The 50,923-nt window shown below is 45.7% G+C and overlaps 2 protein-coding genes across 3 annotated transcripts; one reads left to right on the forward strand and one right to left on the reverse strand.

The window, feature by feature from the left end:
• The first annotated feature begins 9,824 nt into the window (after nt 1–9,824).
• On the forward strand, nt 9,825–15,555 carry EPOR (erythropoietin receptor). The gene is given in 14 exon segments (XM_043990917.1): nt 9,825–10,175; nt 12,979–13,108; nt 13,275–13,450; nt 13,658–13,812; nt 13,904–14,057; nt 14,170–14,257; nt 14,494–14,581; nt 14,737–14,757; nt 14,759–14,798; nt 14,801–14,871; nt 14,873–15,088; nt 15,090–15,195; nt 15,198–15,299; nt 15,302–15,555. Coding segments are annotated over 14 exon segments (1,746 nt in total). The 5' UTR covers nt 9,825–10,030.
• A 154-nt stretch (nt 15,556–15,709) lies between these two features.
• On the reverse strand, nt 15,710–27,266 carry SWSAP1 (SWIM-type zinc finger 7 associated protein 1). Of its 2 annotated transcripts, none has more exons than XM_043976793.1 (2): nt 27,005–27,266; nt 15,710–16,922 (listed from the first exon to the last, which is right to left on the reverse strand). In XM_043976793.1, exons 1-2 carry the CDS (start codon nt 27,251–27,253, stop codon nt 16,560–16,562), a joined length of 612 nt encoding a protein of 203 aa, XP_043832728.1. In that variant the 5' UTR covers nt 27,254–27,266; the 3' UTR covers nt 15,710–16,559. The 2 variants fall into 2 exon arrangements, with proteins under 2 accessions (XP_043832728.1, XP_043832727.1); XM_043976792.1 differs by having other exon boundaries at nt 15,710–16,925.
• Between the last annotated feature and the right edge of the window lie 23,657 nt (nt 27,267–50,923).

Raw genomic sequence — 50,923 nt, forward strand, 5'->3', positions numbered from 1 at the left:
ACCACAAATGTCCTGCCCACTGTAATAGGCCAGGGCTCTGGATCCATGTTCTTCTGACTCTGAGCAAGTTTCTTAACCTCTACCTACCCATTAAGGGTCCATCTCATGTTCCCTGATTCTGGCCAGGTGGAGATAATTGCTTCACCTGTCCTTGTGTTTCAACCTGCTTGGTTACGAATGTAAAAGGAAGGAGACCTCTATTAGGCAGGCTGTAGATCATGGCAACCCCCACTTTGGGATGGATGGGATACATACATTCCTGGACTTGGCCAGTGGGGAGGAAGCATAGTATCTTCTATTCCAGGGAGGTCTATGATTTCTATATTCTCCCACAGGATGGTCATGGTTTTCTCCCACCAGAGCCAGAATCCAAGTCAAGTCAATATGACTGATGTGGTTAGATGAAATTAGAACTATTGTCTGGACAGACCCATAGAGTAGTCACTAATAGTACCATTCCAACTTGTCTCATTGAAGCATTCTCAGGAAGCTGTGTTTGGCCCTGTGCTGTTTCACATTTTTGTTTGTTTTTTTTTTGTGGGGCAATGAGGGTTAAGTGACTTGCCCAGGGTCACATAGCTAGTGTCAAATGTCTGAAGTAAGATTTGAATTCAGGCTCTCCTGAATCCAGGGCTGGTGCTTTATCCACTGCGCCACCTAGCTGCCCTGTTTCACATTTTTAATCATTGGCTTAGATCAAGGTGTGGGTGGTACATTGATCAAATTTGTATATGACAAATCTGGGAAGGATCGCTAATAACATTGGATGATAGAATCAGGATTCAAAAAGATCTTGAGTGGCTCAAACATTGGACTATTGAATGAGGTGAAATTTAATGAGGCTACATATAGTCAAACAATCATCTTACAAGCACAAGATAGAGAGTTCATGGTTATATAGTTTGTATGAAAAAGATCTGGGGGTTTTGGTGGACCGCAAGCTCAACATAAATCAGCAGTGTAATGACACAATTGAAAAGGACATTTTAATGTTGGGCTGCATTAAGAGAATAAGGCTTGGGGCAGCTAGGTGGCACAGTGGATAGAGCACTAGCCCTGGATTCAGGAGTACCTGAGTTCATATCCGGCCCTCGAGACACTTAACACTTACTAGGTGTGTGACCCTGGGCAAGTCACTTAATCCTCATTGCCCCACAAAAAAAAGAAAAGAAAAGAAAGAGAATAAGGCTTGAATAATAAGACCATGATGGTCCTTCTGCACTGGTCTGACTATATCTCATATTCGATTCTGGGCACCACATTGTAGAAATGACATTATAAGCTGGGGAGCAGTCACAGGAGGCACCATGGCCTCTGTCATCAATGTTTCAATCAATTAAACCCATTTAGTGAAGAGCTTAATTGCTGGCTAACTCTGGGTATGGACTACATTCCCAGACCTCATATGGCTCGCATCTTCTTCGTTTGTTTATTTTGTGGGCAATGAGGGTTAAGTGACTTACCCAGGGTCACACAGATATAAGTGTCAAGGTCTGAGGGCCAAATTTAAACTCAGGTCCTCCTGGATCCAGGGGCCCAGTGCTTTATCCACTGCGCCACCTAGCTGCCCCTGGCTCACTCTTCTACACAGCTGTCTCTAATACACTCTCACCTGCTTTGCAAGAAAGAATAGACCCAATAGAGAGAGAAATGCCTGTGCCCTGCTCATGACCGTGTATTGACCTGGGTGTAGGGAGTAGGCACTGGTACCACCTCTCTCCCCACCTACAGGCTTACTGAAGTCCTTGCTTCAATTACTGCCAGGGAGAGATCATTTTGTTGGTTAGCACCTTTTGTACAAACTCAGTTCCTGCCCAGGAGGTAATAAATTTTTGTTTCACCATCGAGTAAAGTGGTTGGGCAGCTAGGTGGCACAGTAGATAGAGTGCTGGACCTGCCAGTCAGGAAGACTCCTTTCCTGAGTTCAAATCTGGCCTAAAACTACTACTAGCAGTGTGACTCGGGCAGGTCACTTAACCCTGTTTGCTTCATCTGCAAAATGAGCTGGAGAAGGAAATGGCAACCACTCCAGTATCTTTGCCAAGAAAACCCCAAATGAGTTACAGAGAGTCAGACACAACTGAAACAACCAAACAACAACAATAACAGTAAGTGGACAGGAGATACCCATGTGTACTCTGAAGCAGAGCTGGGCCCCTTCATTCCACATTATCACTAACTTACAGAAGCAGGCTCACCAAACAACGGTGGGAGATTGCATCAGGCAGAGCACATTGCTCAGGGTTCAAAGAATTGGGCTGGCATTGGCCATCCCTGGTTACTAGATGTTCAAACAAACAAAATCACCTTACCTATCATTAGAACTTTTTAGAAGTGAATGGGGGCAGCTAGGTGGCGCAGTGGACAGAGCACTGGCCCTGGCGTCAGGAGTACCTGAATTCAAAATCAGCCTCAGACACTTAATACTTACTAGCTGTGTGACCCTGGGCAAGTCACTTAACCCCAATTGCCTCACTAAAAAAAAAACAAAAAACAAACAAACAAAAAGAAGTGAATGGACCCAAAGCCATTCCCTAAATAGATAAATATTCAAAGGATATGAATAGTTTTCAAAATAATTGGCAACTATTAGCAAACCCTATAAAAGTATCCTGTGAATAACTAATATGAGAAATGCAAATTAAAAGAATCCAGAGATTTCACCTCACACCCAGGAAATTGGTAGAGGTGACAAAAGAGGGGAGCGGACAGTATCAGAGCATTGTGAAATGCTACAACCTACTCTGGGAAGCAAATTGGAATTACGCAAATAGTCACTAAAATATCCATACCTTTGACTCAGAGGTTCCACTGCTAGGTATATACCACAACTATGTCACTAATAAAGGTCCCCATATATATTCAAGTATTTCTAGCAACACTTCTTGTGATAGCAAAGAATTGAAAACAATGTAGATGCCCATTGTAAGAAACAGATAAACTGAGATAGGACCTCAGTCTGATGCAAAGCAGGAAGGCCATTTATTCTCGACCTTGCAAGGATGAACAAGTACCTCCCTTTGGGTACTGCAGATTTTTTTACAGTGAAGTTCTCTTTTTATCCTAAATCTAATGCAAGGTCCCTCCTCCATCTGGGTTCACATTCTTTACTGACACTTCTAAACATATTAGATCGCCCTCCTTCCCGCCCCCAGATGTGGTGCCACAGTGGCTGACCCTAACCCTAGGAAGAGCAGACCCTGAAAATTTATGATTCTTTGTTATCTAACTTTAGAAAACCTCTGTTGACTCAGCAGTAAAAAGGAAGGGATGGTGGTGATGGGGGAGAAGGCCCCAGCACTTGAATAATGTATCCTGCCAACTGAGGCAGACACACCATTTCTATCACCCATCAACTGGGTAATAGGGAAACAAACTATGGTACAGGAATGTCATGGGGTATTACTGTCTTGTAAGAAACATGATGAATACAGAAAAGCATGGAAAGATTTATATGAACTGATGAAAAGTGAGGTAAGTAGAACCAGGAAAACAATATACACAATGTTGTTTAGTCCTATCTGACTCTTCCTGAGCCCATTTGGGGTCTTCTTGGCAGAGATACTAGAGTGATTCACCATTTCCTTCAGCTCATTTTACAGATGAAGAAGTTGTGGCAAATGGGGTTGTGACTTGCTTGGGGTCACACAGCTAGTAAATGTCTGAGGCTGGATTTGAACTCAGGTCTGACTCCAGACCCAGCACTCTATCCACTGTGCCACCTACCTGCCCTATAACAATCCTGTTAGGTAGATGCTATCATGTGTATATGTGTGTATTTTACATATACATATATGTTATATACATACACAAATCTGTGTACATATAACATAGAGGCTGACCAAAGAGGGAATAACTCTTTTAGCAACATTCAATAAGTTCTACCTATAAACTTGCCTTCCTGAAGGTGAGATATTATAGAATCCTCCCCATTTCAGAGCATGTGCAGGTATATTATGACTGTTTCCTGCCACTTTCTTAGTGACAACCTTTTAATGACCTGGTAGGTGGCACAGTGAATAGACTACTGGCCCTGGAGTCAAGAAGACTCCTCTTCCTGAGTTCAAATCTGGCTTCAGACACTTATAGTTGTGTGACCCTGGGCAAGTCACTTAACCCTTTCCCCCCCCACTTTTCTCACCTGTAAAATGAGCTGGAGAAGGAAATGGCAAACCACTCCAGTATCTTTGCCAAGAAAACCCTAAATGGGGTCATGAAGAGTCAGACACGACTGAAAAACCACTGGACAATGATGACCCACTGAGCCAGAACTCATCATGCATAGAAAAGTCATGAACAGATAGTCTTTCTCTTCTTCTTCTTTTTAAAATTTATTTTTTTGGTAAGGCAATTCGGGTTGAGTGACTTGCCTAGGGTCACACAGCTAGTAATTGTTAAGTGTCTGAGGCTGGATTTGAACTCAGGTCCTCCTGAATCCAGGGCTGGTGCTCTATCCACTGCACCACCTAGCTGCCCCAGTCTTTCTCTTCTTAAGTGGTAAGCTGGGCAAGAATTACCTCCAGTCTCTAGGTTGGGGGAGAGGTGCCATCAGCTGCCTAACTTTCCACACCTGGGCCCTGAGCACATGGTGCTGCTATCATCCCTTTGTGGCATTATTTCCTGCTCTTAGGGGAGTGAGAATCTGACATAGAATAGATCAGGCCATGGTCTGGTGAGCTTTGAGAGGTCAGAAGAGACTAGAGGGCCAGCTACTGTAGTCCATGGCAAAGTCTGTCAGTAGCCAAGGCACCTGTGCCCAGTGAGGAGCCTGCTCGACCCAGCTCAAGATCCAAGAATCTGCATCTCCCAAGCAAGAGAAGGCCATTAGTATCAGGGATGTTAACATCGGTCATGGACAACCACCAAGTGAGGTTAGGGGAGGCATGTTGATAATAGCCACTTTTTTTTTTGGTGGGCAATGAGGGTTAAGTGACTTGTCCAGGGTCACACAGCTAGTAAGTGTCAAGTGTCTGAGGCCAGATCCTCCTGAATCCAGGGCCAGTGCTTTATCCACTGTGCCACCTAGCTGCCCCTGTAATGGCCACTTTCAACCTGAACCTGAATCTCCTTGGACCAAAATGGTACAGAAGAGGGTGCACTTACAATTTCAGAAGCTTTCGTTCTTTATCAGAAAATATCTATTGGTTATCAGTGATTTTGAGCTCAGAAGGAATACAAAGTTTAGTCTTTTTGCCCTTCGTGCCCTCAGGCCAGTGGTTGGAGTGGGGAAAACACACATAGACAGGTAAACACTCATAATATTACATGATAAGTGAGTTTGAGAAGTGTTAGCACAGGAAGTACTGTATGAGATTTGAAGGCAAAGGTTGTTACCAACTAGGGTTAAATTGGGGGAAGACTTCATGAAAGTTGTAGTATTTGAGTTGGGCTAAGAATTCAAAAGGTTAAGAGGAAGGAGGACATTCCACGCATAAGGACCAGTATGGGTAAAGACACAACCAATAGAGAGGAGGAGAAGAGAGAGTAGTCCAGTTGGGCTGGAAGGTAGACTATACTGAGGTTGGAAAGGAAGGGAAGAAATCAGAAGTGTAGGGCCTTGAATGCCATTTTGGTATCTTGAGCATGATGGCTTTGTGCATAAGGAACTTCTGCTATTGGTATAAAGGATTGGAGAATGGGAGAGAACATAGGAGGGACAACCTTTTAGGAGGCTATTATAATCATCCATGCCAGTAGTAATGACAGCCTGCAATAGGGTGGGAACAATGGAAACAGGGAACATGATGTGTTGCTAAAGTAGAATCAGTCCATTAATCAACAGTTAGGTGGCATAGTGGATAGGAGCACCAGGCCCTGGAGTCAGGAATACCTGAGTTCAAATTTGGTCTCAGATATTTATTAGCCAAATGGACCCGGGGCAAGTCACTTCACCACTGTTTGTAAAACAGATTCTTTTTACGATTCTAAATAGTACCTATACTTAAATATTACCTTGATACTATTCTGAATAGTACCTGTATCATAGGGTTGGGAGGATCAAAGGAGATGTCTATAAAGTGACTAGCACAGTTTCTGGCACATAAATGCTATATAAATGTTAGCTATTATTGGCAAACTTTTATTAAGCATCTATTCATTCAATCAGTTAATAACCATTTACTAACACTTATTATGAACCAGGTGTTGTGCTAAGCACTAAGAAGTAAAAGACAGTCCTTACTTTCAAGGAGATTATACTCTGATGGGAAAGACAATATATAACAAGGAGTGGGTAGAGTGGGTATTGGAATAGGGGTGTTGTGCCAAAGTCCAGAAATTCAGAGTAATGAAGGGTTACTGGTCTAGGCTCCTTCTCCAAGTAGAGCCCTTGGGAGGAAATGACCAATGGGTGAAGGGGACCAGTATGGTGCAGGCATGGTCCAGGATGAGCAATATGGCGGATTGGTTGAATAGTGCTGCAACAGACAGAAATAGTGGTAACATTCAATATTAATATTAAAATGTAAGCTCCTTTAGGGCAAGAACTATCTTGTTCCCTTGTATTTGTATCTTAAATGTTTAACATAGTGTCTGGTGAAAAATAAGCACTTAATGCTTTTTCATTTATTTATTGGAGATGAGAAAAGAGAGGGAAAAAGTTTAGAAAATAGGGAATGAGTTAGGGAGCTCTGGAAAAGACCTGGTGGGGGGGTTGTGTGTGGATAGTGACCTGTAAGCTCAGCATGAGTCAGCATTGTGATGTGGTAGTCAAAAAAGCTAGGGGTATCTTGGGTTGTATAACTTTCAAGAACAAGGAGGATAATCCCACTGTACTCTTCCATCCTCAGACCTCATTAGGATTATTATGTTGAGTTGGGCACCTCTGTTTAAGAAGGATAGAAATGGGGGAAAACTAGGTGGTGCAGTGGATAAAGCACTGGCCCTAGATTCAGGAGGACCTGAGTTCAAATCTGACCTCAGACACTTGACACTTACTAGCTGTGTGACCCTGAGCAAATCACTTAACTCTCATTGCCACACGTGTTGTGGAGAAGTTTCAGGAGGGGAGTAAAGGTGGTAAAGGATCTTTAGTCCTTGTTATATGAGGATCACATTTATCTTGGACAGAAAGAAAAGACTGTGGGTAGGGATGGAAACAGAGAGAGTTTAAGCATTCTTTAAGCATTTGTGGAGAGAGAGTTGGCCTTTTCCATTGGGCATCAGGGGCAGAACCAATGGGTAGAATTCTGGTACCAAATGGAAAATGTTGGCTCGAGGTCAGGAGAAACTTCCTAACAATTAGAGTAGTCCAAAACCAAAATGGTGGCTTCCCCCTCATTGGAGGGCTTTAAGCAGAAGCTAGGTGACCACCTGTTAGGTATGTTCTGGTGAGGATTCCTTTCTGCTATGGGTTGGACTGGATGGTTCCTGAGGACCCTCCCAAATGTCCAATTCTGTGATTGTTAGTCAATGAGACAAGAGTAGAAGGATCACTGAGTAGAGGTCACCATATGGGGATTTATATTGAGAAATCACCTCTATTACTTTCTCTTGTGAAAATAGCCTCTGGGTAGGAATGGAAAAATCAGATGGTGGCAGTTACCCCAGGAATGAAGATTAACAAGTTAGGAATGGTTGAGAAGTGGGGGTGGGGATGGGAGTAGCCATGAGTAAAACATTAAAGTGGCAGCCCATGGGGTCAAGGCTGAGCAAGGAGCAGAGGCTAGAGTGGGAAAGATGAAGTAGGAGAGTGAGAGCGGGTCTGTGGACCAGAGGTCACCATAAGGGTGAGGAGTGGCTTAGTGTGAGAGAGGAGGGGAGTAAAAATACCTCCTATTTATAGACCAATTTAAAGTTTACCAAAGGCCATGTGGCATAGTGGATAAAGAACTGACCTCTGCAGTCTGGAAGAACTACTTTCAAGTCCTTGACTCTTCCTGGCTGTGTGACCATGGGCAAATGATTATAGCTCTCAGTGTCCTAGGAAACTCCCAAGGGAGTATATGTTGCAGAGAAGGTGCTAACCTGAATTGATGGAGGGAGTTTCCTCATCCTGGAATTCCCTATACTGGACAAAAGGTCTAGTCCCTATTCTTGTCACCATCTTTACTGTTTACAAAGAACAGGAAGTTTGGATTGAGGAAGGGAATTCTGAAGTTCCAAATCTTGGAGTTGGTGCCCTTTTGAGAGATGTTGAGCTCTGAAGCATGGCCATGCCAACGTGTGTCTGTAGTAAGGGGGAGAAAGAAGTTGTTGAATTTGAAGGGAATGAATTGTATGGTCAAGCTGGCAGAAGGGTCATTGCTATGTACATTGAGGTGCCTATGGAGGATGGTATAAAGATAGAACTTGACCCAAGCACAGAATTCACTGAAAATGTTGGGGAAACGTTCTGGAGGTTGGCAGATGACAGCAACAGGAATGGGGGGAGATGCTCTAAATGGATTGTAGGCACCTCAGTACTGAAGGATGGTCGGTGGTTGAGGAATGGTCAAAATGCAGCAGGGTGGAGGGAGAACAGGAAGTATGTTTGCTTCTTCTCTTGGTTCCAGGAGTCAGATTAAAGGATGAAGACAAAGAGGGATTACTGAGAAAGGGAAAGGAAAGGGGAATTGAGTGTGGGGGGGGGGAGACAGACATGCGGGGAGGAGGAGGAATGGTTAGAATAAGAATGATGTTTGGGGTAGGTAGCAGAGGGTTACGACTTGGAAAGAACACTGAATTTCATAAACTCATGCACTATTATACTATTGGTGAACGAATGTCTTAATTTTCATTTTTTTTAAAATAAAAAGCAACCCCCTCCACACACATGCAGAAAATTTGATAGAACTGAAATCAGTGCTGGGCTGAATATAAGATTAATAGGAATGCAGCTACAGTCTCACACAAATTAGAAAATTCATTTTCCAAACACCAGACTAGGGTGAGACAATGACCCTTTGTTATAGTGTGGGTTATCTTTATGTTTGGCTTGGACTGGGTGGTCAATGAGTTTTCTAACTCAAAATTCTGTGATTCCATTAAGTCAGGAGTCAATAGCCCTGGGTTTGAATCTGACCACTGCTTCTTATCTGGTTGCCTTTGGGTAAGCCCTATTACGGTTGAGCTTCCAAGTCTTCACCTAGCAGTAAATCGTTGGGTTTGAGCTCTCATGTCTTCTTGCTGTAGATTCTGACCCTTAAGGAAGCAGAACTGGAAGCCTGTGTCCAGGAGGGGAACTTGATGTGGTATATGCCCCCCAGGCAGAATTCCCCCACCATGGCCTTGGGGAATTATTCTGCCTCTGAGTCTGAAATAGCATTTAGAAGGCTGCTGTCCTTTCTGATGGGTTGCTAGGGTCTCACCCTTACAAGGGCATCAGCCCCCTGGACTGCATGAGTAGGTGTCTCTGGCAGGGAGAGGACAGTCCCGAGGAGGCACAGCATGAACAAAGGCAGAAAAGAGGGAGGGAGCAGAAGTCAGGGGAGATAAGGTTGGAGAGATAGGTTTGGGTTAGATTATGAAGAGCCTTGAGGGCCACACTGGCCATGGTACCACGAGTTTACTGGATTTGGAAGAACATGGGCTTCTGCAGCATGTCGTCCAGCCTTGTTGTGCATGTAGCGTGTTCATCCTGATTCTCCCACCCTGCACTCTTAGCACCCCCTCTGGACCAAACACAATATTCCCCAAGCCCTGCAAGGTGCACACAGAGAGGAGGCACTTGATCAAATTCTCTTGAGTGAGCAGCAATTTGAACTGATTATGTCAAGTGTTGTGAATTCTCTTCCTCCACGAGGGTGCCTGGAGCTGCCTTGGGTCTCCCACCCTCTCCCTCACTGCTGGCCCCCCTTATCTCCCCTCAAGGCCCCGCCCCCTGTCACTGCCCGCCACTTCTCCCAGGCCCTCTGAAGCAACGGAACCTACTGCTGCCAGCTGTGTCCGGCTGCTGCAGCTGCTGTCCCAGCTGTGGCCTCTGGCAGAAACTTTCCTGCATCCCCTTCCCCCTCCAACTGGGGGTAGGGAAGGAAGAAAGAAGAGCCCCCCCCTCTCAAACTCTGGGAGAGAGGTGGGGGCAGGTGCCAAGCCAGGCCCTGGGGCCAGAGCCATGGAACGAGCTGGGCCCCCCCACTGGCCTGGAATTGGGTCCCTCTGCGTCCTGCTCAGTGCAGGGGCTGCCTGGGCAACCCCTGCACCTCAGTGGGAACTGAAGCATGAGCCAGTGCTGGAAGGTCCCTTGTTTGAGAGCAAAGGTAAGCCCTAGCATTGGGAATCCTCCCTCTGTCCCCAGCCTCATTGCCTCCTTGGTGGGTGATACTAGGAGGCTTGAAATGAAACCAGGAATCCAAGTACCCAGCGGGAGCCACAGCCACCCCCCTCCCCCCAAGCCTGGCCTAGGATCTCCTGGAGAAGACTTAGTCTTCTGAGAAGGGGGCAGGAGTCAGGGGGGTTTGGGGGTAGAGGAAATTGTAAACAGTGACTGTGTGTCTCCTTGCATGGGTGGACCTCATTCCTTGTGGCCCTTTCCTCAGACTCTGCTGTTGGCCTTATCTGGGTAGAAAGGGTGCCTGTGGGGCCCGATATGCTCTCTTCCTGCCTCCTCCCCCTGCAAGCCTCGGGAATCAGTTTTGGGGCTGAGTGGCTGTCCTGTGTACGGGAAAGAAGAGAGCCCGGGCCCCAGCCCCAACTCTTCACTAGTGGCTAGGTGACCTTGGGCAAGTCCATTTTCTTCCTAGAGCCTCAGTTTCCTCCTCTGTAAAATGGGAGCTACGAATCCTTGCATTCACCACCCCACAGTCAGTGTGAGCTGTTATCATGTAATAGAAAGGGCAAAGTTTGGGGAGTCACAGGCCAGGCGATGGAAACCCTGCCCTGTTATTTATCAGGTATGTGACCTTGGGCACTCATCCTAATGTCTCAGCTTCTCCCACTGCAAAATGAAGGGGTTGGACTATCTCCCAAGTCCTTCCAGCTCTATGTGATTTTACTGGGGGGGGGGGGGAGAGACAAGGATGGTGGTGAAAAACAGCAGGACTCAAACCCCAGGCACTTGGCAGGAAGATGGACCACTGGTCGATCTAGGAGTCCATTCTGGCTCAGGGAAAGGACAAGGACAGAGGGTGGAGTCAGAGGTCCAGCAGGCTGTGAAGACAGCCTGGGAGTCTGGGAAACAAGTCTGTCAGGGGCTCTGCTTTGAATGCTGAGGGTGGGACTAGCACAGCCTGAGATAGAACTGGGATAGAGTTTAGTGCCCAAGATGGGACCCCAACGGGGTGGGAGTTACAGCTGCTTCTGTTTATAGCTTCCCAACAGCCCAGGTGTGGGAGCAGAGGGTCCACTGTTGGGGGCGGGGCGGGGCGGGGGAAGAAAAGGTGGTTGTGTCCCTGAGAGCAGTGGGGCAGAGGGCACAGGGGAGAGAATTCAGCAAGGGGAAACAGGTCATTACATGCAGGCTTCCTTATCAGTCTGGACACACAGTGGGCTGGAGGAGGGGGGAAGCTGAACAAGACACACAGAGGGGTGTTTGGGGCTAAATGAGTTGGGATCACGGGGGAAGAATCTGTCCGGGTGCAGCAACCATAGGGTTTATGGGGCTGCCATCAACCAACCAACCAATCAAAAAAAAGCTCTACTCAGGACCTGCACTGTGCATTAATCAGAGGGCGGGGGAAAGGATGAAGATAAAGTGAAACAGTTCCTGCCGCCTGGGAAAATAATGTGTGCACATATACAGTCACCCAGCCTCACTCGTCTAGCACCCTTCAGACTTCTAAACTGCTTCCTTCCTGCATTCCTCCTTATCAGCCCGAGTTCTAGAGTGATCCAAGGGGTATATCTGGACAGCCTGTCACTGATTAATATAATTTCAACCTTTTCTTCACTAATCAATTGACTCAGAGCCCCAAACCAGGTTATCAGAGATTTATTTCATTAACTGGAGTACCACCTCCCCCCTCATCATCTCTTTATCAAAACCCTCACTCTTCTAGGATTAACTCGATATTGATAACTTGCCACAGGATACATTTAAAAACCACAATCAGTAACAGCATAAAGACCTTGTCACAGTGCCCTCCAATCACCCCCAATTACAGGTGACTTTTTAATTCTCAGATTCCACAGTTCTCTCAAAGCATAGAGCAAAGTCTCTTTTCAAGAATTCTCATCACCCCCTTCACAAGATAAAGGTTAAAACAGTTCTATCAGGAAAGGCCTCTCCATCCTCTGTCTTCTCCAGCTTTTCTCCAACCACAATTGGAAAAGTCTCTTCAGCTTTTCCAAAGCCATTAAAGCTCTGAACAGCCTTTTCTCTCAACTGAGGGTTAATGTGTCTATTTCCACAAGTTTCCATTTTGGTTCTTAAAACTACAGTAACACGTCAGTAGGAGTGGCTTTGGAAACAAGTGTTGCAGTAAGATAGATAAAATGAATACGATGTAGTTCTGGGATGGAAGAAACGCTTTACAGAGAAAGTGTAGCCTTGAAGGGAACCAGGGATCCCCCAAAGTGAAGGTGAGAAGAGACAACGTTCCATGCATGAGGAACAGCCTCTGTGCAAAGACACAGAGATGATGGGTCAGATAAAAGTGTGTGTGTGTGTGTGTGTGAGAGAGAGAGAGAGAGAGAGAGAGAGAGACATAGAGGGAGGGAGGGAGGAAGGGAGAGGGAGAAAAACAGAAAGGAGGTCAAAGGAATGGCTAGACTGGAGGGGAGGAGGGTGTAAAAAGGCTAGAAAGTGAGGAAGAAGCCAAGTGAGAAACTGCTTTGAATGCTGAAGACAGGAGTGTATATTTGTTCCTGGAGGAAAGAGGAAGCCACTGTAATTTACCGAGTGGATGAGATGGTCAGACCTAAACTTTGGGAAAATCACTTAGTGGTCTGTGTGGTTTGGCATTTCCAGGCTGGAGGCAGAGAGACCAAGTAGGGGGTGATTGCGACACTGAGTGACAAGAGATCGGGGCAGCCTTCTTTCCCTGGGCTGGGGGAAGGGGCCCTGCTGCTGTTTGTCTGGCCTGCCCACTGAGGTGCCCTTCCATTCTTCACCCCCCACTGCAGTCACTCTCTTGTTGGCTGAAGAGAAAGAGAAGCCCATGTGCTTCACACAGAGGTTGGAGGACCTGGTCTGCTTCTGGGAAGAGACGGCCAGCTTGGGGTCCAGGAACTACAGCTTCTTCTACCACTTAGAGTGAGTCTCGGCCCATTTTCTGCCCCCCCCCCCGCCCCGTGCCCCCTTCACTCCCTGATCAGGTCACAGGAGGGGGAGGGGGCAGATAGGGGGCACTGCTTCCACCCATGGTGACAAAAGTTCCTATGTGTCCTTCCCCTCTGTCCCCAATCCTGTGTCTTCTCAGGGAGGAATTATGGAAACCCTGCACACTGCAGGTTGTCTGGACAGGAAGGGGCACGATCCGCTACACCTGCCCCTTCCCCCTGTCTGACGCCTCCAGCTTCATCCCACTAGAGCTGAAGGTCTTGGCCATGCCCAATGGCACGGAGCTCCGGAGGACCATCTATATCAATGAAGTAGGTATGGCTTTGGGTGGGCCCTGCCCCACCCCCTCCCTCTGCTCGAGCACCAATCCAGCACCCCAGGCCCAGCCTCAGGGCTGGACACTCCATGCCAATTCCCTTGTTCTGGCTGCTGGGGAGGTCTGAGCCCTCAGTCCGCTGCCAGCAGCATGTTTGTTTGCGGGGTTCCTCCATCTCTCATTCCCCTAACCCTATGCCCCCTCAGTGTTTCTAGACCCACCCTCTGGCTTAACCGTCCAGCAGACAGAGACCCCCGGCCAGGTGGTCCTTCACTGGTTCCCACCCCCGATGGCCCAGGTGACCAAAGACATCCACTATGAGGTCAGGTACTCAGAAGCGGCTGGCACCACGGAACAGAGGGTAAGAGCCTGCCCCCAGCCATCTGGACTCCCTTACCCTCCACTCCCACTCCCCTGCTTGTTCTCCTCACCACTCTCTCCCCATCCTGCAGATGGACGTCCAGGAAGGCAGGACCGACTGTGTTATTGCCAACCTCCGTGGGCACACTCACTATACCTTTACTGTTCGGGCGAAGATGGCAGAGCCCAGCTATAGTGGCTACTGGAGCTCCTGGTCCCTGCCTGTCACAGTGTTGATAGCTAGTGGTGAGCAGAGAGGCAGGGGAGATGGGGAGGAGGGGGCCCTGAGGCCTCTGTTTGTGAGTAGTGGGGTGGGAGAGGGGTGCTGGCTCGATACTCTGCCTCCTTCCCTCTCCAGAACTGGACCCTCTGATCCTGGGCATGTCTGGGATACTCACCATCATTCTGCTCTTGCTAGTCATCCTGGGCCTCCTCTCACAACGCAGGTAAGCCCCCTCTCCTCCCACCCCAGGGGAAGCAGCGCTGCAGTGAAAAGAATGACAGTCCTGGAGTTGAGGACCCGAGTTCTGATCCCTGTGTGACCTTGGGGGAGTCATTTAACCTCTGGGGGTCAGGGTTGGGGTTTTTTCTGTAAAATGAGAGGATTACACGCAAAGGCCACTAGAGGTGGCCCTCTGGCCAGGTAGGTGCTTGCAGCTTTGTTTTTCCTCCTTCCCCCCAGGTTTCTGAAACAGATGTTTTGGCCCGGCATCCCTAGCCCAGAGCATGGATTCGAGGGCCTCTTCACCATCCACAGAGGCAACTTCCAGGTGGGTTGTGAAGCCTGGGCCAGATTGCTCTTTGGCTTTGGGGAGGCCTACCAGGCCTCCAGCTTCCAGGCTCCTGGGCTAGGGCTAGAGGGCCAGGCCAGAGCCCAGTGTGCACAGAGAGCTCTCTGGGCCTGAGCTCAGTGTTGTCATTGCAGCTGTGGCTGGGACAGAGTGACCGCCTGTTTGTGGTGGGGGCCGCTCGGCGCTTACCTGTGAGAGCGCCAGCCAGGCTGGAGGTGCTCTCCGAGCGCTGTTGGGTGGCCCCTGCTGAGCCGGCCCGGGAAGAGGAGCCCCCTGCTGTTGCCAGAGGCCCGCCAGCTGGCCCAGGGAGCCAAGGACGACTACCTCTGTGCTGGACACAAGGGCTGCTGCCCCACAGTCCAGCTGCTGGGCCCCTGGGCGCCGGGCCCCTTCAGCCTTCGGGGCTCAGGCACCAGTGCAAGCCGGCCCTGGAAGGTGCAGGGGGACCTGGCCACAGAGACAGAGGCCAAGTCTGGCTCTTCTTCACATGGCCTCCATCTCCACCCTAGGACCTGAGCAGGAAGAACAGGTGTTGGCTGCCAACTTTGAGTACACCATCCTGGATCCAGTTCTCAGCTGCCTCTGTCCTCGAGCCTCCCACCCTCTCTGGCCCTGAGTCCCCCGACCTTCAAGTATCTCTATCCCGTAGTGTCAGACTCTGGAATCTCAGCCGACTACAGTTCTGGCGGCTCCCAGGGGCCCCTGGCAGCTCACCTGAGGGCCTCTACAGCAACCTGTATGAGAACAGCCGTCTCCAGCCCAACCCAGAGCCTCTGCCCCCAAGCTATGTGGCCTTGTTCCTAGTGGGCAGCTTCGGAGGCTGGTTAGTCAGGGCCACAGCTGGCAGCCTCTCCACTAGGAGTCAGCTGCAGGAAGGGAGGAGGAAGGAGGCAGGCTTCATTCTCTTTCCTTCCTCATTCTCCCACAGGGCCATGGGCAGGGGGAAGGCATAGGGAGGGGGAGTGGAGGAAGAGGTCGGCATGTTGCAGGGGCACCATGGCCTCCGAGGCCTTGGGGTGGGGGGAGGGGGAAAGCACTGCCCAGCAGGCCCTTCTTTGCCCTTGTATATATATTTTTGTAATAAATTTATTTCTTTCCATGGGGAGTCACATCTTATGAATAGAAAGATGAAAGAGGATTTGATTGTATATGAGAGGGGACTGGAGAACCATGAGGCCAAGTGTCCCCAAGAGGGAGGAGGGAGCAGCCAGTGGAAGGGGCAACTGAGGAAGCAACTGGGGTGCAGAAAAGCACTGGATGGGGGCGCCCTTCCTGTCTCTGGCCCTTAGTTTTCTCCTCTGTAAAATCAGGGTAATGGGCAGGATGGTGGCCTCATGGTGCCTTCCAGAGCAGAATGTTATGATCCTAGAAGGGGGGATGGATGAGGTTGGAGGGAAAGGAAGTACCCACTCCCGGTCCCCCCACCCAAACTTCCAGGGACCATCTCAGCCTGGGATGGTGGTAAGGCCCGAGCAGGTGTCAGCTCTCTAGACACCTTCCCTTCCCCCATCCCCTCCATTGCCCAGGCTCCCACACACCTGGCCCACAGCCCGTCAGGGAAAAGCCGAACGGAGCTCGGTGGCCCCCTCCTCATCCCCTGGCCCAAGCACAGGAAGAGTGCTGGGGGTATTAGATAGCTGAACAGCATTTACCCAATAGTGGCACAGGAGGACGCAACTGGACTGAGAGTCCACAACAGAGCCTCCCATCACCTCTACACAGCTGCCCTCAAATACAAAGGCAATGAGGCTGGGGAGAGACAAGGTCCTTTAAGGGTACCCCCATGCCCAGGCTGAGGTTCTCAGCTGGGGCTAACGCTCTCAGCCTTCATAGGTGGGTGCTGAGATTGCCTGGCAGGCCACTTGGGAAATGGCCATCTCACCATCACTTCCAAACTCAAGCGCCATTCCTGCTTGGGGAAGCCTGGCCCAGTGGAGAGGCGGGCCTGAAGCACTGTTCATGGTGGGGCCCCTGCTTCCTGCCAGTCTGGGGGCTCAGGTTCCAGCCAGAGGCACGTGGGGCAAGTACCTCTGGAGCACAGCCAGCTGGAGGGAGGCTGGCTCCGCCTCGGCCTCGGCGGGGACCTCGCACCGTGACCAGAAGCCCGCAGCCGTTGCTCGTGTGGCCTGAGAAATGGCGTGACCGTGTCCACCAGCAGGGCTGCCAGGTGGGCACACGCATGGGGTCCAGAGGCCTCTGCCAAGTACTCATCCAGCCCCATCCAGCAAGCAGGAGGGACGGAGCCTGGGCTGCTGTTTCGTGCATGGAGCTCAGAAGCTGCAGGCAGTTCATGCAAGGACGCTGGATACAGGAAGTGGATCTTCTAAAGGAAAGGAGGCAAACGGGCAAGACAAGAATGGCTAGCATTTATGTGGACCTTCACAGATGTGCTCTCCCTCATCCTCACCCACTCTGGGAGATGGGTGACAGTGTCATCTCATCAGTGAGGATGGTTCGGGGACCTGCCCAGGCTCATCGGGCAGGAAGCCCCCGAGTCAGAATTTGATCCCAAGTCTTCCTCACTCCAGGGCTTGCTCCAGCTAGCTGCCTTGAGATAGGTGCTGCTGAGCCCCCTAGAGATGTAGGATTCAGAAATAATAGGAGCAAGCCAGAGCAGGGAAAATATCCTATATGTCAGAGCCACAAGGATTTCTGACCCCAGAGCTTCCAATGATCACCTAATGAGCCAGCTCAAACCACTTGGCTTGACATTCAAGGTCCTGCAGTATTTAGCCAGCCCTCCCTCCCCTTTCAGCCTAGTCTCCTCCCACTCCCCACAAATTCAGACTCATACCAGGCCTTCAACTCGAACTTCTTCCATCTTTACTCAGTCTAATCCAAATCCCTACCCCGTTCTTCGTGGCGGAGATCACAAAACCCTGCCCCATTCCTGTCTCTAGGCCACAAGGATACATCCCATATGTTTACAAATAGAGTTGGCCTCATGCTAGATATCATCCCTTTACCATATTACCCATTAGTCATCATATGTATATTTCATCTGCTCAATTCAATTTCACAAGCATTAATTAAGCACCCTACTCTGTGCAAGTCATAGGAGCTAGGCTATGGGGGTACAAAGAAAAAATGACAGGGACTAACTACCTGCAGGGAGTTTATATTCTATTGGGAGAAGACCTATGCACGGTACATAATTCAAGTTAGCATGGGAAGGGAGGAAAAGAGAGAAAGCTAAAGAGAATTAAACACGTCGAAACTCCCACTTTGGGAATAAAGGGGTTTGGGGTCTAGCAGGATGGAGAAAGGTTCCATGGAAGGAATGGTGCCAGGGAAGATGAGGAGGAAACATCTCAGGAATGGTGGCTAGACCACAGGAAGGCCCAGAGGCAAAGGAGAAAGGGGCCCGTCCAGCCAGACCAGTGGGCCCATTTCACTGCAATGGGGCCCTAAACAGACAGGACCTATGTGACATGTGGCTGGAAGGGAAGTCTGAAGCCTGGCTGGACCTCCAGAGAAGAGAATTGACAAAGATTATTTTGCCACTGTGTGGGGGAAGATTAGAGGGCGGTGGGCGAGACTGAAGGCAGAGAGCCCAATCAGGAGGCTATTGCCATAACAAGGGGGATGTCTGTGTGAATGGAGAGAAGGGCATGGATTCCAGAGATGCTGTGGAGGGAGCATTTGCAGGATTTAGCAATTGAATGGCTGCAGGGCAGAAGGAAGAGCCAAAGGGGACTCCAAAGTTTGGGGAGCAGGGGACTGGAAAGGAAGGCGGAGCTAGCAACTGAAACAAGGAACTGGGAGGTGGGACGGGAATAGCAGATAAAATAGTCAAGTCCTTTTAGGACAGGCTGAGTCTGAAGCACTGTGGGATGGTCAGATAGCTGTGTCCCCAAGGCAGTGGGAGCATTTTGGGAGTGAATCCAGAGATTAGGGCTAGATATCTGGATTGGAGGGCCTTCTACACAGAAGCAATCATTAAGCTCATGAACGCAGATGATTGCCCCAGGAGAAGGAAAGGGGACCCAGTACAGAGCCAGAGGGATGGGCGGTGGGGAGAAGGGTGATAAATGAGCAGGACCTAGAAGGAGTAGCAGCCAGGCTGGAGGTTAGAATGGCCGTGAGAAGGCACTGGTGGAAGGGATGGAAAATACTGTCCATTGTTACAGAAAGGTCAGGAATGGGGAGGACAGAGAACGGACCAGCCCACTGACCACTTAAGACGTGACCTGTGACCTTCAAGAGTGAAGGGTTATGGGGCAGCTAGGTGGTGCAGTGGGATAAGGCACCAGCCCTGGATTCAGGAGTACTCGAGTTCAAATCAGCCTCATACACTTGACACTTACTAGATGTGTGACCCTGGGCAAGTCACTTAACCCCCACAGCCTGAAAAAAAAACAAAAAAAAAACAAGAGGAAGGGTTGGGGCAGCTAGGGTGTTGCAGTTGATAAAGCACCGGCCTGTATTCAGGGGGACCGACGGTTCAATTCCAGCCTCAGACATTTGACACTTACTAGTGTGTGACCCTGGGCAAGTCACTTAACCCCTCATTGCTCCGCCAAAAAAAAAAAAGTGAAGGGTTTTGGGAGTAGAGCAATTAGAAGTCAGGTTGTAAAGGATTGAGGAGTGAATGGGGAGTAAGGACATGGACTGAATGTCAACGATATTTTCCAGTTCAGCAATTTAGGAGGAATAGAGAAATATCACTCAAGGGGATAAGGAGGGTCCAGGAAGGATTCTTTTTGGTTGTTTTTTTTTTTTTAGTGAGGCAATTTGGGGTTAAGTGACTTGCCCAGGGTCACACAGATAGTAAGTGTTAACGTGTCTGAGGCCAGATTTGAAATCAGGTACTCCTGACTCCAGGGCCGGTGCTCTATCCACTGCACCACCTAGCTGCCCCAAGGGAAGGATTTTTATAGGCTAAGGGTGACCCTAGCATGATGGTCAGCATGGGTAATGAGTCAGCTGACAGGGAGAGGACTGATGGTGAAAGAAAGAGAATGCTCTTCTTTCGACAAAGATGGCAGGAATGGGAATCAAAGATACAGAGTGGGGGAGTGGTCAGTAACAATCAGGAAAAGGGTCACATCATGCACAGAGGACTGCAACACAAAGAACAGATGTCGGGAAGACAGAGAAGGTTTCCAGGTGTAGAGGAAGGGGACTGGCGGTACTCACAACTGGGTGACTCCATCAAACTTGGAGGCTAGAGCATGTGCTGAAGGAGGGTTGAGGCTGGGTTGGGGGCTCACAGAAAGAAGTTTGGACCAGCCTCCATGGCAAATGTGATCCACCTTAAAGGGACTGATTGCCAGGCAGCAGGGAGGGTCCACGTCAAGGCAAGAGCAAAGATGGGGTCAGCATGACACCCCTGGATGGCGTTCGGCTTGGCAATCCCAATCCTGACAGAGAAGGCAGATGGTGGGTCTTGGGAAAGGATGGGCATGGGGAGAATGTTAGCATGAAAGGACTCAAGGACAGCAGGCATCGCCTTGCAGAAAAGATTAAGGAGACGGTGAATGTCTCTTCTAAGTACCCCAGGGATATGTGCTGTTTAACTTTTATTTCTGTTTTTTTGTTGTTGTTTTTTGGTTTGGGCAATGCCAGGGTCACACAGCTAGTCAAGTGTCAAGTGTTCTGAGGCCAGTCTTCCTGAATCCAGGGCCGGTGCTTTATCCACTGTGCCACCTAGCTGCCCCTTGTTTAACTTTTAATCAGCGATTTGGATAAAGGCAATTCAGTACATTCTTACTGAATTCACACATGATTCAAGGCAGGAGAGACAAGTTAAGACACTGAATGAAAAGGCTGGTATCCAAAAAGATCCAACTGGCTAGACTGTTGGGCTAATCTAATATGATGATAGTCAATAGACCTAAACATGAAGTCTTGGATTTTAAAAAATCAAACTTTGCAAATATAACATTAAATGGTCTGGAGTCATGAAGACTGGAATTCAATTCATCCTCAGATAATCAGCAAGCCACTTAATTTCTATCTGCCTCAGTTTCCTGATCTGTACAATAGGGATGATACTAGCACCTACTTCCTGGGTTTATATAAGGGATCGAATAAGATAACGTATGTAAAATGCTCTGCAGGGGCCAGCTAGGTGGTGCAATGGTTAGAGCACCGGCCCTGGATTCAAGATGACCTGAGTTCAATCTGGCATCAGACAATTGACTAGCTATATGACCATGGGCAAGTCATTTAACCCTCACTGCCTTACCTCCCCCCCCCAAAAAAAGACTGTAACTTTTAAAGCCACATAGCATACTAGCAAGCTATTATTAAGCTGGGGACAGTGAGGAGAATGGTAGTTTATCTGGGAAAAACAACAATGGAGGATTTTGGTAGACCAAGGGAAGACTAAAGAAAATAAAAAAAACACCTTACAATTCCTCAGTGGTTGTGTAGGTAGCAGCACCTGCTGTATACAGACTGGGCAGGCAATGATTCAGTTCGAATTCCTTGCCCCCAGAGGCACAAAAGGCCCCAGCTATGTGGAGTTGGTGCTCTGGAGGGTTCAGTGGCATTTCCATCACCCTTAAGGATCCCTCCTGTCCCAGGGCTGCCCAGTACTAGAAGGAATTTGCAGAAGGAGGGGAGCGGAGTTTATTTTGAATTTAACTAGGAATCCCTCCTTTTTCAGCTCAAGTAAGGCTGTTTGTATTTCATTGTATGAGGACTCCCTGAAATCTCAACCCTGAACATGAATGACTGTTCTGGCCCAGCTTAGAGGTCAAGGGTCCAGGCCTGGGCAGGGACTATTTCCTCTGTCCTTAGTCAAACCAGACCTAGAGCACTGTGTCCAGGTCCAGGCACCACACTGTAGTAAGGACACTGGAGTGAGAAGCTGAGGAAGATACAGAAGAAGCTATGACTAAGGATGGGGCAAGGGCCTGGGGTCCTGCCCCATGAGCACCATTCAGAGGAGCTGGCAATGGTCAGCCTAAAGAAGACTAGGGGGTAGGAGACGGGGCATAACATATGGCAGTTACCTTCGAGGGCATAAAAAACAGTCTCGTGTAAGTAGAATTAAGATTGTTCTCCTCAGTCCTATGGGGGAAACGTGAAAAACATGAGCAAGAGAGCTGTCCCAAGAGTGGGAGAGGCTGCCTCCACAGGGAGTGGCTTCTTCCCCACTGGAGGTCTTTAAGCAAAGGCAGCATGCTGGGGGTGGGGGGAGATACATCATAGGGCAGATCCTCATCGGTTATGGGATGGACGATCCCAGATGGGGCCCTGAGGTCCCTTCACCTCTTTTTTTTTTTTTTTTGTGAGGCAATTGGGGTTAAGGATTTGCCCAGGGTCAACAACTAGTAAGAGTTAAGTGTCTGAGGCCTGATTTGAACTCGGGTACTCCTGAATCCAGGGCCCGTTGCTCTATCCACTACGACACTTAGCTGCCCCTCCCTTCACCACTAATGAAGGTCAGGAGGGTTCTAGCAGAGCAGGCAGGACTAGGAGAACAGGGGAGGGTTTAAAAACTGGAGCTCAAGAAGAACATTGTACACAGTAACACAATACCATGCAATGATCAGCTGTTGATGGACTAGGCTCTCTCAGCAACACAACAATTCTAGACAACGCCAAAAGGACTTGGATGATGAGAAATGCCCTCCACTCCAGAGAAAAAACAATGGAGTCTGAGTGCAGACAGAGGCCTGTGATTCTCACTTGTTTTTTTTGTTTCTTCTTTCTCGTGGTTTTCCTCATTTTGTTATGATTCCTCTTTCACAACAAGACTAACATGGAAATGTGTTAATGTGATTGCTACAGTATAACGATGTCAGATGCTTGCTCTCTTGGGGAAGGAGGAGGGAGAATTTGGAACTCAAAATGTGACAAAAATGAATGCTGAAAACTATCTCTTTACATGTGATCAGGGGAAAAATAGAATACTATTAAGAGAAAATTTTAATTAAAAACAAAAGAAGTGGAGCTTGTGGTGAGGTCAGAAAAGTATGTAGGAAGAGTGAGGCTGTGAGGGAGGTGGTGGAACGGAGACTGTGACATGAAAGGGGGGATTTCGGAGTTCTATTCAATAAACATTTCCCTAAGATCATCTCTGTGCAAGGCATTCTGCTGGGTCGCAAGGGCTTAGAGGTTTAAAAAAAAAAAAGGAAGCAGGAAGCTTAGATACTACTGACAGTAGACAGCATTTGTGCAGATAGCAATTCAGTGCATTTCAGTAGGGAAAATGCCCTGAGGGAGTTCAGAAAAGCCTTGTGTTGGCACCAGAACCTAAGCTTTTTGAAGGAGGCAGAGCTGAGGAGGACGGACACCCCAGGCCCAGAGGTCAGCCTAGGCAAAGTCCCAAGAAATGGAACATCAGAGTTCGGGGTCAGCTGGTGGTCCAGTCTAGCTGGAATGGTCCAGTGGGAGCCAGAGGTCACAGAGCCTCAGCCTCAGACACTTGACATTTACTAGCTGTGTGACCCCTGGGCAAGTCACTTAATCCTCATTGCCCCACAAAAAAAAAAGTATGAATGAGGGCCTGCACTCAGGGATCACTGGGTGATAAGAAAAAGGATAGATATTTGCAAAAAAAAAAGTGAAAGGAGAGATTTGAGAGATGTTTTGGAGAGAGATCAATATATATGGCAAGTGACTGGGTTATGGGAGGGCAAGGACGAAGAAAAGGCTCAAAGATGGCATCTAAACAACTTGAATGATGGCGATTCAACAGAAACAGGGAAGTTTGGAGGAAGAAGGGTTAGGAGGAGGGAAAGTCTCTTTTGGACTGAGTTTGAGATACAAATGGGATCTGCAGGTGGAAGAGGTCCAGCATGTGGCTGCAAGGCAGGCTGGGACATTAGGCCTGGAAAGTAGAGCTGACAATGACAAATCCATGCAACTGAAGAAATCCACTGATTTTGCAGAGAGGAAGACCCAGGACAGCGCTCTGGGGGAAAGGTCCACACATAGTGGGTGGAAGATAGAGGATGATAAACTCGCCACGGGGTCTGAAAAGGATGGGTCAAGTGGATCAGAGAAGCATCAGTATAAAGCAGGGTCACAAGGCCAAGAGCAGGCAGGCAACACTGCCCCATAAGCTGCCAAGAGGTAGTGAGCAGTTAAGGATCACTAATAGGATGTACATGTTCAGGACCCTGCAACGTAGGATTAGTTTTCCTTGAGGAATAAAAAACTATTTGCAAAGTGCTTTCCAAATATTATCTCATGTGATTCCCCACAACAACCCTGGAAGGTAGGTGCTATCATTTCCTTCATTTTACAGATAAGGAAAAGCATATAGGCAGCTAGATTGTGCAGTGGATAGAGCACTGGAGCCAGGCAGATCGAGTTAAATCTAGCCTCATACACTTAGTAGCTGTATGACTTTGGGCAAGGTACTTAACCCTTGATCTCAGTTTCCCCAACTTTAAAATGGGATAATAACAGTATTTACTATTCCTAGGTTGTTGTGAACAGCAATTGAGATATTTGGAAAGGCTTAGCTCAGTGCCTGGCACAGAGTAAGGGATATATTAATGCTAGCTATTCTTTTTTTTTTTGGCGGGGGCAATGAGGGTTAAGTGACTGCCCAGGGTCACACAGCTAGTAAGTGTCATGTGTCTGAGGCTGGATTTGAACTCAGGTCCTCCTGAATCTAGGGCCAGTGCTTTATCCACTGTGCCACCTAGTTGCCCTATTCTTCTTCTTAAGAAAACTGAAGGTGAAAAAATATTTTTTTTAAATGGGAGGGGCAGCTAGGTGTCGCAGTAGATAAGCACTGGCCCTGGACTGAGGCAGGACCTGAGTTCAAATCCAACCTCAGACACATGACCACTTACTAGCTGTGTGACCCTGGGCAAATCACTTAACCCTCGAAAGAAGAAAAAGAAAAAATAAACTGAGGGTGACAGAGGTTAAGTGACTTGCCTAGGGCCACACAGTTAGAAAGCATTTGAGGCTTGATTTGAACTCAGGTCTTCCTGACTCCAGGCCCATGCTCTATGCATATTTATTTGAAGGGTTTTGTTTTTATTTTTTTTTCTTTGCATTTTTTTGATTGGGGGGAAAAGGGGAAAAGATGAGAAAGAAGGAGACTGAGAGAGGGAGGGACGAGGAGAGGAGACAGAGGACAAGCAAAAGATATACTATGTGTGGTGGGGGGAGAAATCGGTAAGCAAAAAAAAAAAAGGTTATTAAAATATCTTTTTGTGTGAGTGTGTGAGGCAATTGGGGTTAGTGACTTGCCCAGCGTCACACAAGTCAGTAAGTATTAAGTGTTTGAGGCTGGATTTGAACTCAGGTACTCCTGACTCCAGGGCTGTGCCTCTATCCACTGCACCATCTAGCTTGCCCCTAAATATCTTTTTTAAAAAATGTACAGAAGAGAACAGAAGCAATATCAGAGAGCACTACAGAGAAATGGGAGCACTCTGAAAGTTACCTGCTGAATTTATTATAGAAATAAGAAGTAAAGCAAGCTAGTTTCATATATCATCCTCTTCTGTTCTAATATGTATATTGAAACGCCTATTTATCTGGTGTTTGTTAAATTCAGGATTTTTTTTTTGGTGGAGCATATGAGGGTTAAGTGACTTGCCCAGGGTCACACAGCTCAGTAGGTGTCAAGTGTTCTGAGGCTGGATTTGAACGCAGGTACTCCCTGAACTCCAGTGGCCAGTGCTTTATCCACTGTGCACCTAGCTGCCCCCAGGATATTTTTTATTAAGGAAAAAAAGAGCTCATCAAACTTTTGGTGAGAGCAGTGTCAGTTAAGAGATCTCAGGCTGGAAACAGGCCTAGAAGGATTGAGAAAGTGAGGGAAAGAAATGGAGGCAAGGGACTATAGAATAGCAGTGTAAATTCAAGGCCAAATGTCAACTTAGAAAAACACAAATTCACATTATCTGTGTTGTATATATTTATTCTGTTAAACATTTCTCAGCTACATTTTTAACCAGGTTCATCCCCCACTGGGAGGTTTGCAGGCAGTGGATTGGATACCTCTAGTGTTAGAATGCCCCTTTTACGACTTTGACACAGATCTGTTTGATCAGGTCACAGGGCATATGGATAGAGGATGATAATTTGAGAGGATTGAAGGGTCATGAGAAGGCTTTTTAAGGATGGAGGAGATGTTGGCCTATCTGTAGGCTGCAGAAAAGAAGCCAGTAGATAAGGGAAGATCAAGATCAACTAATCAAGCAGGTCCTGTGTTAGGGGACAGGGATACAGAGACTAAGACCTAAAAGGTCCCTGTCCTTGAAGTTCACATGCTATTGGGAGGAAAAACCCAGGTACACAGCGAGGTCAACATAAAATATAAACAAAATAATTATAAGGTAATTTTCTAAATTTTGGGGAGGGATCAGAAAGAGGGCCCTTGAGCTGAGCTCTCAAGTGTGACTATGGACTAGAACCCTTCCCAAAGACCCCCAGGTCACAGGATAGGAGAGGGTGACAAGAGATATGGTACCATCAGGATATAGAATATTTGAGTTAATGCCTGAAGGTTGAAAGAGTAGAAGAGAAAGAGACTGAGGATGAGGGGAGCTAGTTAACAAAAGAGTGGAAATTCCACAGGGCACAGTGGAAGGGGAAAGCAGAGAAGGATATGGGATGGGGAAGGAACTGGGCTGAGTTGTACAGGGATGAGCATTCAGGGAGACACAACAGGGGAAAGAGATTTCCCCCAAGTCAGGTGGAAATTATGAACCACAGGGATTAGTGGAGCAAGGAGGTAGATTTGCCAGCAACAGGATAGAGGGAGAATCAAGTAGAGAGACTCTGACCAGGGTCTGCTCCTTTTCTAATTGAGTTTGATGCTTCAAGTTCCCCCTCACTTTAACTCATTTTCCACAAAGCTGCCAAACACCCATATTACTCCTCAACTCATTAAATTTAGTAGCTCCTTATTGCCTCTAGAATCAAACTACAAACTGCTTTGTTTGGCCCTTCACAACTTAACTTTTCCAGCCTCAATAGACATTTCTCCCCTAACCAAAATGTAGTTCAGCCAACCAGGCTCCTCTGGCTGTTCCTTGCACACTTGTCTCTGTCTTTGCAATGGCTGTACCTCCATGCTTGGGGAACCCTTTCTCCTCATCTCTGCCTCTGAGAATCCCCTACCATCTTCCAGACTTATTCCCAAGAAGTCTCTTCTGATTCCCACAACAGCTAGTGCCTACCCTCTTGAAACTGCCTTGTATTTATTTATTTTGTGTTTGCTCTACATGTGCGACATAGATATCTGCCTCCCTTGGAAGGCAGGGGCTGGTTGGTATTGTTTTTGTATTTGTTGTCCCAACACCTCGAACAGTGCCTGGAACACACTGGGGGTTTAATAAATGGTGCTTGATGGATTTCTTCCCTCCCAGAGTCCCGCCCACCCATGGCCCCGCCTCCTTCACAGAGGCCCGCCCACCCATGGCTCTACCTCCTATCCATGACCCCGCCTCGTCTATGGCCCCGCCTGTCAGTTACCTGGAGCCTCAGCGGGTCCCTAGCGGCACTGGCCTTCCATGCCGGAGGCAGGCTCTGGAGGGCCCTCCGGGTCACAAACAGCACGGGACCCCGGCCCTCCCCCGCTGCCACTAGGGCCGCCGCGAAGAGCAACGCCGTCTTCCCGGAGCCTGACTCCCCGAGCAGCAGAAGGCCGGTACCTTCCCCAGTCGCACACTCTCCTCTGCCGACCGCTGCCCCTGGACTCAGCAACAGCCGCAAAACCTCCATGCCGGCTCTCAGCCCTTCCTCCGCGCTGGACCCGCGGCCAATCAAAACGCTGTTCGTTGCTAATCCCGCCCCTCCCCACCCCCGAGACATTCCATTGGCTTAGGCTCAGTACACTTAGTTTAGGCTGCTCGCCAGAGGAGCCCCTGCGTTTGTCCGGCCCCGCCCCCAAGGAGCGGTCACTGCTCTGCTCCATGTGGTTTTCCCAGCCTCTATTGTAATCTGGGGCACTGCCTTTCTCTGCGTTTTTTACTGCGCTCTCCTCGGTCTTAGCGCCCTGCTTCTTCGTTTCCTTTTCCCCTCCTCTTTGTCTCTTCTCCAGTGCCTTCCCTCAGTTAAGTATTTCCTATTTTCCCTGCATATAGGTTTTTTTTTGCTTTGAATAGAATTTTATTTTCCGAAATATATGTAAAAACAAATTTTAACATCAATTTTTTAAAACTTTGTGTTCCAACTTCTCTTCCTCCCTCCATTCCCAACCCCCATCCACAAGAACTCAAGCAATTCAAAATAAGTTATACATGAGTAGTCATGGAAAAATTCCCATATTACCTAGTTGTGAAAGAAAACAGTCAAAAAAACCCCCAAACTTCAGATTAAGGAATTGTCGAAAATGAAAAAAAAATTTTTAAATGTGTTTCCATCTGTTTTCAGATACTATCAGTTCTTACTCTGCAGATGGGCTGCAATCTTCATAAGTCCTTCAGGGTTATATTGGATCATTGCCTTGCTGAAAATAAACACACGCTTCCCATCAGATCATCCCCCACTATTGCTGTTATTTTGTATATAGTACATTCCATTCTGCTTCAGTTCATGTAGGTCTTTCCAGGTTTTTCTGATAGTACCCTGTTCATCATAACCTGTATATAGTACCTTAAGCTTGACAGAAAATTTTCTTCATAACAGCCCAGCAAAGTAGGTAGCATACGTTATGCCATTTTTTTTTAAGTGAGGCAATTGGGGTTAAGTGACTTGCCCAGGGTCACACAGCTAGTAAGTGTTAAGTGTCTGAGGTGGATTTGAACTCATGTATGCCTGACTCCAGGGCCAGTGCTCTATCCACTGCACCACCTAGCTGCCCCACAGTATGCCATTATAATCAATCATCATAACTATTTCCCTCCATCCCACTCCCTTCCCAAGACATTTACTCTATCTTCTTTTTACCTATTGCTCCTCAAAAGTGTTTTACTTCTGACTATCCTCTCCCTCGATCTGCACTCCCTTTTTTTCACCCTCCCTTCCTTATCCTCCTCCCCTCCTACTTTCCTGCAGGGTTAAATAGATTACTCCTCCCAATTAGGTATGAATGCTATTCCCTCCATGAGCCCACTCTGATGAGATCAAGGTCCCTGAGCTAATTCTGTGTTCTAAATTTTTCTTCCTCCCTCCCTCCTCAACCCTCTCTATGAGATCAAGCAATTCAATATGTTATACTTGTGCAGTAATCCCTTCATATAGTTTGATTTGTATATATTTGTATGTTATCTCCCCCATTAGATTGTAAACTCCATGAGAGCAAGGACTGTCTTTTGCCTTTTTTGTAACCCTAGCGCTTAGCTAGGCACAAAGCAGGTGCTTAATAAATGTTAATTGATCTTGCATTCTCCAATCTTTTTAAACTCCATCTTTTCCCTCTACTGCATCTTTCTTTTTGTTCCTCAATCAAGTATTTATTAATTTTTTTGGTGGGTTGTTTTTGTGGGCCAATAAGGGTTAAGTGACTTGCCCAGGGTCACACAGCTAGTAAGTGTTAAGTGTCTGAGGCCGAATTTGAACTCAGGTCCTCCTGACTCCAGGGCCTGTGCTCTATCCACTGTGCCACCTAGCTGCCCCTTTGTTTTTGTTTTTGTTTTGTTTTTTGTTGTTGTTTTTTTAATTCCCCTCTTTCACTTGAGGGTATGGCCATCCTTCCAGTCAGCCAGAAGCACAGGAGGCCTGGGAGTGGCAGCATCCTTCCTGATGACTGGTTCTTCTTCCAGACCTGTCTTCACAGCCATCATCAGGGGAGGCAGCTCCTGTGGAGAAGGGGCTAGGCATCCTCACCAACTGTCAATGGTCACTCACCAGGCAGGCAAGCCAGCCTATCTGAAGCAGCAAGGCACCCTGGGAGAGAGATAGGAGGCAACATATGCCAGGTGGGTCAGACCACTTCTACCTAACCACCACATCCCCTCAGACCCTGATGGAGACAGCCCAGAACCCTGAACCCCAAAGCCTTGGGAATGGCAAAGCTTCCTGCCAAGTGCTCTTAGCCATTATCCTGGGAAGCAACTGCTGTGGGTGCTTACAGCTACATCTCTTAAAGACTCAGAAAAGAAAGTTCTTGTTACTAAAGTCTTTGGCACCATCAAACTGGTTCAACATCAGAAACTGATATGATTTTATCAGTGGAAATTACATTTAAAAAGAGTCATTACGGGGGCAGCTAGATGGCACAGTGGATAGAGCACCGGCCCTGGAGTCAGGAGTACCTGAGTTCAAATCCAGCCTCAGACACTTAACACTTACTAGCTGTATGACCCTGGGCAAGTCACTTAACCCCAATTGCCTCACTTTAAAAAAAAAAAAAAAGAATTAAAGAGTCATTACGGGGTAGCTAGGTGGGGCAGTGGATAGAGCACCAGCCCTGGATTCAGGAAGACCTGAGTTAAAATCCAGCCTCAGACACTTAACACTTACTAGTTGTGTGACCCTGGGCAAGTCACTTCACCCCAATTGCCTCACCAAAAAAAAAAAAAAAAGAGTCATTACCACCTGTTTTGCTGCTGCACCCTAAGGACCATGGGACCTTTCTATAAGACTTACAGCTGAAACTTTCTATATCCAAACTCTTCCATAAGAGCCGAGAGTGTCACATTTGTATTCCTAGCATTTGGCAGAGTACTCTGCATATAATAAGCACTTCATTCATTCATTCTGGTCACCCACATTTCCAATCCCAGGGTTTTAGAATCATTCCCAATTCTTTACTCTTCCTTACTGTGAGAACTAATTTTTTTAATGTTTTATTCATGCTTTTTGTGTTTTCCACCACAGCACATTTTTAATAAAGTATTTTATTTATTTGAGAACTAATTATTAATAATCAATATCTTGGGAGACCCAGAGATCTCCCCTTTTTAGTACTCTCTTCCCTCTACCCAAAGACAAGTCCTACTTGAGAGATAACATCACATCTCAAACCCACCCCAAGCCCAAGCTCACAAAAAGAGCCTTAGGTGAAGACACATTCTTTTGTTGATAACTGCCCAACTTTACCAAAGAGATTAAACCACACCAAATGAAACTATTTTGCCCCGACAAGCTTGAGTGGAGGTCTTGCATTCCTTTATCTGATGTCATCCTTGGACTTCATTTAAATATTCACCTTCAAATCACCCAACCAATTAGATTTGAATAATGTTTTTTGCTTTGTTTTGTTTTGTTTGCAGGGCAATGAGGGTTAAGTGACTTGCCCAGGGTCACACAGCTAGTAAGTGTCAAGTGTCTGAGGGCAGATTTGAACTCAGGTTCTCCTGAATCCAGGGCCGGTGCTTTATCCACTGCACCACCTAGCTGCCCCATCTTTGAATAATGTTGATCAGTTAGATTTCTTTGATGTGTGAACTTCCCACAGTGGAAAAGTATATAAACCAAGACCAGACCACGAAAAGGGGCTCTTTGGTTTGACAGAGATAGCCATAGACCTCGTTTTATTAATAACCTGCCAGCCATGTTAATAAAATGATTAAATTACTCAGATACTAATGTCTCTCATTATTTTAATCATCACACTTACCTCTCTATTTCCAGTCACTTTCCAAGTCTTACTGATTCTACTTCCACAAAATCTCTGGTACCTATCCCCTTCTCTTGGCTCACACAGACACCCTCCCCTTCCCCCATTTCAGGTCTTCATCACGTTTGACCTAGACTATCAAAGTCCCCTAACTGGTTTCTCTAACTCAAGTATCTCTCCTCTCCAGTCCAACCTCCTAAACAACTGCCCAATGAATATTCTTAATGACATAAGCATATCCTTCAAGAAGTCAGAGGCTTTTTTTTTTTTCTGGCCACTAAAAGAAAATACACACTCCTCTGGTTGGCATTTAAGAGTCTTCATCATCTTTATCTTTAGGCTAATTTCACCTTAGTCCACCTCACGTACTCCACATTCCAGCCAAATTGACGTAAGTGCTTTTTGCCATGCAAAACATTCCATCTCTAGGAAGCATGGCTTTGTACAGGCTGTCCCCCTGTGCCTGGAATGCACTCCCTCCGGACCCCAACCTCTGGAATCTTTTGTTTCTTTCAAGTTTCTGCTCAAGTACCTCCTGCTACTAGAAGTCTTTCTTGATTCCTCCCCCTCCACTCACACACACTTGGTATGGCCCTCGCCACTAAAATCACTTTGTGTTTAGCTCGAATAAGCTAGGCAGCTTTCGACTTGGGCTTGTAGCTGTTTCCCTTCCTGTTTCTCCTCTCCCCCTCCTCCCCCCTGCCCCCCAGATCTTCAGGCATCAAAAAGAGATGGAAATACAGAACTGAATTGCTTTAGTTGTCAGAGGTCATGCTGATCTAGTAGGACTTAGGTTATTATTCTTTTCCATTTTTCAAATCATTCTTTCATTTGTTTGTTTGTTCATTTATCTATCCATTCATTCATTTCTTCATTTGTTTGTTTTGTACAAGTATTTACAATCTCTCATTTCTGTTGTGCCCCTGCGTTGTACAATTTTTAAAAAGAAAAAGAAAAACCTCATAACAGATATGGATGGGCCAGCAAAACTGCTTCCCACATTGGTCGCGCCTGAAAATATATGCCTCCTCTCTGGCAGGAGGTGGGTGGTATGTTTCACCTTCCGTCTTCTGGATTCATGGTTTATCGTTGCATAGATCAGAGTAGTTCAAAGATATTTTTCTCTATAGTGTTATTGTCACTCTACAGTTATTCTCCTAGTAATGTTTACTTCACTTCACCTCAGCGAGGGCTTCCCAGTGTCCACTGAGACAATCCATTTTATCGTTTCTTACAGTACAGTACTATTCCATTAGCCATTCCCCGTTTGACAGGCACCCCTTTACTTTCTGGGTCAAGCAGGACTCTTTTCAGGACCTTCCTCACCAGATGGAGCTCCAGTTGATCCTGGTCCCTGTTGCTGAGGGAGCCTTTGGTGGTTTTTTCCCAATATTTTGATGCTCCCGAGAGTTGTGACCCAATCGATATAGATTGTAAATCCTTAGTCACCTACACCCTGGAAAGGATAAACACAAGTGACCCGAAGAGACAGAGGTATTGTGTGTTCATGGCTGTGCAATTGGCCCCGTGGGAAGATAAATCTGCCACTGCCCTTCCTCCAGCCACCCAGGGGCCCAAAGCATTTCTTTTCTCCTCTCTCAAAAGTCATCAGGGAAGGAAATGAGAGTTCCTTTGCTCAAACCTTGTATATGCACACTCAGTTCAGGCTTGTGACCCAGTTAAAAGGCTGCCCATCATCACACACTAAACTAACAGGAAACAGAACAGAATCTGTGTGTGCCCAGAAATGTGGAAGAAAAGGTTCCTCTATCACCTGGTTCAGGAAACAGGCTCATCAAGTCTCCATGTCTGTTGATATTAGGCAGGGTATCTTGTCCATTTTTTTTTTTTTTGTGGGGCAATGGGGGTTAAGTGACTTGCTCAGGGTCACAGAGCTAGTAAGTGTCAAGTGTCTAAGGCCGGATTTGGACTCAGGTCCTCCTGAATCCAGGGCCAGTGCTTTATCCACTGCGCCACCTACCTGCCCCTCTTGTCCGTTTTTTAAGGACTGGGAGCTTATTGGCCAGTCTTCCATCACATATGAAATATTCTGTGCCCAAAGTTACTCATTTTTGCAAAGAAGGGAGATGCATTTTCTTGATTCTTCTCTGGGTCAAGCTCAGATGTTATACTTATACCTTGTTTGGGTTTATTTTTTTTTCCATTTATACTGTTGCAGCTTTTGTGTGTATTGTTTTCTTGGTTCTTCTTACTTTATTCTGTTCAAATATGTCTCCTCATACTTCTCTGAATTTTTCACATACCTTGTTTCTTATGGCTCAATAATATTCCATTATATTTGTGTATTACATTTTTTTTTAGTTATTTCCCGATAGGTATATAAATTTCGCTTTCAGTTCTTTGCTCTGTGTTTTAGAATATCAATATTTTGCTGTATATGAAGCCTTTCTTTTTTGTCACTGACCTTTTTGTGGCATATGCCTAGCAGTGAGATCTCTAGGTCAAAGGGTATGGGCATTTTAGTCTCTATTCTCCTTCCCCCCTTCTTTTTTGTAGTTGTTGCATAATTCTAAATTGTTTTCCAGAATAGTTGAACCAATCCACAATTCCACCAATGGTGTATGGTAGGACTTTTTTTTTTTTAAGAAAGAAAACAGGGCTTTGCAGATTTTATTTTTAGTCATTCTTCTAGTGTTTGTTCTTTCTGACTGACTCTGACTGCCAGGTATAAGCACAACAATGGATTATGGGAGGTTCAGAGGGGATTTCCTGAGACCTGTGGAATTTTCAAAAGGCTGCTCATAGTCTTCATCTGTACAACATCTGTGACACATTGGCCTTCTGATATCCTACTCTTTTCCACTTATCCTGAGATCTGGTGTCTCTGGCTTCTTCATCCATACCTCACACAAGATGCTGCATCTTCCTATTCCAGGCATTTTCTCTGGCTGTTCCTTCTTGCCTGAAATCTTCTCCTTTCTCATCTCTTTTTCTTGGCTTCTTTAGTTTCCTTCAGTCCCAGATAAAACCACACTTTCCTTTTTTTTTTTTTTTTTTAGTGAGGCAATTGGGGCTAAGTGACTTGCCCAGGGTCACACAGCTAGTAAGTGTTAAGTCTCTGAGGCCGGATTTGAACTCAGGTACTCCTGACTCCAGGGCTGGTGTTCTATCCACTGCGCCACCTAGCTGCCCCTAAAACCACACTTTCCACAAGAAGTTTTTTTTTATTCCACTCCTGGCCCTGTACCTGACTTTTGGATTTCAGAATCATGCCTTCTCCAGATTTCAGAAAAACCTGGAAAGACTTAAGTGGACTGATGCTGAGTGAAGTGAGCAGAACCAGGAGAATATTGTACACAGTAACAGCAACACTGTGTGATGATCAGCTTTGATAGACTTAGCTCTTCTCGGCAATACAATGATCCAAGACAATTCCAAAGGACTCATGATGGAAAATGTTCTCCACATCCAAAAAAAAAAAAAACTGTGGAATCTGAATGCAGATTGAACAATACTGTTTTTATTTTTGTTGTTCTGATTCTTCTTCCACAACATGATTCATGTAGAAGTATGTTTAATGTGATTGTACATATATAACCTACATCAGATTGCTTGCCATCTTGGGGAGTGGGGAGGGAAGGGAAAAAAATTTGGAACTCAAAAATCTTATAAAAAACAAATGTTGGAGGAAAGACATTAAGCTCACAGGGCTCCTGATACGATAACCCCCAAAATAGCAATAAAAGAACCCTTGGGGCAGAAAAAACAAATGTTGAAAACTAGCTTTACATGTAACTGGAAAATAATAGAATACTATTAAGATTGGGAAAAAATTATGCCTTCTCTAGTTCTGGGGCATCCTAGAATTTCCCTCACTCAGCATCTGGGGTGTCCTTACCCTGGAGCAGCCTCCCACCCCTGAAGCCTATTCACTCTGGAATATTCCTCTGCAAGGCCTGCTCCCTTCTCCCCCTGGTGAATTGTTCTTGGAGCCTCCATTTTGTGGGAGGACCCAGGCCTGCCTGCCTTAATTCTCCTCTTGACCCTGTTCTTAACTTTCTGGATCTTAGAACCATGCCCTGTGCAGGGTACCTCTCCATCCTCACCACTTCTTCAGCTCTTTTTTTTTTTTTATCAGTTATCTTCTTTAGAATGCAATCTCCTTAGTGGATAAAGCACCGGTCCTGGATTCAGGAGGACCTGAGTTCAAATTTGGCCTCAGACACTTGACACTTACTCTCTGTGTGACCCTGGACAAGTCACTTAACCCTCATTGCCCCAGAAAAAAAAAAACGCATGCTTGATAGCATTTCTCTGGAAAGACCTTTAGGTGCATCTGTCTCCCCCTTCCCTGTGAGAGCAAAGCAGGAGGACACAAAAGAGCACCGGGGCACATTGGTAACCCAAACTTTGCCACAGTGTCTGTGCTTCCCTGATTACTGTGGACCTTAATTTTCATCTTCACAGACAGGAAGGAAGGAAAGAAGTGCCTACTATGTGCTAGGCACTTTACAACTAGTATCTCATTTGATCCTCTCAACAGTTCTGGGAGGTAGGTGCTGTTATGATCCCCATTTTGCAGTTGAGGAAACTGAGGCAGACAAAAGTTAAGTGACTTGCCCAGAGACACGAAGTGGTAAATGCCCAAAGTAGGATTTGAATTCAGATCTTCCAAATTCCAGGCCCAACAGTCTTCCCCCTGGACCACCTAGCTACCTCTAGTGCCTCTTCACAATAATAAATATACATTTAATCTATATACCAATTTGCAAGAATTCTTTGTGAATTCTCTGTGCTGAAAAGGGATGTGAGGCTGAGGTCTGAGAAGTGAATTATTTTTGGAATTCATCTATGTCCTAGATTGGAATGGGGACCCCCAAAAGCAGTAGGCAGGGTGTTGAGGCTGGGTGATGCTGCAAGGTTATTTACAATGCACAGTGGGAGAAAACTGGTGATGTGAGTGCCACCTGATGGCTGACACAGATACAGCAAGATGAACAATGGCCACACCTGCTTGTGCTAGTAGAAACACAGCTCCCCCACGCCCAAAAGTGTTCTATACCTATTGTGCTGACTTAAGTGGTAGTATTCCATACTCCCCCGCTCCCCCATCCCCATAGAGAAGGAGTACAATGTAAACTCTTTAAGAGGAGGGACTATTTCATTTTTGGTTTGGTATTTCCCAGCACTGAGCACATTTCTTGACACACAGTAGGAGCTTCATTGATGGTTGTTGAGCTAATAAAAGAGAAGGTCCATAGAGAAATGGATGATTGGAGTGTACTAATGATGGCATCTCTCTGTATACAGAGCCCAGGATTGCTTCTGGGAGAGTCATGATGACAGGTAATGGAAGTACCCTTAAGAGACTCTGGAGGGGCAGGTAGGTGACACAGTGGATAAAGTACCGGCACTGGATTCAGGAGGACCTGAGTTCAAATTTGGCCTCAGACACTTGACATTTACTAGCTGTGTGACCCTGGGCAAGTCACTTAACCCTCATTGTCCCGGAAAAAAAAGGAAAAAAAGAGACTCTGGAGCAGGCAAAGACATCCTATAATGGCTAACTACATGGTGAATAGGAAGCCCTGTGGTGTTCTGCAGGTACATTCAAAAAGGCCGGAGTCATCCTTGCCATTTTTTCTTGGCTGTTCTGCTTGTGGTTATACTTTTACCCTGGATGATGCAATGAGGGAGAGAGGCCTTGGGCCTTCTTCCCCACCTCTCTCCCCAATCCCTGTGGCCCTGTGATTATAGGACTGGCCTCTTTGACTTCTCCACCATACCCCCATGCTGGGTATATGCCCCCATGCTGAGTATGCCATCCCCACTTTTCAGCTTTCTTTTATGTGTTGTTTTTCCCCATTTGATTGTAAGCTCCTTGAGGGCTTTGTATTCCCAGGACTTGGCACAGTGTCTGGCACATAGTAGGTACTTAACAAATGTTTATTGACTATTTGCCTGCCTTAGCATTTGTTCTTTTCCATTTTAGGTGACAGGACAGTGGTGTTTTGGCATCCTAGTGTCCCAGTGGGATTTTTCTGCAAGTTCACCATCAATGCCCAAAGAGCAAGGAATGACCTTTGGAAGTGACCTTCAGGATCCTTCCCAGCTATAGCTGAGACAAGGACTTATCCAGCAGTCATGCTTCATCCCGTGGTAGACCAGTGTTATATAGAAACTGTGTTAAGAGTTAGCCCACTATCCCCAGAGGCCAAGGCAGTACAGAGGAGGGTGTGCCCAAGAGGTTTTGGGAGAAAATGTTAGTATTTTTATTCTTATTACATCTTCTAATTAAATATCCCCTTGTAAAAGCTAATTGATGTTAGGGTGGTTAAATGGAACTGGGATGGTAGTTACTGGCATCTAACAGGATGGAGGGGAACACAACTAGTGAGGGCTCAAGCCAATGACCTTAGAGAAGAGATACCTCAAAACCCCACAAGGAACCATAGAACCCTGAGGGACAGATGTAAGCAGACTAACTCTGAGAGAGTGAGCCCAGATCAATTTCATTACACGTGAAACTGGAAAAATTTTGCACAAACAAAATTAATGCCATTAGGATATGACAGAAAAAGTGGTGGAATGGGGGAAATATCTTTTATCAAATATCTCTGATAAGGGTCTGATTTATAAGATACATAGGAAACTAACAAAAATATATAAAAGTAAAAGTCTTTTCCCAGTGAATATGTAATCAAGGGATATAAAGAGTTTTCAAAAGAAGAATTTTAAACTCCAAACAACCGTACAGAAGATAGCTCCTAATCATTAATTATAGAAGAACTGCAAATCAGAAGAAGTCTGAAGTTTCATCACATAACTAGCAAATTGGCAATGATGACAAAAGAGAGGAATAGTTGATTCTCCAGGGGTTGTGGAAAGACAGGAACACTGATATGCCATTGGTAGAGCTGTTAATTTGTCTAACCATTCTGGAAAATAATTTAGAATTATGCTAAGAAATTGGCTAAAATGTCCATTTTCTTTGAATCAGAGATTCTACTGCTAGGCATATATTCCAATGAGATCAATGATAGAAGGGGTGTGTGTGTGTGTGTGTGTGTGTGTGTGTGTGTGTGTGTGTGTGTGTGTGTGTATATATAACAGTACTTTTTTGCGGTAGCAAAGGATTGGAATGAAAACTGTAGTATGTTAATGTAATGGAATACTCCTGAGCTATTCAAAATAAGGAAAGATTCAGAAGGATTCAGACAAGCATAGGAGGTCTCATATGAACAGAGCTAAAGGGAGCAGAACCATACACAATGAATACAATATTGTGTAGGGGAGTGTTCCTAGAAAGCTCAGAACCCAATCACAGAAGAAGAGTCAATAATAAAATATTTTTGTAGTGGTATTTGCTCCAATAAGATTTAACTTTTATTCAATTATTTTTTCCATTTCCACAAATTGCTTTTTTCCACTTAATATTATTTTATTTTTTTACAATTATATGAAAAAAGTTTTCAACATTAATTTTTGTAAGATTTTGAGTTCCAAATTTTCTTCCCTCCTTCCCCCCTCCCCAAGACAGCAAGAAATCTGATATAGGGGGCAGCTAGGTGGCACAGTGGATAGAGCACTGGCCCTGGAGTCAGGAGGACCTGAGTTCAAATCTGACCTCAGACACTTGACATTTACCAGCTGTGTGACCCTGGGCAAGTCACTTAACCCCAATTGCCTCACCAAAAAAAGAAAGAAAAGAAATCTGATTATAGGTTATATAGTACAGTCATGTTAAACATACCAATAATAAAGTATTAAAACAGCTGTTAAATATGACTATGCCAAGTAATTCTTTTATGAGGTACATGTAAGTACCTTGAAAGAACCAAAGCGTGAACAATGATAGGTCATGCTTCACAGATGACATTTCGAAAGTCAGTTTGGTTAGCCCAGGTGGGATTGGACTTGCAAAGGAACTCAGATCCTAGAAAATGAAAAGAGCTATAGAAGGGGAGGCTAGGACATCAGGGAAGTGCAGAAAGAGGTAGCTGGCACAAAGAAAGGGGCTAGGAATCTCACTGGTTGTTTGTTCATGATTGTCAGAGCAAATACTGTGTTGCTGAAACTTCCACCCCTGTTGGACTACATACCCTCAAGTGATATCTCCTTTCTCCCCTTGTGGTCCTTCATGGAAGTTGGAAACTTTTTTTTTTGTGAATGAGGAAAGTCTAATTACCTTTCATTGTGTTAAAGATTTATTTTGTCTTTATAAAACAATGTTAACCATAAACTTCTGCTAGTCTAGGTATATGTATTGGAAATGCAGTTGAGGGGATGAAATTGAAAGGGCATGCCCAGAGAAGGGCATCTAACACTGAGACAGAGATGAGCATCCAGCAAAGAAGACCAAGAAGGAGTAATCAGACAGGCAGGAGGAAAACCAAGGCAGGGCTGAGTCATGAAAACACAGAGAGAAGAAAGAATCTGGTAGAAGAAGGGGACCAACTGTGTCAAGTGTTAAAGAGGGATCAACAAGGATGAGGACTGAGAAAAGGCCATTAGGTTTAGAGATAAAGTGATCACTGGTGACTTTGGAGAGAAGAGTTTCAGTTGAGTGAAGCCAGCATTCAGAGGAAATGGAGGTACGAAGTGTGGACTGCTATTTGAAATAGTCAGATTAAGAAGGGGAGGCATAACAGGATGGTTAGTAGGTGTGGTAGGACTTAATGATTTTTTTTTTTTTTTTAGTGAGGCAATTGGGGTTAAGTGACTTGCCCAGGGTCACACAGCTAGTAAGTGTTAAGTGTCTGAGGTCGGATTTGAACTCAGGTACTCCTGACTCCTGACTCCAGGGCCGGTGCTCTATCCACTGCGCCACCTAGCTACCCCGCTTAATGAATTTTTTTGGATGGAGGAGACTGATGCTATGTAAGAAGCAAGGAAAGAGCCAGAGAGATAGTAGCAAGTAAATGAAGATGCTTCTGGAGAAGACAAGAAGGGAGGGAATGAAGGTTTGGCCTTGGCAAGCCCCAAAGGGCTACCTCACGTCAGAGACTAGAGTGAAGCAGGAGATGGTGGAGGATGACATAAGAGGGATATTTGATGAAGAAGAGGGAGTTCTTGATGAACAGCCTCTCAATTTGGGGGGAAGGAAGTACAAGATGTTCAGCTCAGCCAAGAGGGGGTTGGGGGTGGGGGTGGCATGAGAAGCCTGAGGACAGAAGAGAAGGTTTAGAGCAATAGAGGGGCATTGGCTTTGTCTCTGGTTCTTTGTTGTTACAAAAAGTGCTGCTGCAAATGTTTTGATGAATAGAGGGCATTTCTTTTTATTATTGACCTTCCTGGGGTATATGTCCAGAAGTGGAGTCTCTAGGTCAAAGGGTAGGGACATTTTGAATGCTTTCTTCAGCTGAACCCATCTGAGTCATCTTCCTCCAATTAGAATATTATCTCTTTGAGAACAAGGATGGCCTTGCTTTTCTAACTTTATCTCTACTTTTTTTTTGGTGGGGCAATGAGGGTTAAGTGACTTGCCCAGGGTCACACAGATATTAAGTATCAAGTGTCTGAGGCCACATTTGAACTCATGTCCTCCTGAATCCAGGGCTGGTGCTTTATCCACTGTGCCACCTAGCTGCTCCTGTATCTCTACTTTTAAACACAGTGCTTTTACATAGTAAGTGCTTACTACATTATTTTTTATTCACCCACACATTAATTTCTTTCCACAATTCCAAATTGTTTTCCAGAATGACTGGACTGATTCACTGTTTCAATATATTAGATATGTCCATCTTTCCACAATCCTTCCAACATGGATTATTCCCCTACTCAGTACTTTGTTGTTGTTGTTGTTTTTTGGGGGTTTTTTGTGAGGCAACTGGGGTTAAGTGACTTGCCCAGGGTCACACAGCTAGTAAGTGTTAAGTGTCTGAGGCCAGATTTGAACTCAGGTCCTCCTGACTCTAGGGCCGGTCCTCTATCCACTGCACCACCTAGCTGCCCCCTCAGTACTTTTCCATATGAATTGTTTGGCCATATCTTCTCCCCCATCCTTTAGTTGTGCATCTGAGTTTTTGAATTCAAATCTTGACTTTCGAAATTTGGCTTATTAGATTTGGTCCATTATTCTAGCCTTTTGAGAACTTTCTGAGTCCTAACAGTCATCCCTCCTGTTAATTACCTCCCACGTCATCTGTGAATTTTATAATCCTGACATCTATGCCTTTATCCAAATCATTTATAAAAACATGAAACAGCATAGGACCAAAGACAGATCCCTGGGGCACTTCCTCCACATTGACATTGATGACTATTCCTTGGTGTCAGTCATTCAACAAATCCAACTAACTTTATCATGATGAAGCCTGCATCCCTACACCTTAGATAAAAGGATCGTTTGAAAAACTCGGTTGAAAATTTTTATTAAATCTATTTCTATTGAGTTCATAGCATTCTCTTGATAGAAACTATGTAGTAAGTATGTCAAATAAAAGAAAATTAAGACCTCTTCTTGATTAAGCCATGTTGGCTCTTAATGATCATGGCTTCCCATTCTAGATGCTCACAAACCATGCTTAGGAAACATTGCTAACAGTAAGGCTGGTGGAAGTGATGGGATTTCAGCTGAACTGTTTAAAAATCCTCACACATGATGATGTTAAAGTATTGTTCTCATATGCCAGCAGATTTGGAAAACTCGACAGAGGCCATTGGATTGATTGGAAAAAATCATTTTACATCCCAATCCTAAAGAAGGGAAACACCACAGAATGTTCAAATTACTGAACAACTGTGCTCATTTCATGCACCACCAAGATTATGCTTACGATTCTACAAGCTAGACTGCAGCAATATGTGAACCGAGAATCACCAGAAGTGCAGGTTGGTTTTTAAAGAGGCAGAGGAACTAGAGACCAAATTTCTGGCATTTGCTGGATTACGGAGAAAGCAAGAGAATTCCAGAAAAACATCTACTTCTGCTTCATTGACTATACTAAAGCCTTTGTGTGGATCCCAACAAAATATGGCAAGGCCTCAAAGAGATGAGAATACAAAATCATCTTATTTGTCTCCTGAGGAATCTGTATGGAAGTCAAGAAGCAACTGTTAGAGCTGTACACGGAACACATGATTGGTTTAAAATTGGAAAAGGAGTATGGCGAGGCTGTATGTTGTCGTCTTATTTATTTAACTCTTATGCAGAGTACATCATGAAAAAAGCCAGACTGGATGAATTAAAAGCCAGAAATAAGGCTGCTGGGAGAAATATCAACAATCTCAGATATACAGATGATAACACTTTCATGACATAAAATGAAGAATAAGAAGCCTCTTGGTGAGGATAAAAGAAGACAGTGTGAAAACTAGCTTAAGGGAGCAGGTAGGTAGCACAGTGGATAAAGCACTGGCCCTGGAGTCAGGAGTACCTGAGTTCAAATCCGGCCTCAGACACTTGACACTTACTAGTTGTGTGACCCTGGGCAAGTCACTTAACCCCCATTGCCCCGCCAAAAACCAACCAAACAAACAAAAAAACCTAGCTTAAAGCTTAACATTAAAAAAACATTAATATCATGGAAACTGTTCCCATCACTTCCTGGCAAACTAAGGGAGAAGAAATGGAAGCAACGTCAGATTTTCTATTCTTAGGCTCAAAGATCACTGCAGATGAGGACTGCAACCATGAAATTAATAAAGCTTGCTCCTTGGAAGGAAAGCTACAGCATACTAAAAAGCAGAGGCATGGGGCAGCTAGATGGTGCAGTGGATAAAGCACCGGCCCTGGAGTCAGGAGGACCTGAATTCAAATCTGGCCTCAGACACTTAACACTTACTAGCTGTGTGACCCTGGGCAAGCCACTTAACCCCAATTGCCTCACCAAAAAAACCAAAAACCAAATAAAACAAAAAAAAGCAGAGGCATCACCTTATTGACAAAGGTTTGGAAAGTCAAAGCTATGATTTTTTCAGTAGTCATGTGAGAGGTGAACTGCAATGAAAGCTGAGTATCGAAGAATCAAAATTCTGCTACTAGGATTATTTTGTGTATATTGGACCTTATTGTGGTTGACTTTTGGGGGGATTCATATCTAGTAGTCAGAGCTCTAGGTTAAGAGAGTGGACATTTTCCTCACTTTTCCATCATAACTCCAAACTCCATTATTTTTCCAAGAACATTGACACCCACTCAGCAATCACATGATGAGTTTGGATTTGATGACCTTAGAGGTCTCTTCAGTTCTACATCAATGTGTGGGAAATCCTCCCAGTACTCTGGGATAAAGTTTATCCAGCCCGTGTGCTGAATTCATTAAAAGCAGCTCTGTGGTTTCCTATTCCTCCATCCCCCCCCCCAACCATTTCCTTTCTAGCCTTCACACATGGGGTTCCAACCTACTTTTCCATCCTTATAATTCCATTTTTTTTGGTGGGGCAATGAGGGTTAAGTGACTTGCCCAGGGTCACACAGCTAGTAAGTGCTAAGTGTCTGAGGCCAGATTTGAACTCAGGTCCTCCTGACTCCAGGGCCAGTGCTCTATCCACTGTGCCACCTAGCTGCCCCAAAGGGGTTTTTATTTGTTTTTTTTTTTTAAACAGCCAATTTGATTGTTGAGCTGCTGTCAATGATCTTTGGAAAAGAACGGAGAAAACAAGAGGTGCACCAAAAACAAAACAAGGATAGTAGAGGCAAATGTCCCCATTTCCAAAAGGGGGCATAACTCAAAAGACTTAAACTTCAAACTCTCCCACACTGACCCTGATTACTGTCAAAATTCCAGAGCATATTTGTAAATTTATACTCATACCGGATCCTCTTATTTCTCTTACATTATTATTCACTCCAGGGCCCAGGTGATGGTAATTAAGACAGAAAGAGTTTAAGGGACTTGCCCTGAGTCATACAACTAGTAAGTGTCTGGGATGGGATTTGAACTCAGCTCTTCCTGACTCCAGGCCTAGCTCTTTATCCCCTATCTGCCTCTAGCTCAAGTGATGGTAACTGGTAAAATAGAAAAGGAAATAACACAGTATTTCTCAGGAACCATCATTAATCTTTCCCATTCCTACCCCACCATGAAAAGATTGGTACTACACTGAGTGTGTGTTTACAAAATGATGGAATCAAGGTGAAAGGAGAGAAAGGCATGTTGATATTTTTTATTTGGGCATACAGGTTTACCTTTATCCTTTTTACCTTTTGCCTTTGCCCTTGGGACTGAGAATTTCTGGGAGGGACTTCCTGTTGGCCATGCCAGAGACAAGGAGTAATTAGCCACTGATGCCACTTTGGAACTGAGAATCTATCAGTTGGTGACAAAATTACCTGAGGTTATCCAGATAGTTTCACAAGTCAGAGATGGAATGGATGATGTGATTGGGCAGACAGGGCTGGTCATTTTTTTGAGGGAAAAATTCATCTTCCAGCACATTTGGTCTCTCCATTGTTTTTTTTATTTTGTTTTTGTTTTTGTGAGGTAATTGGGGTGAAGTGACTTGCCTGGGGTCACGCAGCTAGTAAGTGTCAAGCGTCTAAGGCAGGATTTGAATTCAGGTTCTCCTGAATCCAGGGCCGGTGCTCTATCCACTGCACCACCTAGCTGCCTCTCCATTGGTTTTTTTTTTTTGTTTGTTTGTTTGTTTGTTTGTTTTTTGGTGAGGCAATTAGGGTGAAGTGACTTGCCCAGGGTCATACAGATAGTAAGTGTCAAGTGTCTGAAGCCGGATTTGAACTCAGGTCCTCCTGAATCCAGGGCCGGTGCTCTATCCACGGTGCCACCTAGCTGCCCCTCCATTGTTTTTACTGTTCCTGTTTAGGACTCAGCTGGAATCTAGTCCCCAGTACTCCTCTCCTATTCTCACCTGTGAGTACAATAGGAGGTTCAGGGATATGGTTTAGGAAGAATGCCCTGTAAAAGTACTGAAACCTTTTTCCTTGAATTTTTGCTGTGTTAAATATGTTATGTGGCAAAAAAAGTTTCATAGCATCATAGATATAGAGCTATATATGATCTCAATGATCAGGGAAGAAATTGCTAGTGTGGAGTGGAGACATGACAAGCTGGAGGTTTTTCTGTTATAAAATAGGTTTCAAAAAGCACTCTCCACAGGCTGTCTTAAGAGCCAAATGGAATATTGTGGAGATGGTAGTTTTAACTGTCACTTTGAAGATAATGTTCAGATTTATGGATTGAGAGAAGCTAATGAAACTGGAGAGAAACTGGATTAGATAGAGAGAAACAAGATTGAGAGATCTTTTTTTCTGATGAAAAGTATTATAATTTTCATCTTATAGAGATGAAGATTCTTGTGAAGAGACTATTTAGCATCCAGAATGAAATAAATGGTGTGGGCTTATGTTCTCAGAAGCTGTCACCTGTAAATAATTATCTATGTCTATTTTATTAATGATTTCATAGTTAATAAATTATATATTTAGTAACTTTGATATTTACTTATTCCTAAGAGTTTTAATATATAGGTATATGTAACTATCATTGGAGAAGGAGGTTTCTCCGGTTCAATAAATAAATAACAAACTGTGTTGGGGGCTCTGAGCTTAGTTTATTATGTTGTAGTTTTGTTAATTAATGAGAAGCTATTCAAACATACCCCTGTACTACTCCAGAACTCAGGATGAGTTTTATAAGTTGAGTGTGTAAGATGAGTTCTATAAGTGAGTATAATTATATAATTGTTGAATTGTGCTACATTATTTAAAAATATATATATATCTTACAATATTTTACTTTTATAGCATAAATTTTGAACCCTGTCAGTGTGTGTGTGTGTGTGTGTGTGTGTGTGTGTGTGTGTGTGTGTGTGTGTGTTTTCAATTACTCTGAAGTCCCACATGGAGCCTCAGAGCCCTAGCTATGTGAGCTTCATTTCCTGTGATCACTTAGTTGCTGGCTAGAGGAGTGTGCCACCTGGTGGGAAAATTTTATATTGTATTTCCTTATTTGCTAATTAATAGAATAATATTCTGCCTTCCTGTAGGTGGCAGCTAGGTGGCACAGTGGGCTAGAGCAACAGGCCTGGAGTCAGGACTACCCCAGTTCAAATGCAGTCTCAGACACTTAATACCTGTGTGACCCTGGGCAAGTCACTTGACCTCTGTTTGTCTCAGTTCCCTCATCTGTAAATTGGGTACAGACATAACACCTACCCATCAGGGTTGTTGTGAGGATCCAATTAGATAATTTTTGTTAAGTTCTTAGTACAGCGCCTGCCACATAGTAGGTACTATAAAAATGTTAGTTATAGGTGTTCACCTGAGATATATTAAAGGAATGGTTTGTGAGAAAGGTTTGTGATCATTAAGAGCAAGCATAGCTTCATCAATCACAGATCTTACCAGACTAACCACATTTCTGTTTGTGAGAGGGTTTTAGTAACCCTCTAAGCAGGCAGAAAAGGGGAATATTGTACCTGAATTTCAGCAGAGCTCTTGACAGAGTGTTTCATGCTGACCTTATGGACAAAATGGAGCGTTATTAGCTAGAGAATTTTATAATTGGTTGGATTCAGGGTTAAACAACCAGACCCAAAGAATAGTCCCTAATGTATTTGTGTCCCGTGGTGTTTTGTTGTGTCCTTGGTGTTTTGTTATTAAATACTTTAAATAATTACTTGTATGAATTCAGAAAAGACTTATTGCTGGTAGGGAAATTGCACATTGAATAATAAAGTTAGGATCTCAAAAGATCTCAAGAAACTAGAACAACGAAGACAACGTAGACAAACTAGAACAATGTAGACAAAGGAAATTTACATGTCAAGTCCTAAACTTGGGTTTCAAAAATCAAATGCCCAAGTACAGCATAAAGGAAGAATGGCAGGGGCAGCTAAGTGGTGCAGTGGATAGAGCACTGGCCCTGGAGTCAGGAGGCCCTGAGTTCAATTCTGGCCTCAGACACTTAACACATACTAGCTGTGTGACCCTAGGCAAGTCACTTAACCCCAATTGCCTCACACACACACACATACATACACAACAGAAGAATGGCAGGGCAGCTATGTGGCACAGAGGATAAAGCACCAGCCCTGGATTCAGGAGGACCTGAGTTCAAATCCGGTCTCAGACGCCTGACACTTCCTAGCTGCGTGACCTTGGACAAGTCACTTAAGCCTCATTGCCCTGCCCCCCAAAAAAGAGGAAGAATGGCTAAATGTTAGTGAACTGGAGTCTTCATATGAGACAAAAGTATGGCATACAAACTCCAAACCTAAATCAATGGGAGGGTGAATTCATAAAGACAGTGTCTAGGATGGGGAATGTTGATGTAGTTCTTTTTTTTTTTTTTTTTTTTTTTTGCTGCGAGGCAATTGGGGTTAAGTGACTTGCCCAGGGTCACAAAGCTAGCAAGTGTTAAGTGTCTGAGGCCGGATTTGAATTCAGGTCCTCCTGAATCCAGGGCCAGTGCTCTATCCACTGTGCCACCTAGCTGCCCCATGTAGTTCTGATGTAGAGATGTTAGACCACCATCTGGAGCATTGTTTGGAATTCAGGGGGCCATATTTCCAGAAAGAAACTGACAAAATGGAGTCTATTTAAAGGAGGTAAGGGGATTATAGATTACAATACATGCAAATCAGTTGAAGAAACTGGGGATGTTTTGCCTAGAGAAGTAAGATTTGGGGGCAGCTAGATGGCGCAGTGGATAGAGCACCAGCTCTGGATTCAGGAGTACCTGAGTTCAAATCTGGCCTCAGACACTTAATACTTACTAGCTGTGTGACCCTGGGCAAGTCGCTTAACCCCAATTGCCTCACTAAAAACAAAAAACAAAAAACAAAAAACAAAAAACAAAAAACAAAAAAAAAAACAAAGAAGTAAGATTTGTGGGCAACCAAAATTGGATTCTGATATTTGAAGGACTGTGAAGTGGCAGAGGGATTAGACTTATTCCCACTTTGGGGTGACTGTTATAAAGAGGATTTCACATGAGGCATGGATTGAGGAGGTCTCTGAGTTCCAACTCTGAGATTCTTCTCCTCTTTCCCTCTTTGTTTTTATCTTTACAGTCCTCTCCCTGCTCTCTCTCCTTTCTCTTCTCCTTTCCCCCATTGGTGAAACAGAATGATTTCAGAGCAGAGCTCTGTTACCAGGTCCATAACCTTGGCCCATCAAGATCATATACTGTTGGAGCTAAAATAGACGTGAATTTTTGCTACTTAACTTCATCACACGCAGGCACACATATACTTAGGGGCTATTACTTTACCAATGGGGAAACTGAGGTCTACAAGTCAGGAATGTGCCCACAAATAGAACATAGAGCTGATCTCTAGGAGATTTCAGGTAAAGGGTATGTTTAGGCAAAACCCAGGGATCTGTGTAAAGAACCACATGATCCTGCACCTCTGAGGTTTCCTTGATCTGATCCTCCAGGATGGGGCCCAGGGATGTATGCAGGGTGTAGTACATCTCTGTCTGAGTGTAAGGGCATAATCCATCCATCCATGCGCAGGTTGTTCCATACAGGTGTATATATATATATATGGGTGTGTGTACTCCTGCATTCATGTACCTGTAGGCATCCACTTGATCCTGGTGCTTTTCCTATCTACTTGCCTGTCTCATTTCCATGCCCAAGAGAGGAGCAGTTGCCTGGTCAGTGGAGAGAAGGGGCACACACAGGCCCCTTTTCCCCAGTAAAAAAAATAAACACCCTCTTGCCCTTCCACCATATTCTGCTCATTCTCACAGCTCTAACAAAGTAGATTCAGCCTTAGTTTGGATTCAGGAGACCCAGGCTTGAGTTTTGACATGGCCACTTACTACATGTATGGCTTTGAACAAGTTCTTCTGCTTCTCAGTTTTCTCATCTATAAAATGAAAGGGTGGGACTAGGTGGTCCCTATATTTCCTTCCAGATTACAATCTTATCATACATACTAGAGGAACCCTATGGTTTTGCAGTTCCTCTCTGAAATGGGGCATGTATATGCATGTGTGTAGAGACACAAGAGGGGTTGTTCCAGGCATCAGGTCAGTGAGGTCTGTGTGAATAAATGTATGTGTGTGAGGGTGGTTTTCTGAGACATGAGGAATTGTTCCAGCACTGAGAGCAGATGGAAAGGATGTTTGGTGTTCCAAAAATCCTAGACTTTGTACCACAGACTGGAGCAGCACTCCAGAGTCCTGGGGACTGGGAGATGAAGGGGAGATGGAAGGATGGTTTTGCCTCAGCTTCTTTGCCCAGTATCATCCACTGCTTCAGCCTGTCCATCTTCCCTCTGTCAATCACTCTGCATCCCAGCACCATTGCCTGGCAACCACAGAGAGGCTGTTGCTAGGAGATCCCAGGTGGGTGGAGGTTTCTGGGACCAGGAAACAGCAGTAGCAGCACAGCAGTAGCAGGAAATCACATAAACACATCATCAGGGCTCTCTGAGCAGGATCCCTTCACAGACTACAGGCTCAGTACTATCCCCCTCCCCCATTCCATGCACCTTGAAACCCCTTCAGTATACAGGCTTTGCCTTCCACCCCACACATATGCCCAGTCCTGGGCAATACCCTCAGCCTACAAACTTAGCTCCCCTCCCCCCACCCACATATACACACACACACACACACTAGTACACAAACATATACAGACACCCTCAACCTCTTTGAGATGTGCTTTGAGCATGGTAACAGGAATATATTGGGAGGGAGAAAGGTTCATCCCCCCCCCCTTTCCAGAGACTGCTGCTTCTTGCTCCATCCCAGGCCATTACAAGGATTCTAACCCTGCAGGGAAGTCCTTTTGGATAAAACAAGGAGCAGGATGAAAAGGTTCAGAACTGAGAAAGAGATAGAGGGAAAGAGGCTAGGAGATTGCAGAGAAAAATATGTGTTGGGAGTAGGACATGGAGAGATAAGAGGAAGAGAGGGAGGAGGAGGGGGATATAAAGATTTGGAAAGACATCTCACCCCCAGCCCCCAGGTGCTCAGTCCCTAGCCAGGCCCTGTCTCCTTTGGGACAGGTTGGACACTGTGGGGGAGAGGGGTCGGCGAAGGGGCCTCCCCTCAACTACGTGTATTCTCAAGCAATAACAGCGCCATCGGTATTATCTACCCAAGAATACCCGTCATCGCGGGGGGCTGACCAATGGGGTAGGGCTTGGGAAAGGGTGGCACTAGAGCAGGGAGTACTCCTTGGCCACACTGGGCAGTGGTAGCAGCAATAGCAGCTCTGGACTCCAGCAGGTCTGTGGTCACAATGCAAAATGGCTCTGGCCCAACCCCAATATGATCTCAGAACTCAGACCCCAACTTGGGACCCTCTCATCCCAGCTATACTTGAGGACCCTGGCCTCAAATATCTCACATCCAGGTTCACAGGCCTTCTGGGCAACTGAGGCCCTACCCCACCTCCACCCCACCCCTACAGCAATTGGCTAACTTGGCACTTCACTCTTGGAATTCTCTTCTAGGCCCCCAGGGACCACCCCTTTCCCTTCCAGGTCATGAAGCCCCGAGACCCAGAATCTAAGAGTTGGAATGGACCTCAGAGGAAATTCAGTCCAACTTATACCTGAACAAAAATCCCTTACATCCTCAGGATCTCTACAGTGAGTTGTTAGCTAGTACCATCCCCAAAGGAATCCCCACCTCCCAGAGTTCCCTTTCCCTCTTCTCTCTCCCATGTGTACTTCCCCAGGACCTTGGACCCTCTTCTAGGATCACAGGAGAACTGGTCTTGGTCCTCTTCCCCTCTCCAGAACTCCAGGCCCTGGAGACCCTGGGGGCGGAGCCGTGAGCTAGGGCAGGGCAGTCCCACAACCCCTTCCTCCAGCTTCAGGACCAACTTCAGAACCGCGGACAGCTCCCGTCTCTAGCCTTCTGGACTGGGAAGACACTAAGGGCTCAGAAAAGGACTGGGGGAATTGGCCACTGTTCCTGAGTAGGCCAGACGATTGGGGCTGTTAAAGACAAGGTAGCAGAGTAGTCCGGGTAATAACAGTGTGGAGGAAGGGAGAAG

The sequence above is a fragment of the Dromiciops gliroides genome, chromosome 1, assembly GCF_019393635.1.
Source record: "Dromiciops gliroides isolate mDroGli1 chromosome 1, mDroGli1.pri, whole genome shotgun sequence".
Taxonomy (NCBI): domain Eukaryota; kingdom Metazoa; phylum Chordata; class Mammalia; order Microbiotheria; family Microbiotheriidae; genus Dromiciops; species Dromiciops gliroides.

Bases quoted from the DNA above. Each gene is read 5' to 3' on its own strand.
- SWSAP1 (XM_043976792.1), bottom strand. From the start codon at position 27,253: ATGGAGGTTTTGCGGCTGTTGCTGAGTCCAGGGGCAGCGGTCGGCAGA. The intron at 16,926-27,004 runs GTAACTGACAGG...CCTTTCCTTTAG, and splicing joins GGGACCCGCTGAGGCTCCAG to AAGATCCACTTCCTGTATCC.